The sequence below is a fragment of the Nicotiana sylvestris genome, chromosome 2 (genome assembly GCF_000393655.2).
Source record: "Nicotiana sylvestris chromosome 2, ASM39365v2, whole genome shotgun sequence".
Taxonomy (NCBI): domain Eukaryota; kingdom Viridiplantae; phylum Streptophyta; class Magnoliopsida; order Solanales; family Solanaceae; genus Nicotiana; species Nicotiana sylvestris.
The window spans coordinates 145,042,812-145,114,900 of NC_091058.1; the positions used below are offsets into that span (position 1 = coordinate 145,042,812).

Genomic DNA, 72,089 nt, shown 5'->3' on the forward strand with positions numbered 1-72,089 from the left:
TGAGTTTGTTTGGTATTTTCCTTAAGATTCTTCTGCTTTACTATTATTGTGAATCGATTTTATTTTACCCTAGGGTTTTGATCTCTAATGAGTTTTCTGTGAAAATGCTTAGACATTTAAATGCTTTCAACTATGGTTTTCTTCTTAACTATTTCGACTGATCCTTTATGAGTTTCATCTCTATGCCTTTGACATATCCTAGGGTTTTGATTCTCTGACTATTTATCATGTTGTCTTTTGCCCGTTACCTTTAACTCTATCAATTAAGTTGTCACGACCCCAATCCCCGGTCGCGATGGCGCCCAACCCGATGCTAGGCAAGCCCGACCAATTTGTCACTCACAATCCCTTATGTAGAATTCATTACCAATTAATAGGATTTAATGCCAACTAACATGATTATAACTTTGTAGCAAAAGATAAACAGTACGGAGAATCCATAAAATATCAATATAAATCCTACCGATCTGGTGTCACGAGCCAAGAGCCTCTAATACAAGTCTGTATAGCAACTTATACATATAGTTGTCTAGAATGCGGAAAATAAATAGGATATGGGGAGAAATCGGGTCCTGCAGACGTCATGCAGCTACCTAGATGACTCCGGAACAAGTTGAACAATAGCAGAAAGCTCAAACTATGCCTCCAGGATACCTGTATCTGCACACATGGTGCAGGGAGTAAAGTGAGTACTCCAACTCAGTGAGTAATAGCAATAAATAATGACTGACGGAAAGAAAACTCGTAAAACACTACGCAGTTCTATATTAAACAGTGAGAATATCAAAAATAGCAACCGAATGAAGAAGTCCGTTAAAAGTCCTTTAAACCAGTATTCATTTCATTTACTCCTCAGGATAACCGAATTCATATTTGTACTGCTGCGGCGTGCAGCCCGATCCACATAGTATACTGATGCGACGCGCAACCCGATCCATATATATATATATATATATATATATATATATATATACTGCTGCGGCGTGCAGCCCAATCCAAGAAAATATATATACTGTTGCGGCGTACAGCCCGATCCATATATATATATATATATATATATATATATCTACTACTGCGGTGTGCAGCCCGATCCAAGAATAGTCGACTGCGCTCACTGGGGGTGTGCAGACTCCGGAGGGGCTCCTTCAACCCAAGCGCTATACTACTGCGGCGTGCAGTCCGATCCATATAAATATATATACTACTGCGGTGTGCAGTCCGATCCGCATAAATATATATACTGCTGCGGCGTGCAGCCCGATCTATAGCATGTCAAATACCCTCACAATGGGGTTCTCGACCCCTCTCAGTCAATATAGACTTGGCCTCTCAGGCACACTAAGATAAGATGGGGATTCTCAACCCACACGTTACTCTCATTAGGATTTAACAATTTCTAAAGATGGTTCATATTTTGTTTATCAGTTAAGAACATGACTGAGGGTATGATTTTGACAAGAAAAGTGAGGTCAACCAATACAAATGCCCCCTAAGGATTCTACAGATCGGCACAAGGCCCCAAACATGGCAACTAGCCCATAGTATAATGATATTAATTAAGTCTCAGTCAAAAGTACAGTAGAGTCATCAAACGGGATGGACCGAGTCCAAATCCCCAGTAGTAACAGACCCTATGCTCATCATACAGCGTGTGTGCCATCTCAACATAGCACCACGTTGTGCAAATCCGGGGTTTCAAACCCTCAGAACATCATTTATAACCATTACTCACCTCAAGCAGGCCGAAATCCTAGCTCGCTACTCCCTTGCCTCGCAAATAACCTCCTTGATCATCGAATCTGATCAAAACCACAAGTAATACGTTACAATAGGCTAAGGGAATACAACCCAATCGAAAAGACTCGAAAAATATCGAAAACCATGAAGTTGGAAAAACCCGAGCCCCGGGCCCACTTCTTGAAAAATCAGAAAATTCACATCACCGGATTCCTTATCTCGCTACGAGTCTATACATATCAAATTTACCAAAATCCGAGCTCAATTGCTCCCTCAAACCCCAAATTTACATTCAAAAAGTCAAGCCTTAATTCTTCTATTTTTAATCAAATTTTCCATGAATTTAAGTGTTGAATCCACAAATAAATGATGTTTCTAGGCCATAGGACTCACCTCCAATTGATTCCCAGTCAAAACCCTCTTTAATACTCGTCAAAAGCTCTCAAGGTTACTAAAAAATGGAGGAAATGGGTTTGGGTTCGCGGATGAAATGTTTTTAACATTCTGCCCGGCTCACTGTAGCAAACTCTATGCGATCGCATTCAAGCCCCTGCGATCGCATAGACCAAAATCTGTAGCTCCAGAATTAACCCTATGCGATCACATCCTATCCTCTGTGATCGCATAGCACAATGACTTTAGCCTATGCGATCGCACACCTGCTCCTGCGATCGCATTGAACAAATTTCCACGAAAATCCCGGATTAGCTTTACACTGTGCGATCGCAACACCTGCTATGCGATCGCATAGCACAACCAAACAGCCCCAAAAATCCTTCTATGCGATCGCAACCCTTGCTATGTGATTACATAGAGCAAAATTGCTCTGCACTGACTGCTGCATTTCTGCAGCATTTTCCAACTTCAAAAATTACCGTTAGCCATCCGAAATCACCCCGAGGCCCCCGGGACCTCAACCAAAAGTTCCACCCCGTCCTAAAACATCATTCAAACTTGTTCCAATCATCAAAACACCACAAACAACACCAAAACCATCAAATTACATCGGATTCAAGCCTAAATTTCTTAAAAACTTCCGAAATACGCATTTTATCAAAAACCCGACCAACACACTTCCGAATGATCTGAATTTTTGCACACACATCCAAAATAATCTAACGAAGCTACTTCAATTCTCGGAATTCCATTCCGACCCCCGTATCAAAATCTCACCTACCAACCGAAATTCACCAAAATACTAACTTCGCTAATTCGAGCCTAATTCCACTCCGGACCTCCAAAATCAATTCCGATCACACTCCTAAGCCACATATCAACCCCCGAAGCTAACCGAATCACCAAAAATCACATCCGAGCCCTCTAACTCAATAGTCAACATCCAGTTGACTTTTCCAAAACAAGCCTTCCTTAAAGAGACTAAGTGTCTCATTTCCTATCAAAACCAATCCGATTCAACTCTAACACACCGAATACCGATAACGAAATATGAAGAAACATAAAATGGGGGAAACGGGGTAGTAACTCATGTGACGACGGGCTAGGTTATCACATCCTCCCCAACTAAAACAAACGCTCATCCTCGAGCGGGTCAAGAAACATACCTGGAGCCTCAAACAGGTGAGGATATTTTCTCCACATCTCCCGTCCGGTCTCCCAAGTAGCCTCCTCCACGGGCCGACCTCTCCACTGCACCTTCACCGAAGCGATATCCTTTGATCTCAATCTCCGAACTTGACGACCCAAAATAGCCACTGGCTCCACATCGTAGGCCAAATCACCATCCAATTAGACCATGCCGAAGTCTAAAACATGAGACGGGTCCCCAACATACTTCCGGAGCATAGAAACATGGAATACCGGATGCACACTCGATAGGCTGGGTGGCAAAGCAAGCTCATAAGCCACCTCCCCAATCCTCCTAAGTACCTCAAAAGGCCCAATGAACCGCGGACTCAACTTGCCTTTCTTCCCAAACCTCATAACACCCTTCATGGGCGAAACCTTCAGCAAGACCTTCTCACCAATCATGTAGGATACATCTCGAACCTTCCGGTCCGCATAACTCTTCTGACGTGACTGAGCCGTACGAAGTCTTTCCTGAATCACCTTCACTTTCTCTAAGGCATCCTAAACCAAGTCTGTTCCCAACATCCTAGCCTCGCCAGGCTTGAACCAACCAACCGGAGATCTACACTGTCTCCCACACAAGGCCTCATATGGTGCCATCTAAATGCTGGACTGATAAATATTGTTGTAGGCAAACTCTGCAAGCGGTAGAAACTCATCCCAAGAACCTCTGAAATCAATAACACATGCGCGCAACATGTCCTCCAGTATCTGAATGGTGCGCGTTGTCCGTCCGTCTGAGGATGAAACGCTGTGCTCAACTCTACCTAAGTACCCACCTCTCTCTGCACGGCTCTCCAAAATTGCGAAGTAAACTGAGTACCCCTATATGAGATGATAGACACTGGAACCCCATGCAATCGGACAATCTCCCGGATAAAGATCCCTGCGAACCGCTCCGAAGAATAGGTAGTACATACTGGAATGAAGTGCGCGGACTTGGTCAGCCTGTCCACAATCACCCAAATCGAATCAAACTTCTTCAAAGTCCGAGGAAGACCACTCACAAAATCCTTAGTAACTCTCTCCCACTTCCACTCCGGAATAATCATCCACTGAAGTATGCCACCCGGTCTCTGATGCTCGTACTTTACCTGCTGACAGTTGAGACACCAAGTCACATACCCTACTATATCCTTTTTCATCCTTCTCTACCAGTAGTGCTGCCTCAAATCCTAATACATCTTCGCGGCACCTGGATGGATGGAATACCGCGAGGGGCCTCCTCCAATATCAACTCCCGAAGCCCATGCACATTGGGCACGTAAATCTGGCCTCGCATCCTCAACACGCCATCACCATCAATGGTCACATCCCTGGCATCATCATGCTGAACCATGTCCTTAAGGACAAGTAAATGTGGATCATCATACTAGCGCTCTCTGATGCAGTCATACAAGGAAGACCGAGAAACCACACAACCAACACCCGACTGGGCTCCGAAATATCCAATCTCACAAACCGATTGGCCAAGGCCTGAACATCAACTGCAAGGGGTCTCTCACCAACTGGAATATACGCCAAACTTCGCATACTCACTGCTTTTCGGCTCAAAGCATCGGCCACTACATTGGCCTTTCACGGATGATACAGAATAGTGATATCATAATCCTTAAACAACTCCAACCACCTCCGCTGCCTCAAATTAATATCCTTTTGCTTGAAAAGATGCTGAAGACTACGATGATCAGTGAACACCTCACAAGATACGCCATACAAGTAATGCCTCCAAATCTTCAATGCATGAACTATGGCAGCCAACTCCAAATCGTGAATGGGGTAGTTCTTCTCATGGGGCTTCAACTGACGAGAAGCATAAGCAATAACTCTACCCTCCTACATCAACACACAACCAATCCCAACTCTCAAAGCGTCACAATAGACGGTATAAGAACCTGAAGCTGATGGTAACACCAATACTGGAGCTGTGGTCAAAGCTGTCTTGAGCTTCTGAAAGCTCTTCTCGCACTCGTCCCACCATACAAACGGAGCACCCTTCTGCGTCAACTGGGTCAAGGGCGATGCAATGGATGAAAATTCCTGAACAAACCGGCGATAATAGCTTGCTAACCCAAGAAAGCTATGAATCTCTGTGGCTGAGGACTGTCTAGGACAACTATGTACCGCCTCTATCTTCTTTGGATCAATCTGAATACCCTCGCTGGACACCACGTGACCTAAGAAAGCTACTGAATTGAGCCAAAACTCACACTTGGAGAATTTTGTATAAAGCTTCTCCTCTCTCAATCTCTGTAATACCACTCGCAAACGCTGTGCGTGCTCCTCCTGGCTTTGCGAGTACACCAATATATCATCAATAAAAACAATCATGAACGAATCCAGATATGGCCGAAATACATTGTTCATCAAATGCATCAACGCGGCTGGGGCATTAGTCAGCACAAAGGACATAACAAGAAACTCATAGTGCCCATATCTAGTCCTGAAAGCAGTCTTCATAATATCTGAATCCCTGATCTTCAACTGGTGATAGCCTGAACGAAGATCAATCTTGGATAATACCCTTGCCCCCTGAAGCTGGTCAAATAAATCATCGATACGGGGCAGGGGTACTTGTTATTCACTGTTACTTTGTTCAATTGCCTGTAGTCAATGCACATTCTCATTGTGCCATCCTTCTTTTTCACAAATAGAACAGGTGCACCCCACGGTGACACACTAGGCCGAATGAACCCCTTATCCAGGAGTTCCTGAAGCTGATCCTTTAGTTCTTTCAACTCTGTCGGTGCCATACGATATGGAGGAATGGAAATGGGCTGAGTGCCCGGCACCAGGTCAATACCAAAATCAATGTCCCTATCCGGTGGCATGCCCGACAGTCCTGCAGGGAACACATCGGGAAACTCCCTTACAACTAGAACCGAATCAATGCTAGGAGTCTCAACTCCAACATCTCTCACATGAGACAAATATGATAGACAGCCTTTCCCAACCATACACTGGGCCTTTAGAAAAGAAATCACCATGCTAGGCACATAGTCAGTCACACCACGCCACTCGATCCTCGGAACACCCGGTATAGCCAAAGTGACTGTCTTAGCATGACAGTCTAGAATAGCACGACATGGAGATAGCCAATCCATGCCCAAAATGACATAAAAATCCACCATGCTCAATAGCAATAGATCCACTCGGGTCTCCAGACCCCCAATAGTCACCACACATGACCGGTACACACGGTCTACAATAACAGTATCGCCCATTGGGGTAAATACATGAACAGGTAAAGCAAGAAACTCATGGGGCGTACCCAAATAATGAGCAAAGTATGATGACACATAAGAAAAGGTGGAACCGGGATCAAATAATACAGAGGCATCTCTGTGGCCGACTGAAATAATAGCTGTAATGACAACATTTGAAGCAATAGCATCCGGCCTGCCAGGAAGTGCATAGAAACCGGCATGTCCGCCCCCTGATCGACCTCCCCCTCTAGGGCGACCCATAGGTGCCTGACCTCCACCCTTAGCTGGCTGGGCGGGTGGTGAAGTAACTGGAGCAGAAGTCGAGGGCTGACCCCTCTGCTGAGATGAGCTAGCAGCACGGTGAGGACACTCCCTCCGCATATGCCCAAACTCTCCACACTCATAGCAACTCCTGGGTGCTGGGAACTGGGACTGAAGGGAACCCCTCGTGCCAGAGTGGCTAGCTGATGCACTCGGCCTGGAATAACCCTGAGAAGATGGAGCACGAGACGAACTCTGTGCTGGAAGAGCGCTGAGAGATGGCTGACTCTGCTGAGAACCCTGATAACCACGACAAGAAGGTCCACCTCGGTACTCAGGTCGAGCTGACTGAGCGGGCCTAAAAGAACGACCCCGATCCTGCTGGAACTGGCCCCTCAAAGGAGTGCCACTGAAACTGCCAGAACCTCGAGGCCTCTTGGCCTCCCTCTCCTCTCTCTCCTGACGGCGAGCCGTCTCAATATCACGAGTAATATCAACTGCATCCTCAAAGGAAATACCCAGAACTCTCTCTCGAGTCATCAGAATATGAAGGTGATAATTAAGACCATCCACGAACCTCTTAATCCTCTCCCGATCAGTCGAAACTATCCATGAGGCATAACGAGCCAACTCAGAAAATCTCGCCTCATACTGAGACGCAGTCACATCTCCCTGGCGAAGCCACTCAAACTGTCTATGCAACTCCTCCCTCTGAGACTACGGTATCCACTTCTCCAAGAAGAGAGTGGAGAACTCCTGCCAAGTCAAAGTTGTTGCACCTGCCGGCCTACGCCGCTCATACGCCTCCCACCAAGTGAAAGCCGCTCTAGTAAACTGAAATGTAGTAAAAGCCATACCGCTGGACTCAAGAATCCCTGTTGTCTGAAGCATACGCTGACACTTGTCGAGAAAACCCTGGGCATCCTTGCCCTGAGCACCACTGAAAGAAGGAGGCTGAAGTCTACTGAACCTCTCGAGACGACGCTGCTCATCGTCCGGCATAGCTGGTACTACAAACTCCTGGACTGGCACCACTAGCTGAGCTGGAGGTGCCTCTAGAGTCTGTAATCCCTGCACTACCTGCTCAGGTGTGCGAGCAGCGGGGGTCTGATTGCCTCCCCCGGCCTGCGAAGTAGCTGCTGCTGTGGTGGCTGAAACTACCTGAGCCAGGCCTGTGCAAACTGACAAGATCTGTGCCAAGGCCTCCTGAAGACCTGGAACCACGATAGGCACAGCTGGTGGCTGAACTGGTGCTGCTGGAGCATCTATAGCTGGGGCTTGATCCGGAGCCGGGGCAACTGGTAGGTCAACATGTGCTACCCTCGCTGCTCTGCCTCTGCCACGTCCACGACAGCGTCCACGGCCTTTAGTGGCCTCAGTGGGTGGCATTGGTGGTCGTCCACATTGTCCGGTAGCGCGAGTCCTCGCCATCTGCGAGAGAATCGAATAACAGAAGTTTAGCATTCGGATCAACAAGTTCGCACGATAGGAGTTTCAAGAATGTGGAATTTTCCTAACAGGTTGTGCAGCCTCCTGAGGATAAGTACAGACGTCTCCGTACCGATCCGCGAGACTGTGCTAAACCAGCTCAAGACTCACGAGACCTTAACCTAGGCTCTGATACCAACTTTTCACGACCCCAATCCCCGGTCGCGATGGCGCCTAACCCGATGCTAGGCAAGCCCGACCAATTCGTCACTCACAATCCCTTATGTAGTATTCATTACCAATTAGTAGGATTTAATTCCAATTAACATGATTATAACTCTGTAGCAAAAGATGAACAGTACGGAAAATTCATAAAATATCAATATAAATCCCACCGATCTGGTGTCACGAGCCAAGAGACTCTAATACGAGTCTGTATAGCAACCTATACACAGAGTTGTCTAGAATGCGAAAAATAAAGAGGATAAGGGGAGAAATCGGGTCCTGCGGATGCCATGCAGCTACCTCAATGACTCCGGAACAAGCTGAACAATTGCAGAAAGCTCAAACTATGCCTCCAGGATACCTGTATCTGCACACATGGTGCAGGGAGTAAAGTGAGTACTCAAACTCAGTGAGTAATAGCAATAAATAATAACTGACGGAAAGAAAACTCGTAAAACACTATACAGTTCTATATTAAACAGTGAGAATATCAAAAATAGTAACCGAATGAAGAAGTCAGTTAAAAGTCCTTTAAACCAGTATTCATTTCATTTACTCCTCACGATAATTGAATTCATATTTGTACTGTTACGGCGTGCAGCTCGATCCACATAGTATACTGCTGCGGCGCGCAGCCCAATCCATACATATATATATATATACTGCTGCGGTGTGCAGCCCGATCCATAAAAATATATATATTGTTGCGGCGTGCAACCCGATCCATATATATATATATATATATATATACTGCTGTGGCGGCAACCCGATCCAAGAATAGTCAACTGCGCTCACTAGGGGTGTGCAGACTCCGGAGGGCCTCCTTTAGCCCAAGCGCTATACTACTGCGGCGTGCAGTCCGATCCATATAAATATATATACTACTGCAGCGTGCAGTCCGATTCCATATAATATGCTACTGCGGCATGCAGTCCGATCCGCATAAATATATATACTGCTGCGGCGTGCAGCCCGATCCATAGCATGTCAAATACCCTCACAATGGGGTTCTCGACCCCTCTCAGTCAATATAGACTTGGCCTCTCGGGCACACTAAGATAAGACGGGGATTCTCAACCCACACGTTACTCTCATTAGGATTTAACAATTTCTAAAGCTGGTTCATATTATATTTAGCAGTTAAGAACACGACTGAGGGTATGATTTTGATAAGAAAAGTGAGGTCAACCAATACAAATGCCCCCTAGGGGTTCTACAGATCGGCACAAGGCCCCAAACATGGCAACTAGCCCATAGTATAATGATATTAATTAAGTCTCAGTCAAAAGTACAGTAGAGTCATCAAACGGGATGGACCGAGTTCAAATCCCTAGTAGTAACAGACCCCACGCTCATCATACAGTGTGTGTCTCATCTCAACATAGCACCACGTTGTGCAAATCCGGGGTTTCAAACCCTCATAACATCATTTATAACCATTACTCACCTCAAGCAGGCCGAAATCCTAGCTCACTACTCCCTTGACTGGCAAATCAACCTCCTCGAGTGTCGAATCTGATCAAAACCACAAGTAATACGTTACAATAGGCTAAGGGAATACAACCCAATCGAAAAGACTCGAAAAATATCGAAAATCACGAAGTTGGCAAAACTCGAGCCCCAGGCCCACTTCTCGAAAAATAAGAAAATTTACATCACCGGATTCCTTATCTCTCCACGAGTTTATACATATCAAATTTACTAAAATCTGAGCTCAATTGCTCCCTCAAACCCCAAATTTACATTCAAAAAGTCAAGCCCTAATTCTTCCCTTTTTAATCAAATTTTCCATGAATTTAAGTGTTGAATCCACAATTAAATGATGTTTCTAGGCCATATGACTCACCTCCAATTGATTCCCAGTCAAAACCCTCTTTAAACCTCGTCAAAAGCTCTCAAGGTTACTCAAAAATGGAGGAAATGGGTTTGGGTTCGCGGATGAAATGTTTTTAACATTCTGCCCGGATCACTGTAGCTAACTCTATGCGATCGCATTCAAGCCCCTGCGATCGCATAGACCAAAATCTGTAGCTCCAGAATTAACCCTATGCGATCGCATCCTATCCTCTGTGATCGAATAGCACAATGACTTTAGCCTATGCGATCGCACACCTGCTCCTGCGATCGCATTGAACAAATTTCCACGAAAATCCCGGATTAGCTTTACACTGTGCGATCGCAACACCTGCTATTCGATAGCATAGCACAACCAAACAGCCCCGAAAATCCTTCTATGCAATCGCAGCCCTTGCTATGCGATCGCATAGAGCAAAATTTCTCTGCACTGACTGCTGCATTTCTACAGCATTTTCCAACTTCAAAAATTCCCGCTAGCCATCCGAAATCACCCCGAGGCTCCTGGGACCTCAACCAAAAGTGCCAACCCGTCCTAAAACATCATTAAAACTTGTTCCAATCATCAAAACACAACAAACAACACCAAAACCATCAAATTACATCGGATTCAAGCCTAAATTTCTTAAAAACTTCCGAAATACGCATTTGATCAAAAAACCGACCAACACACTTCCGAATGATTTGAATTTTTGCACACACATCTAAAATCATCTAACAAAGGTACTGCAACTCTCAGAATTCCATTCCGACCCCCGTATCAAAATCTCACCTACCAACCGGAATTCGCCAAAATACTAACTTCGCCAATTCGAGCCTAATTCCTCTCCGGACCTCCAAAATGAATTCCGATCACACTCCTAAGCCACATATCAACCTCCGAAGCTAAACGAATCACCGAAAATCACATCCGAGCCCTCTAACTCAATAGTCAACATCCAGTTGACTTTTTCAAAACAAGTCTTCCTTAAAGAGACTAAGTATCTCATTTCCTATCAAAACCAATCCGATTTAACTCTAACACATCGAATACCGATAATGAAACATGAAGAAGCATAAAATGGGAGAAACAGGGCTGTAACTCACGTGACGACGGGCCGGGTCATCACATAAGTTGATTAATTAATTTACTTACCTAAATTAGGGTTTGAATTTAGTACCCATATTTCCTTATTTTAGTTTTACTTGTTCTTACCCTATTTATGTATCTGTATTATTGGCTTGATTGTGTGTCATGATTCCTAATTGATTCCGAAAAATATTTCTTACCTTATTAACCTTGCTCTTAATTACAAATTGATTATGTGTGAGATGTTTCCTTAAATTAAGTGGTACATATTTGATTTTATCCTCGTAATTGATTCCCGACTGATTACTAATTGATTTTTCATACCTTATATATATGTGATTGATTCATAACCTTATGTGACCTACCCTATTGCATGCTATAAAAACCCTTCTTGTTCTGATTTTCAAAGAACAAACTCAGACACTTGCACGAACACACTCAGAAAGAAACACACACACAAAATTGCTCTCATTCAGACCTTTTTGTTACTTGTATTTGCTATATTGTCTAGTCGGCTGAAAGCCAAGGCTAGACTATTGGATTCTGCATACTTTCAACTTCCTGTTTTGCTATTTCCTAACTGGTATGTCTCCACCTCTACCATCATTCCATATGCTATGTAATTAGACTTATGTGCTTCATGCTTATTGATCTTAATCAGCTTTTATGTAATTAGACCTATGTGCTTAATGCTTATTGATCTTAATCATCTTCTACGTAATTAGACCTATGTGCTTCATGTTTATTACTCTTAATCAATATGTCTACTTCTATATAATTAGGCCTATGTACTCCCTGTTAATGGATCTTAACCAGCATGCCTACTTCCATGAAATTAGACATATGTGCTTCTTGTTTTCAGCATGTCTTCCTCTATGAAATTAGACTTGTCTGCTTGTTTCTCAACTAGCATGCTTTCTGTCTTGTTTTAAGTGTTTCACCTTAACAAACTCCTGATTAATTCATGATTTCTATGCTCCCAACTTTTGTTACCTTTCTGTATGATTATCTGATCCCAACATGCTATTCTCTGATTAATATATGCATGTATGTTCACCTAGTAATAGCTAATGGATTAAGTCTATGTGAAACCTTGTTCAAATTAATTTTTACTCTGTCCTATTTGTTGTTTGATTGTTAGAGTTCAGGGCTGAACTCCTTCTGCTAAATGTATGGTGCTTGTGGTTCTTGTAATTTGCACTTCTAAAATCCAAACTATTTTTCTAAAACAAAACTGTCTCATATTTTCATATATTATTTTCAACTCATACTCTTAGTTAACTAGGGTCCTGCCACCCCCAATGTGAGCACTGCGTAGGGTCCATGAGACTCCTCTGAACTCTAACACATTGGGGCTGGTTCCTAATCGTTTATGAATTAATTCTGAACATTTGTTCTCTAGTGTGAGCACAGCCCTGGGTTCTCAAAGCCCTTGGAAACTCTAACACACTAGAGATTTGGGTTCTTTGTGCTTTGCCAATGGTTACTGTGTATCTCTGAGCTTTGGAGCTATTATAGTTTGAAAGCCTAGGTTATCGGATGCATTGGGCCTGCAACAGGCCTCTTTATAGTTATGTACTTTGTAGTTTATTTATTTGCTTATAGTCTGTAATAATTATTTGTAATAACAATGGGGCAATAGTGAATTGGGGAAAACTTGGCCTAGTTTAATGTTTGCATGAGAATGGGGTAGAAAACTTGCTTTATGTGCTTGTTTCTTTCAAATATTTTTCTCTACTATGTTAGATATCCTGTGTATAGGTTATTTACATGTTCAGTTATATTCTATTATTGCATGTAGTAGATAAAATGCCTATAGATATTTGTTTCAATACATTCTGCTACTATGTGCGGTAGATAACATGCCTATAAGATTTAATTTGTTCAACATGTCTTGATCCACTTTTAGATGTCATGCCTATAAGATCAAAATAGTTCTAAATATCCCGTCAAGATTTACTATTGCACTTTAAATCATGCCCACAAAGTTTCAAATCAGTTCTGCATTTTAAAATTACGCCTATAAAGTTTTAAATTACTTTTGCATTCAGATACCATATATATATATATATATATATATATATGATATTTTAGAAGATAGATACCATGTCTATAGGAAATTTTAGAATCACTTTTGCATTTAGATACCATGTCTATAGGAAATTTCAGAATCATTTTTGCATTTAGATACCATGTCAATAGGAAACTTCAGAATCATTTATGCATTTAGATACCATGCCTATAAGGCCTTAAGTTCAGTTCTTCTACACTTAAATATCATGCCTGTAGGGTCTAAAGGATAAGATCAGCCTGCTAAAACCAGTAACTGTTTACAACTTAGATACCCGATTTATAAAATTCTTTCTTAGGTTGGAGAATCTATGTGGATTATAGGAAGTTGAACTTGGCTACCAGGAAGAACTATTTCCCACTGCCATTCATTGATCAGATGCTAGATAGACTGGCAGGGAGGTCTCACTTTTGCTTCCTGGATGGGTACTCGGGGTATAATCAGATTTCCATTGCCCCATATGATAGAGAGAAAACGTCGTTCACCTGCCCTTATGGAATCTATGCTTTTCGGCGAATGCCCTTTGTCCTATGCAACGCACCCACCACATTCTAAAGGTGCATGATGGCTATCTCCACAGATATGGTAGAGGAGATAATGGAGGTTTTCATGGATGATTTCTCAATGGTGGGGAATTTATTCGATGATTGCCTTGTGAACTTGAGGCGAGTTTTGAAAAGGTGTATCGAGACTAATCTAGTACTCAACTGGGAAAAGTGCCATTTCATGGTACATGAAGGTATAGTCTTGGGGCACCTAGTGTAAAGTAAAGGTATTGAGGTGGATCGTGCAAAAGTTGATATGATAGAAAAGCTTCCACCACTTACCTCCGTCAAAGCAATCAGAAGTTTTCTTGGGCACGCTGGTTTCTATAGGAGATTATAAAAGATTTTTCTAAAATTGCTAATCCCTTGTGTAAATTGCTTGAAAAAGATCACCCTTTCGTGTTTTCTGATGACTTCAGGGTAGCTTTTGAGGAATTAAAGAAGAGACTGGTAACAACACCTATCATAGTTGTCCCGAACTAGGAGCAACCATTTTAGCTGATGCGTGATGCTAGTGACTATGATGTGGGGGTAGTTCTTGGGCAACGAAAAGATAAAATCATGCATCCAATATACTATGCAAGTAGAACGTTGAGTGGAGCCCAGCTAAATTACACTGTGATCGAGAAGGAGATGCTAGTAGTGGTGTTCGCATTTGACAAGTACATGCCTTACCTGATAGGCTCAAAGGTAATTGTTTATACTGACCATGCTGCTCTCAGGTACTTAATTGAGAAGACGAAGTCAAAACCGCACCTGATCCAATGGGTGATACTACTGCAAGAATTTGATTTGGAGATCCGTGACCGAAAGGGAATGAAGAACCAAGTAGTTGACCATTTATATAGGCTGGAAGGAGCTGAAAAGAAGGTTGAGGTAGAAGAGATTCTGGAAACTTTTCCAGATGAACAACTACTAGCCACGAGTCTAGATGAAGAGCCATGGTATGCAGACATTGCAAACTACCTGACGAGCAGTATTGTGCCTTATGACCATTCCTCTGTTCAAAAGAAAAAGTTCTTTCGTGATTGTTGCATGTATTATTGGGATGAGCCTTATCTGTTCAGGATTTGTGTTGATAACATGATCCGAAGATGTATTCCCGAGATAGACCAGTCTTCTATTTTGCAGGCTTGTCACGCGTCACCATATGGAGGGCACTTTGGGGGAGTGGGGATAGCTGTGAAAGTCTTGGAATTAGGGTTCTATTGTCTAACACTGTTCAAAGATGCACATCTATGGATAAAGGGGTGTGATGAATGCCAACGAACCGGGAACATTTCCCGCAGACATGAAATGCCCATGAACCAAATTCAGGAGGTAGAAGTGTTTGACGTATGGGGGATCGACATGGGGCCGTTCGTCAGCTCATATGGAAATAAGTACATACTCGCCGCTATGGACTACATGTCCAAATAGGTAGAAGCTATATCACTCCCTACAAATGATGCAAAAGGGGTAATTGGTTTTCTGAGAAAGAACATTTTTACCAGATTTGGCACCCCAAGGGCAATAATCAGTGCGGAGGCACTCACTTTTGCAATCGAGCCTTTACAAAGTTGTTGGAGAAGTATGATGTATGCCACAAGGTGGCCACCCCATATCATCCACAAACAAGCGGACAAGTGGAAATCTCGAATAGATAAATAAAGAGTGTACTGACTAAAACTGTGAATGCAGCTAGAACAGATTAGGAAAGGAAGTTAGATGACACACTTTGGGCGTATACAACCACTTTCAAAACTCCAATTGGCATGTCTCCATACAAGTTGGTGTTTGGGAAGTCGTGTCATTCACCCGTAGACTTGGAGCATAGATCTTGGTGGGTGTTGAGGTAGTTAAATCCTGATATTGAAGCTGCGGGCACAAGTAGAGTAATGGAGTTGCACGAGCTTGATGAGTTCAGGTATCACGCCTTTGAGAGAACAAAATTGTATAAGGAGAGAATGAAGATGATACATGATAGAAATATTATTGAGCGGAATTTTAAACCTGGAGATACGTTATTGCTATACAACTCAAGACTAAGGATATTTCTGGGCAAATTGAAATCACGATGGTCAGGGCCATTTTGTGTGGTTGAAATTCACCCCACTGGTGCCGTAGAAATTGCTGCGGAAAATGACTCTCGCACATTCAGAGTCAATAGGCATAAGTTAAAACATTATGTGGGCATGGATGAGGCAAAGGAAGTGTTAGTGACCCATTTGATCGAGCCTCCGATGTTGAGTGTACCTTAAATGCACTTACCTGTATCGTGTCGTGACATTAAATCAGACGCTTATTGGGAGGCAACCCAATTTTTAACATTACTAACCCATAATTGTAGTTTAGAATTATTAGAAGTTAGGCGTTGTGAGACTTGTTTGGGCAGGTACTAGCATGAATTGGACATAAAATAAGTACACAATAGGGTCAGGGTGCAACCCATAGGCTAAATTTCGAAAAACAAAATGAGCTTTGAGAAAAATACACTACCGCGCCGCACGTTGCGCCGCAGTGTGCGACACGGCTGTGCAAAAATTATAATTTTTTTTGTTTCTCTTAACCAGCATGTTCACCAACCCCCCCCCCTTCTTATTTCTTTTCTCTGTTCTTCATAGAATAAACGACCCAGCCCTTTCCCCACATCCCCCACTCTCTTTTCGTCTCAAATTCCTCTCACACACTCACCTCACATCCCTCCCATTCATCCTCAAGGTAAGTATTTCTCTAATCTCCTCTCCTTTATTTGAGTAATTTATTGTAGTGAGTAATATAGTTTAATTTAAACTAAACCCTAGGTAGTGTAGTGGTGCTCATTCTTTTTAATTTATTTGCTTATTTTGGCCATGATTGGTGCGTAACTTGTTAGGTTTCCATTGTGCTTATACTTGTGGAAGATTTTTAGTATGTCTTGATGCTTATAGAAAATTTTAATGGTGAAGTTAGGTGGAGGTGCCTTAAAGGCCGAAATTTGGTGGAATAATTTGTGCAAATTTGAAGCACTTTGTGCCCTTGTTACATTGTGGTGGTGGTAGGATGGTTGATTGGTATGATTGTGTAGTAATCTTGGAAGAATTAAAGTTGAAATTATGAGGTAACTTTGGTGAATGCCATGTGCTTGATTAAATGCCTCAATGACATAGAAAGTGACATTGTAGCTTAGTGGCGGATAATTGCTATGAGATAATGTGGTGCTAGGTGCTAATTGGAATATTCGATTCATGCTTTGTGCTTGTGTAGTATTGTGTTGTACTTTCTGAAGTTTGTTAGTAGTGCATTCGTATAACTTCTTTTTTTCTCTTCTTAGTTACTAGAATAGCTTCTTAATTTTGTATTTTAAGCTAGAATAGTCTGTGGTTTTGTGATTGCACCATTATGTTGGTGGTTAGGTGGGTTGTTGATTGCTTCTGAAACACTTCCAATGGGGTAGTCTGAGTCCCTGATATACATTTTACCTGTGCATGCCAATAACATAAGTGTGGGGTGGTTACCCCGCTTGGTCTTGTTTTGGTTTACGTGTTGTGGCTAATATTGTTTGTCTTGTGCAGGTACAATGTCTCACCGCCCAAGCAAATGCTCTAACACTGGTTCTTCTCAGGTTGCTTCTAGTAGCCGTCGAGGTGGGAGACGGGCACCTCCCCCCGCCCAAGTGGAGGAGGAACAGGAGCACTTTGACCCTGATGCGGATGAGGTGCTAGAGTGCAAATATGGTATATAGGCTGTCCCAGCCCATGCTCGACGTTGGGTCTAGAAATTTATCCCGGTGGTGGCACCAGTGCCTGAGGTTGCTATTGATGATGGGAAGTTGGCCCGATAATATAGTGAGATATACAATAACATTCGGGCTTTGGGTTTCGACAGTCTGTTCTGTCCTGGTGATGCGGTGAATGTGACCATAGTCAAAGAGTTTTATGCCAACTGGCAACCAGTGGCCAACCCGGATGCTGTGTACGAAGTGCAGGTATGGGGTAAAGTGATTTCTTTCTCCTCCCAGGTGATCAATCGGATTATGGGTTTCATAGAGCATTCCCACAAGCTCTTTTAGAGGTTTCTCCATCGGCCAGACTATCCGGCTATCCGCCGACTACTATGTGGCGCTGACTCTTCTTCCGCATGGTCACGAGATGCAAATGAGTTCCATAAGGACATGAAGAAGAGTACCATTCCAGAGGCCAGCCAGGGTTGTTTTGCGATTGATTAATGCAAAAATCATTCCCACTTAGAGTGACACTAATGTCCCACGACTGAAAGTGTGTTTGATTTATGCCTCATTGAAACGAATGCGGGTTGATCTTGGCAAACTCATACTGGAGCATATGGATAGAGTGCCACCACTTGGGGCCCGCCATCTATATTACCCGAGTATGATCACTCGATTGTTGCAGGCACACCATGTAGAGGAGGAGTTTCACTATGACCGGACTATTTCAGTGACATATCCTGTTAAGGCGTATGATGTTACGTCAGTGATAAATCCCCCTGCTACTATTATTAATTCGAACCAGAGGATGGTCTGCGTTGAGGAGACACTACAACTATTGTTTGCTAACTTTAGCCTTCGTGCTGCTCGTGGGGAGGCCGATTTGGAGGAGTTACAGCAAGATCACCCCCTTTCTGCTATCACTCAGCAGTGGTTGGGGTTGACGAGAGGATGACAGCTGCCACTAGATAAGGATGTGAACTCCATTCCCTCCGATGATGAGGAGTATTTGTGTACCTTCGAGGGTGCTGATGATTAGGCCTTGGGCCTCAAGGAGTCACCTTCTTTTCACTCTTGATTTGACTGTTTTGCATTGGGGACAATGCAATCTCTTAAGTGTGGGGTGGGGTGCTCCTATTTGATTGTACTTGTATTTTTTATTTTGCCAGTTGGTTTTATTTGATTTGTTTCTTGCTTTCATAGATATTGTGGTCTGTAAACTATAATTCTAAATTATATTGGTCTGTAATAGCTAGTAATTAACTATTTAGTCGACTCTTCCCGACGATGGATTTCGTCGACTGGTTTCTTGAGGGAGATGAGTCAAAAGAATTTTTTTATATATATGTGAAAATCCAAAAATATTTCTTTTTTTTAGGTTGTGTCAATTTCCCCTTGGTTTTTCTTTGTGCCGCAGTCCTTTTCCAAGGGTTTTTCTTGAACCGGGTGTAGTTAGATCTTTTTATTTTAAGGAATTAAGAATCTTTAGCCAGAAAGCTAATTTAAAGGATCAATTTCGCTTAACTACATATGCCTTGAGAGTGGTAAGTGCCTTAGTTGTGACACCTAGGCTCAATTCTTGATTCTTAAATAAGTGCCTTAAATTGTGTGATTATAACTATGCTTAACGGCTTTAGCTAGTGTATCTTGATGAGTCCGATCCTGAGTGAGTTATGTGCCATGTATGTGTAAGATTTTGTATTATTCGGTACATTGCATTTGATGTCTAGAACTTGCCCCGTGTGTTTGCAAAGCAAAATAGTAGTTTAGTTCAGTCTTAGAAGTGATATAGGCATTTCTTTGTTGAACCAGATATGTATATTTTATCTGCCTAATATTATGTAACTTAGTTAACCCCTTTGAGCCTGTAATCCTATTTTTTAGCAACCACATTACAAGGCTTACCCAATTATTTGAATTGGCCATATATTTGAACCCTTTCACCTTTCATGAGCACTTGAATTGTAATGAACCTTGAAAAGGTTAAAGTGTGGGGTGGTTGGTTTGGCTTTTGATGGAGCTAATGAAATAAGGAGAAATGTGCACTGTTTTGAAAAAGTAAGAGTTACTTGAATTGAAAACAAAAAGAAAAAATAGTTGTATTGTTGTGAAAAAAAGTATATATTCCTTGATAAGTGGTAACTCTTGATGTAATTGTACTTAAAGAAGTATGGGGGTAATATACATTGATGTGAAGGCAGAGTTATGGTTTGACATAAGTATGGGCTTGAATGGGGTAATATACATTGATGTGAAGGCGTCTTTTGTGACATATGAATATTATTTCTGAGAGTTAGTGAATTCTTTCTATTTTGAGTTCCTAATTGTTCTTAAATTTTATTGTGTGTGGAACTACTCTCTTTTGTTGTGTGAGGGCATGTGATTCTTGAAGGAAAGGTAATGTCATTGACCTCTATGTTAGAGTGAGTGAGCGAGTTGTGAATAGTGCATGGTACTTTTGAGTCGAATCTTGAGGGTGGGGGTTATGATAAGGTGCTCAATCTACTTTAATTATTCTTGGCATGGTGTATCAGGGAGGTTGTCTGATGTAAGGTTATCCCTAGGTAAAGTGTAGTTTAAATGCTCGAGGACAAGTAATGGTTTAAGTGTGGGGTTTTGATGTGAGGCTAGAAACTCATGTTTTAGCCATAGTATTACGTTCCAATTATTGTATTTGTATGTGTGCTTAAGCTCAAATGATAGTGAATTACACTTAGTGCGTGTTTTGTGCCTTGCAGGAAGTACTGGTGGCACCCTTTCTCTGAATGTTTTAGCCATAGTATTACCCTTTCCTGCGGCACACCAGTACAAAATTTTTAGAGCTAAGTCCTAATTCACGCAGGAAAGGGTGTTTCGTCTGGACCTGGCCCTACTTGGTATAAATACATGTAAAAAAGCTATTTGGAGGACTTTAGACACACTAGAGACCTAGGGAGACTATTTTGGAAGGAGATTATCATCAAATTCTTCATTCTTTCATCTTTAATTTGTAATTTTGATTATGCAAAATATTAGGGAAATTGTTACTATGAGCATGAGTAGCTAAATACCTAATCTAGGGTTTTGATGGAACATGTTGAAGGATGATTTTCTCGTTATGTTAATATAGATTTGCCATCTATTATCTCTATTTGTTCAACTGTAAGCTTTATTGCTGTTGATTGAAGGGCCATCAATTAGCTGTTCCGATTTAGTGTGCATTACTCGGGAGAGAGTGTATATTTAGGTTGTTGTTGAACATTATTACTCCTAACGTATATGAGGGATCAATACGAAGAATTTAAAGGTGATATTGGGGATAACGAAACCTTGGGTGCGATCTCAGTGAGGTGTACTTAAAAGCTAGCTAGCGTAATTCGGGAGAATATGTCTAGTATATTATTGTAATTACTCAGGAGATAGTTACGACAGTCAGAGTGCTCATGATCGATAGAGAAGACTTAGGCAAATTTATAGCAAACATAGCAGAAAGGATTTCGACAACAGGGAAAATCAGAACCTTAGACCTTTCTCATTCTTGCTTACAACCAGTTTATAGCTAGTTCTTAATTATTGCATTTTTATTACGTAATATTTAGTTAATAAACACCCATTTTGTTACACAAACATCTCTGAAGATTGAATACGTGAATTTCTGTGAGTCCAATAGCTGTGATCGATAGGTTATTTCCCTCTGGGATTCGACTCCGGACTTGTTAACCGGAATATTTGTAGCGACCGCTTTGTCCTTTTTGTAAGGCATAGTTGGGCGTGATCAAGTCCCATTTTCTCCTTCGAGTTCGCGAGAGTAGCTTCGCGATCGCGAAGCACAAAACACCACATAGCAGCCGACAGTTAAAACCAGACATTTTCTAAGTTCAAATTGATCTGTAACCTATTCGTAACTCACCCAAGCCCCTCAGGCTCCAAACCAAACATCTACACAAGTGTAATAATATCATACAAACTAGCTTACGCGATCAAACACCAAATAATACCTAGAACTACGAATCAGACATTAAAATGCATGAAATTTTCAAAGAAACTCAAGAACTTCCAAATTCATAACCGAGCTTCCGAATCTTATCAAAATAACTCCGTTTTGCACCAAAATTTATAGACAAGTTTTAAATAGTAAAATAGACCTATCCCAAGTTACGGAACCAAAATCTAGACTACGTACCATAAAGTCAATCTACGGTCAAACCTAAGAATTTTCCAAAACCTTCAAATTACTAGCTTTAATCAAGTCACATAAAGTTAAGGACTTCCAAATTAATTACGGGCATACGTCCAAGTCCAAAATCACGATACGAACCCACCAAGATCGTCAAAATATCGATCCGGGATAGTTTATACAAAATATTGATCGTAGTCAACTCAAGTTATTTTTAAAGCCAAAAATCATGTTTTCTTCAAATTTTCACATAAAATATTTTCGGGAAAAGATACGGATAGCGCATGCATATAAAACAAAATACTAAATAGAGCTAATAGAAGTATCAAAACACGAAAATAAGGGCTAGAACTTAAAATATCCTATCGGATCGTCACACTTAAATATTAGGAGATTTTTACCTAGTAGATCTCTTTTAAGAATTTACTGATATAAATAGAATAACATTTAAAATATTTCAACAATTGCAGTTTAAATTACAATAGTAGCATGTTTTAAAAACACCTAAATTTAATAACAAACTAATTTAAAAATTAAATCCCAATAATTAAGATAAAATCCTCTTTTCTCTCACAAAGAAATGAAATATCATTTTATTCTCTCGTTTTTCTCGTAAAATTCCAATAATTTAGAATAGGTTTTTCCTCTCTTATCTATCTTTCCAAACTAAATTATGGATTGAATGTTAGAATATCTTTTTCCTCTCTTCTCTCTACTATGTAAAGCTACTGCACCATCAAATTAGGAATTCTAAATTAGGGATTGAACGCTCAATACAAAAAAAACATATTCTCATTTATTTTAATAGTATAAATACAGTATAAGTAATTTTTTTTAAAAATATTCACTACTGTGATTAATTAATATACAAACATTAAATTTTTTTACGGGATGTTCATGGTGTGTTTAAGATAGAAAATATTTATACCAGATATATATCATAATGTTACGACCCAAATCTCCCTCCGTAAGATGTCCTGACGTCCCCTAGTCTCTAAGACTAGGTAAGCCTAACAATTGCGGAATAAATGAAATGATTACAAAAATAACGGCTAAACCTTAACAACAACAAGTATATATATATATATATATATATATATATATATATATATAGACAGAGAGAGAAAGAGAAAACTGCCGCTCGGCATTTACAAGTAAACCAACAACTCGAGTGTAGACAACTACCTGAAACCCGGTATTCACAAGCTCTAAGGAGTTTATTTTATCTGTCTTTATACATCAGCATCTAGGAAAAATAAAGAAAGAACAACATAAAAGGATAGAGGGGGGTTCTGAGGCCTGCGGATGCTGGTAGATATACCTTGAAGTTTCTGTAGCAGCAGCACGACTCTCTATTAAAAGTGGGGCTGGTAGGAGGTACTTTGGTCTAAACACAAAACATGTGCAGAAGAGTAGCATGAATACACCATAACGGTACCCAGTAAGTGCCAAGACTAACCTCGGTAGAGTAATGACAAGGTCAGGTCAGGGCCTTATTGGAATATATTAATTAAGGTAGAAGATATAGTAATATAATGAGAAGACAGATAATTTAACAATGAGAAGTTACAGAGGTAACAACACAACACATAAAGATAAACAACAGGGGCACTCCCGAGGTACCGCCTTCTAGTCCCAAAAGTAAATACTCAATAGGGGAGCTCCCGAGGTACCGCCTTGTAGTCCCAAAAGTAAATATGCAACATGTGAGCTTCCGAGGTACTGCCTCATAGTCCCAAAAGTAAATATGTAGTAGGGGAAACACCCGAGGTACTGCCTCATAGTCCCAAAAGTAAATATGCAATAAGGGAAACTCCCGAGGTACCGCCTCGTAGTCCCAAAATAAATACACACCACATTACCGATGGAGCAATGAATTCACAGTAAGAAATCCTACAATTAAAGACTAAATACAAAAATCAAGGAAAATAAGAACTTCAACTAAGCATGTTGCACAGATTTCAAGTAAGCATTTAAGACACATAGACATGCGATATTAGGCGAAATATGATAACTACACATGTTGGGATCATACTTCCGTAGAAGCGGCTCCACTTCAGCGACCATATTTCTGCAGAAGAGGCTCCACTTCTGCAGCTTACATGTCGCACCTTCGACCACTGGCCATCCTCATAATCTCCACATCTGAGATCGCCCGCTCTCTTCTGCGAGCTCGCACATGTGGCCAATCCCACTGCAGGTGCGATGACACCAGAAACAGCCATCAACAATTTCTCTAAGTCCAAAATGAATTTGATAATGATGCGAAACACACTCTAGGCCCCCGGGACCTCAACCAAAGAAACCATCAAGTCCTAAAACATCATATGAACTTAGTCGAGCCCTCAAATCACATCAAACAACGCTAAAACCACATATCGCACCCTAGTTCAAGCTTAATGAACAAAGAAAATTCCAACTTCAACCAGCGATGCCGAAACCTATAAAATCACGTCCGATTGACCTCATATTTTGCACACAAGTCACATTTGACATTACGGACTTACTCCAACTTTCGGAATAGGAATCTGATCCTGATATCAAAAAGACCACTCCCGATCAAACTTCCCAAAAAAATTTAACTTTCGTCATGTCAAGCCTAATTCAACTATAAACCTCTCAATCAAAATCCGGACACACTTCTAAGTCCAAAATCACCCAACAGAGCTAACAGAACCATCAAAACTCCGTTCCAGAGTCGTTTACCCATAAGTCAATATTCGGTCAAAAATTTCAACTTAAGCTTCCAAGCTTGAGACTAATTGTCTCATTTCATTCCGATATCTCTCCGGACCCGAACCGACTAACCTGACAAGTCACATAAGCATAAAATGAAATAGAGGAAGCAGTACATAGGGGGATCGTGGTTCATATTATGTGGATAACGACTGCACATATCATGCTCGGCCTTCCAAGTTGCCTCCTCAACTGGCAGACCACTCCACTGAACCTTCAATGAAGCAATGTTCTTTGACCTCAACTTTCGAACCTGCCTGTCCAAAATGGCCACAAGTTCCTCAACATAAGACAAATCCTTGTCGAACTGGACTGAACGAAATTCCAACACATGGGACAGATCGCCATGATACATCCGAAGCATAGAAACGTGGAATACTGGATGAACTACTGCTAGGCCAGGAGGCAAGACAAGCTCATAAGCAACCTCCCCAAGTCTCCGCAACACCTCGAACGGGCCAATAAATCTTGGGTTCAGCTTGCCCTTCTTCTTGAACCTCATAACAGCCCTCATCGGTGAAACCTGGAGCAAGACTCACTCCCCAACCATGAATGCAACATCGCGAACCTTCTGATCCACATAATTCTTCTATCTAGACTGGGCTGTGCGAAGTCAATCCTGAATCACCTTAACCTTTTCCAAAGCGTCCTGAACTAAGTTTGTACCAATAGCCCAGCCTAGCCAAGCTCGAACCAACCCAATGGAAACCGATATCGTTTACTATACAAAGCCGTATACAGGGCCATCTGAATGCTCGGCTAATAACTGTTGTTGTAGGCAAACTCTGCTAGTGACAAGAACGGATCCCAAGAACCCCCAAACGCCATCACATATGCACAGAGCATATCCTCTAGTATCTAAATAGTATGCTCAAACTTCCCGTCCGTATGAGGGTGAAATGTTGTGCTCAACTCAACCCGACTACCTAACTCAAGCTGGACGACCCTCCAAAACCGCGATGTAAACTGCGTACCCCGGTCAGAGATGATAGATACAGGCACGCCATGAATCCTAATAATCTCTCAGATATAAACTCGAGCCTGCTTCTTGGAGGAATAAGTATCACTGGAATGAAATGAGCCGACTTGGTCAACCTATCCATAATCACCCAAACTGCATCGAACTTCTTCTGAGCCTGTGGGAGCCCAACAAGAAAATCCATAGTGATCCACTCCCATTTCCACTACGGAATCTCTAGCTTTTGAAGCAATCCACCTAGCCACTGATGCTCATATTTCACATGCTGGCAATTTAGGCACCGAGCAACATACTTTACTATGTCCTTCTTCATCCTCATCCACCAAAAATGACGCCTCAAGTCCTAATACATCTTCGCGGCACCCGGGTGGATGGAGTACCGCGAACTGTGAGCCTCCAAGAGAATCAAGTCATGCAAACCATCTACATTGGGCACACATAGCCTGCCCTGCATCCTTAATGCACCGTAATCTCCAATAGTAACCTCCTTATCATCACCGCACTGAACCATATCTTTAAGAACAAGTAGATAGGTGTCATCATATTGATTGTCCCTGATACGATCATAAAGAGAAGACTGAGAAACCACATAAGAGAAAACTCAACTTAGCTCATAAATATCCAATCTAACAAACTGGTTGGCCAAGGCTTGAATATACAATGACAATGGCCTCTTTGCTGCTGGTAGATATACTAAGCTGCCCAAACCCTCCACCTTGCGACTCAAAGCACTGACCACCACATTGGCCTTCCTGGGATGGTATAAAATAGTGATATGATAGTCCTTAAGTAGCTCTAACCACCTCCACTAACACAAGTTGATCCTTCTGTATGAACATATGCTGCAGACTCCGGTGATCGGTGTAGATTTCACAAGGAACACCGTGCAAATAGTTCTACAAAATCTTCAAGGCATGAACAATAGATGCTAACTCAACGTCATGGATAGGATGGTTTTTCTAATGCATCTTCAGCTGTCTAGACGTGTAGGCAATCACCCTACCATCATGCATCAAAACCTCGCCAAGACCAATACGCAATGCATCACAATATACAATATAAGACGCAGAACCTATAGGCAATACCAATACTGGGGCTGTTTTCAAAGCTATCTTGAGCTTTAGAAAGATCTCCTCACACTTCTCTATCTACCAGAAGGGAGCACCCTTCTATGTCAGCCTAGTCATAGGTGCCGCAATAGATAAGAACCCCACTATAAATCAATGGTAATACCCTGCAAAAGCAAGAAAACTCTGGATCTCCGTAGCTGAGGATGGTTTGGGCTAACTTTGCACTACTTAAACCTTCTTGGATCTACCTTGATCCCCTCACTCGACACTACGTGACCTAAAAATGCCATTGAATCTAGCCCAAACTCACACTTTGAGAATTTTGCATATAACTTATTTTCTCTCAAGGTCTAAAGCACAATCCTCAGGTGTTGCTCATGATCCTCCTATCTTCGAAAGTACAAAAGAATGTCGCTGTGAGCACGTGATTTTTGCCCTATGTGAATTACTCCTACAAAATCCAAGAAAATAGATTTTTTCCAATTATTTGCCACTTTATAGGATTTTTGTAAGATTTTATTAATTATTTGCATTGTGGTGCACGTTTAATTTCCATTAAAAATCATAAAAAATACCAAAAATACAATGCATTGTATTTAGATTTTGTTGTTTACATTTTTAAGGTTAATTTGTTAATTATTTATTTTATTAAAAAATGAAAAATATAAAATGGTCCAATGGTTGTATTTTTAGCTTTAAATTTTAGAATAGTAGTTTTTCTCTTTTTGATTTGGGTTTAAGTGATTTTTATATTTTTTTATAATAGATAATTAGTTTAATTTTACAAATTAGATTAATTTAGGTTTTTAATAAAAGAAAATAAAAGAAAACAAAGAAAAGAAAGTATGAGGATTGCATTTGGTCTTGTCACTTTAAAATTGGGCCAATTTTTAAAATTTGCCCAATTAATGTTCAAACACCCAAAATCGGCCCCATCCCACTTACTTTACCTGGTCCAGCTCCCACATAAAACCAAACGACGTTGTTTTGTCATATTCATTCTCAACCCTTCATCTAATCTCATCCAACGGTCCGCAACTAACTACCATATCCCTTAAAACTGTCGGATGAACCCCCTACCCCAGATCAAACTCACAGAACCACTCTCTTGTTCTCTAAATCGCCACCACCCGCTGGGAATCGCCTCATGGCGACGTCGTTCTCCAAATCTGGCCAAATTCATACGCTACACTCATCATCTCACCCTCATCATTAGCCCGCCACCAATTTCTCCCAAAACCCTACCAAATTCTTTCAATTGCAGATCTAAAAAGAAGAGAAAACCCTAGTTTTTCCCTCGTTCGATTTCATTGAAGTTTCAAGATTCGATTCGACCAAAACCTACGCTAGTTGATTGTTCTCAGCGAGAACAATTGATTTGCGTCATTTTGGTTCATTTTGAAGAGATTTGGAGTTGCCAAGCCAACCAGATTTGTCGAAGGGATTTTACGAGCATTCGTTAGTCATATTTTGTTCCCTCATCTCAGTTTATTTCCATTCATGAAATCCCCTGATCAGGTTCAATTAGTTTTTTTTTAGTTTGTCCTGATTACTGGTTTTTCCTTCTTCTTTCGAAATTGCATGTTCCGCTCAATTGAGTTTCGTTTAGTCTGGGACCTGCCTTGCATGCAGACATGCCCGTTATCACAATGGCCCAAGGAATGTTTGGGGTTCATTTGTTTAGCGGATACAAATCCTAGCATTGGCTGAAAAAGTAAATGGCATTTGTTTTAAGGATATTTAGCGGAATTGAATAGAAAGAATCTTCCCTAATTAATCTAGGAAGCTGCTAGGAAGGTGGAAATTGGATGAACTACCAAATAGGTTCAAATGTTAGGGTCTGAAATGAAAAAGAGAAAATTGGGGAAGGGGTAATAGTAAAAGATTAAAATCAAATCTGCTACCCTAAAAGCTCTCCTATAAGAGGCTCTCTTGTTGGCTTTTCTGAGGGGAGGATACAAGAAATAGCAAAAACGGTTGAAACTTGGTTTTCTTCTAAAAAATATACATACTTTTCAGCATTATTCTCTGCACCTAGAATACTGAAAAATAACACACACGCGGTTTCAGAATTAAAAAAACACAAAAGGGATCTCAAATTGTTCCATTGATTAGCTGATTCTCATTTTTCTGGGTTTTAAAAAAGCTTGAATACATTGCTGGTTTCTGGGTACAAAACATGGTTTAAGCTGGTTGTTAGTTGCTGATTACTGCTATTTTAAGCTCTGCTGATCTTACCATCTTTTTGCTGAAGTTCTGTTGTTGTTTTTGGCTGTATCCAGGTATATAAAGCTGAACCCCTGTGGTCATGTGAATAATACACCTAAAGTTTTAAGTTCGTTGGTTGTTGTCACTCAGTAGATGTTCTTTTGCTTTGCTGGAGATTGGTTTTATGATGTTTAAGTCTATTTCATTTTTTTTTTCTTCCCCTCCCCGTTTTGCTTTCAGCATATTAGAAGTTAGCTAAAAAATTTGTACATAATAGATATGTTTTCTAAGTATGGACTGTATTTTGAGGTTAAGGCTGTATTCTAGGCTGGGCACGGGTCGAAATGGGCTAAACGGGCCAGGCCTAACTGTCCTGGGCTTTGGCGGGCTGGTCTTTGGCGGTCCCGGGCCAAACGGTCATGATGGGTGGAATCGGCCCACTGTGGGCCTAAGCCCACATGGTCCTGGGCTAAATGGGTTGGGCCCATGAGCCTAAACGGGTCTAAGTGTTCCGGGCTATTTTTTTTAATTTTTTTTTATCTAAGGCAATTTCTTGTAAACTATATATGTACACTAATATATATATATATATATATATATATATATATATATATATATATATATAAAGTGGTTAAGTTAAATAGAGACTTACAAGGTCTCATAATTGAAAAAATCGTTGATAGTATGGTTGAAGATGAATTGTCAATTCATGATTGTTCTGAAGAAATCAGGGATGATATGCAAGATTATTACTTCTCTGAATAAACTGAATTGTTATATGTGCAGAATGGACCCTTCATGGGCCAGAGGCAGAGGAAAAGGAGGAAGATCATCCTCCTCCTCAGGAAGGTCATACTCGCAAGGATCGTCATACAGAGCCTCATCTAATTCCCCAGTAATACAAATGGGAAAGAGGAGCACTCAAAGGTTCTCCTTATGTATTATATATATATATATATATATATATATATATATAGAGAGAGAGAGAGAGCTTATATATATTATATATACTATATCTATATCTATATCTATAATATATAAACTATATAAAATTTAAACACAAAATAAATTGCAAAGAAATATTAAAGGGAATGTCTTATAATTTTTTTTATTACGACATTAACAAAAAATGGAAATATCTTTCTTAATCTTCCTCCCCCCAATGGAATGAGCACAATAAGGTACTAATACCACCATTAAAAAGAAAAAAACTAAGGAAGTTGTGACAAAATACAAGTTACATATTAGTCTATGTATTATCTCTAACAAAATTTCATAAATCCTTCAAGGTCCAGAGGAATTTCTGTTGGTGGTGGCGGAAAAAAAGCTTGTTCATCACCGCTTCCGCGCGAAGCAGCATCCTGCGCAAGTTCCGCTAACATTTCTTCATAAGCTTCATCTATCTCCAGTTGTGATTCTGCAAGTCCAAAATATCTTCTTTCCGTACGGATCCAATCTCTAAAGAGTACTGATTTTTTCAAGTTCACCCTCATAGACGCTCTATGATCACCGATTTGGAGCCTTGCTTGACTGAAAGCGCTCTCTGATGCCACTGTTGAAGCTTGAACACTTAAAATATCTTGAGTCATCCTTAAAAGAACCGGATAGTGTTTTTGTTTGTCCTTCCACCATTCCAAAACATCAAAGGAGCCGTCGGGATTCTCTGATTCAAGTCCGTGCGGCAAATAAACTTGAAGCTCATTTATTTGTGAACTATCACCAATATTATCACCTTGAGAACCCCTGAACTCCATCCAAGAACTAAGTACTTTTAGGCCCGCAGTTCTTTTAGATGATTACGAATTAGACGAAGTAGGAGTTGGAACATTTGGTCTAGCATGATCTAAGGCAAGTTGATAAGCATTATAAATTGTTTGAGCATTTATTTTAATTGAGGCTTTTGCATCTCCAGGTGTAGCAAATTCCTCATCTAAAAGTGATAAAGCTTTATAAATTTTTGTGTACCAAAAGTGAGGACCTCCTAATTTCATGGTCGGATTTAACATGACAGCAACACCAAAAATAGGGGGAATAGGAAAAAACAAATTAAACTTATCTTTCATAGAATTAATAGCAAGTTGATAAATTACCCCACTCTCAGAAAATTGAGTAAAAAAATCTGCAATTGCTGCAATATAAACTAAACAGTTAGAAATAGTAGGATAATATTGTCAAGATAATTTATTTGTAGGAACATGGAATTAGTCCAATCCTGATTTGTAAGGTGCTCATCATCATCATCATCACCACCAACACGAGCATTAAACGTTGTGTTTATTGGATTTCTATATTCATATGCAACAACTAAACTTTCATACATGTAATTCCATCTAGTCAGACAAGGTTTAGGAACCTTTCTTTCTCTAAGGCCAATTTTATCACATTTTTTAATATATTCTCTAAGTCTACTTCTACGGTTTGAGTAAAAAATCCAATTAAGAGCCATTTTAAACTTTTTAATTTTCGCATTTAAAATTTTCATACCATCACTGACGATTAAATGGTAAATATGACAAATACATCTAACATGAAAAATATTACTAAATGCAGGATTTAGTGTAGTTGTAAGCAAGCCTATAGCATTAGTGTTACTAGAAGCATTATCCATTGAAACTGGCATTATTTTATCTCTAATGGAAAAATATGTACAAATATCTGCAATTGTGTTAGCAATAAACTTACCGTTACGGTCTCCAGTATATTTATGAGCCATCAAGAACCCACAAGTTTTACAGTTAGCCTTATTTTGTTCTCTTAGTTGAGTAAACAAGTGCCAAACAAGAGATGTTTCGGTCCATTTAGAAGGTTGTTTATTAAAAGTAGGGGTTACTACAGGAGGGTCAGACAGGGCATCATTTGGATTATTATCAGTTGGGTTATTAACAGGACTAGTAGGTATATCATCTAAATCCGGTTGTGTTTCATCTAAATCATCATTTTTCTCATCATTTTCAAAGATAGTTTGATTAGGATAAAGAACATTCATAACTTCATCATTTAATTGTTGACCTGGTGCAACATCATGGCAAATTTGACTATCGAAAAATTGAAAACAAGGGTTATCACTATCAAGAATAATAGGTGGAGGAAGACGGGTAACAAACCTGGGTCGGGGAGCAGGGGGAGGAGTGGTAGCTTGGCGATTAGATTCACCAATTTTAGATTTTCCCTTACCCTTACCACCAAATATTTTTTTCAAAGAAAAGTCCATATTAATTATAACTATACAAACTAAAACAAACAAAACTATAATATTAAAACTTAAGAGTTGGAACGTGTTTACCTAATTGATGAACAACTTCTTGAAAATTGAATATAGTTGAAGACTTGATTACTTCAATTCACCAACTTCACAATTTTTCACAAAACTGCAATAATAAAGTAAGCAATTATAGAAGAAAATTAGAGAGAGATTGAGACAGATTGATGAATTTGTAAGTAAAAATGAAAGAATGAGTGGGTACTTATAGTTGAGAATAGGGAAAAGTGTAATTATAAAAAGTTTGGGAGCCAAATGACTATTTTTTAAAAATTCAAATGGCTAAAATGGCAGGCCAACAGCTAGTTTTTAAACTTCTAACCGTTGGCTTCTTTTTTTAAAAAAAAAATAGCCATTGGGCCCGTTTGGCCCGGTTGAACTGGCCCTGGCCCGCCTGCCGATCCCGGGCTAAACGGTCCTGGGCTCGCGGTCAATTTTGGGAGGACCGACCCACAGTGGGATTTTAGGACTATTAGGGACCGGCTCGTTTGAACCGGCATGTTTGGTCCGTTTGCTAGCGGTCCTGGGGCGGTCCCGGGCTGGGCCCGGCCCACAATACAGCCTTATGTGAGGTGTGGGGAAGGTATTTGTGCATCTAAGTTACATTTTGTGAGATCTGTTTGAAGCTTCAGCTACATGAATATTTTGTTAAGATGGGAGTCTGTTCATTTTTATGTTGATGATGAGTCAGTTATACCTTCAATAGTTAATACATTCTCAGTTATTTATCAGCTAGGTGATTAAAAGCCTAAATGTTGATGTTAGAGTTATTGTTTGAAGTCATAATTACTGTTTTCCATATATATAAGTATGAGTTTAGACTGAAAAGTGCTGAAAATTATATACCACGTGTGAATCATGGATAGTTGGGCCTCAATTTAGGCCCAATGACCTTTTACATGTTTGAATTAAGGTCCAACTTTGCTGCCTAACGCATATCTGCATGAGAACATGTGTTAACATTTGGTTATTTCACTTTTAATTAAGTTTAAATGTGTATTTTTGTGGGTGTTTGGGCTTGGGCGTCAGCCCTAAACAAAGTGGCCTTGACTGCATGAAGCCTGGCAAGTGTTTCAAGGCCCAGGTCTGTGGGATTTGATTTCGAACCCATGCAGTCCCAGCATTTCCCCCCACCTTGGTATGCCCGTTTAATAATATACTGGGCCAGCTATTGGCCCAACACTCTGTCCACATTATTATAGACCTGCTGTATACTTTCTTGCTCTTCATCAATAGCTTTAAATATGAGTTATTTGTGAATAAAAACGCCCTTAGGCCTAATTAAGTATAGTTCTTTAGAACGGAGTGAGGTGTGCCATCCTAATTAAATCACCTATGGCCCTCATATTTTATAACTTAGATACTAAAAATGAAGTTCTGCGTACACACTACCTTCCCCAAACCCCACTTGTAGGATTTTACTAGGTTGTTGTTGTTGTTGTTGTAGTAAAAATGAATCTCGCAGTTTGTTTTAGCCGCGTTAACTAAAACCCGGGTGTACATTTCATGTGATCCGATTCTAATCTCTAACAAGGTTAAATAGAACGTTTTGTGAATCACGGGTGCATTTCATGTAGCGTGGCTTACGATGTATTTTAAATAACCTTGAAATAGTTCCTTGAATGGATAAAAACAGTTATAAAGTTAAAAATGCACATAGGTTAAAATGTGTAATTAAACAGATAATTCGGCCAATAGTAATAGTTGAGCGACCGTGCTAAAATCATGGAACCCGGGAATGCCTAACACCTTCTCCTAGGTTAACAGAATTCCTTACCCGGATTTCTGTGTTTGCAGACCATAAATAAGAGTCAAACTTTCCTCGATTCGGGATTATAAATCGGTGACTTGGGACACCATAAATTATCCCAAGTGGCGACTCTGAATTTTAAATAAAATAATCACGTTTCGATTGTCACTTAAATTGAAAAAAAACTCCCTTATACCCTTTCGGTGGTAGGAAAAAGGAGGTGTGACAGTCGTCAATAAACACAATGACGAATGAGTCAAGATATGACAAGAAAATACTGTGCATCAAGTGCATGAATGTTGTTGGGGCGTTGGTCAGCCTAAATGACATCACAAGGAACTCGTAGTGACCATACTGAGTCCTGAAAGCAGTCTTCGGGGTATCTGGCTCCTGAATCTTCAACTGATGATAGCCTGAATGCAAGTCAATCTTGGAAAACACTCTGGCACCTTGTAGGTGATCAAATAGGTCATCAATACGAGAAAATGGGTACCTGTTATTCACCATAACTTTGTTCAACTGGCGATAATCAATGCACATACGCAAAGAACCATCCTTCTTCTTTACAAACAAGACCGGAGCATCCCAAGGAGATACACTAGGCCGAATGAAGACCTTATCAAGCAATTACTGCAATTGTTCCTTCAAATCCTTCAACTCACACGAAGCCATACGATATGGTGGAATAGAGATGGGCTGAGTTCCCGGTAATAAATCAATATCAAAGTCGATATCAGAGCCAGGCGGCATGCCCGGAAGATCAACTGGAAATACATCTGGATAATCTCTCACTACTGGAACTGACTCGATGATAGGGGTATCAATACTGACATCTCTCACATACGCTAGATATACGTCACACCCTTTCTCAACCATTCGTTGAGCCTTTAGAAATGAAATAACTCTACTAGGAGTATAATTTAAGGTACCTCTCCTCTCTAACCATGGTAAACCTGGCATAGCCAGCGTTACGGTCTTGGCATGATAATCAAGAATAGCATAATGGGGCGATAACCAGTCCATGCCTAAAATAATATCACAATCTACCATACTAAGCAATAATAAATCGGCTCTAGTCTCAAAACCACTAAGAACAACCAAACACGACCGATACACACAGTCAACAACAATAGAATCTCCCACAGGTGTAGACACATGAACATGAGAACTCAAAGAATCAGGGGATACAACCAAATACAGAGCAAAGTAAGATGACACATTGGAATAAGTGGAGCTTGGATCAAATAAAACCGACGCATCTCTATGACAGACCGAAACAATACCTGTAATGATAGAGTCAGATGCAACTGCCTCTGTACGAGCTGGAAGAGCATAATATCTGGTATGGCCTCCCCCTCTAGGGCAACTTCTACCTTCCCGACCTTCACCCCTAGCTGGTGTTGTAACCATAGCATGAGGGCCCAGTGGAGCATGTGGTGCCTGAGTAATCTATGGAGGTGCACCCCTCCCAAGTCTGGGGCAATCCCTCACCACATGACGAGTGTCACCACACTTAAAACAAGTTCAGAGAGGACGTGGCTGCTGTGGATGACTCGGGCCTGATCAGCTAGACTGACCGCTGAAGGCACCCCATGCAAGAGGTTCACTAGACACTAGCGGTGTATAATAAGGAACCTGAAGCCTAGGAGGGGCTAGAATACTACTGGCGGCTGGAAGTGCTGAATGAACAGGGTGACTCACATAGCCCCTACCATGACAAATTGCAATTGGGGCACGAGTACCACTATAAGTGCCCGACTCTCGAGACCTCTTGGCCTTTCTCTCCTCCCTCTCCCGAATAAGCTTATCCTTCAATCTTCTAGCAATCCCCAGTACCTGCTGGTATGCGATGTCTATCTCCAACTCTCAGTCCATGCTAAATCTGATATTAGGGTTGAGCCCCTTAATAAATCGACGGATCCGCACTCGAGCTATAGCAACCAAGGCCGGTGCATGCCTATCAAAATCACTAAAGCGAAATGCATACTCTGACACAATCAAAAAACCCTGGCACAACTGCTCAAACTCTGCGCGCCATGCATCTCTACCACTCGGGGGAACATACTCTCTCAAGAACATATCCGAGAACTGAGTCCATGTGAGCGAAGTTGCCTTGGCCGGACTGCCCAACTCGTATGCACACCACCAATGATAGGACGCTCCTCTAAGATGGAATGTAGTGAAAAAATCCTCACTCGATTCTGCAACACTCATAGTACGGATGATACGGTGGTACTCCTCAAGAAAACCCTGGTATCCTCTAACGCGAAGCCACTGAAAGTAGGAGGGTGGTACTTTTTGTACCTCTCGAGCCTACATTGTTCCTCCTTAGAAACTGTTGCCCTACCCTTGAGCTGGACTGGGCTACCAGTTGCACTGGTATGACCTATGGAACCTGGTCAACCTGAAAATGCTGCTTTGGGGTACAGGCGGAGGGAGTTTATGCTCCTCCTCCGTCCTGAGATATGGCAGGAGCAAGTGAGATCAACCCTGCCTGAGCCAAAGTGCCAAACATGCTCAGAAACTGTGCGAGGGTCCCTGAAGAGCTGCTGCAGTAACAGGCATCTCAGGTGCCTGCGCTCCAACTGGAGCTACTGGTGGCTTTGGTAGCAGCTCGTGCGGGTGCTCTGGCTGCACCACATGGACATCCTCGGCCTCTACCCTAGCCCCGTCCCTAGCCTCTCACAGATCCAATAGGGGGCACGGGTATATCCATAGCCTCCCGAAGATAAGTACAGACGTTTTTTGTACCGATCTGCGAGACTCTACTAAACCTGCTTGTGACTCATAACACCTATGAACCTAGAGCTCTGATACCAACTTGTCACGACCCAAATCTCCCTCGGTAAGATGTCATGACGACACCTATACTCTAAGACTAGGTAAGACTAACAATTGCGGAATAACCCAAATGATAACAAATATAACGGCTAAACCTTAACAACAACAGGTATATATATAGATAAAACTGAAAAACTACCGCTAGGCATATAAAAGTAAACCAACAACTCGAGTGTAGAAAACTCTCCAAAACTCGGTAGTCACAAGTCACAAGCTCTAAGGAATTGTTCTAACTATCGCTATACATCAACATATAGGAAACATAAAGAAAGAACAACATAAAAAGTAGAGGGGGGGCTCCGAGGCCTACAGACGCTGGCAGATATACCTTGAAGTCTCTGTAGCAGTAGCACGACTCTCTACTAATAGCGGGGCTGGTAGGAGGTACCTGGGTCTGCACACAAAACATGTGCAGAAGAGTAGCATGAGTACACCACAACGGTACCCAGTAAGTTCCAAGCCTAACCTCGGTAGAGTAGTGACAAGGCCAGGTCAGGGCCCTACTAGAATATATTAATTAAGGCAGAAAATATAGTAATATAATGAAAAGACGGAGAATTTAACAATGAGAAGTTATAGAGAGGTAACAATAGAACACATAGAGATAAATAACAGGGGCGTTCCCAAGGTACCGCCTCGTAGTCCCAAAAGTAAATATGCGACAAAGGAAACTCCCGAGGTACCGCCTTGTAGCCCAAAAAGTATATATGAAATAGAAAAAACTCCCGAGGTACCGCCTTGTAGTCCCAAAGTAAATAAACAGCTCGTAACCGATAGAACAACGAATTCACAGTAAGAAATGCCACAGTTAAAGACTAAATACAAAAATCAAGAAAAACAGGAAATTCAACTAAGCATGGTGCATAGATTTTAAATAAGCATTTAAGACACGTAGACATGCGATATTAGGCTAAACATGATAATTATACATGCTGGGATAACTCAATTAAGATATAACAGGTTACTATTCAGTAAAAATCGAACTTTAAACAATTAGCTCGTGTACGCACTCGTCATCTCGCGTACACGCACTCACATATCACAAATTGTTACAACAGTACCAAATCCTAAGAAGTTTTCCCCACACAAGGGTAGACAAGTCACTTACCTTGAACCAAGCTCAATCACTCAATAAGAATGCTTTTTCCTCTACTTTCTGACTCCAAATGGTCCAAATCTAGCGAAAAGCAATTACATACTATAAATATAACAATAAAAACTAATCTAATTAATGAAATCAAGACTTTAACAAGAAATTAGAAAATCGCCTCAAAAAAAAAACAGCACGGGCCCACATCTCGGAATCGGATAAAAGCCACAAAATACGAATACTCATTCAACCATAAGTTTACCCATACTAAAATTACACAAATTCGATACCAAAACCTCGATTAAAATCCCAAAATCCGGCCTATGGACTTCCACCTCCCCCCCCCCATTTCTCAACCCAAATCCTTAATTAAATGATGAAATTAACGATGGATTAGTGGATATTAATTAAAAACAAGTGAAGAATCCTTAACCAAATGTTTCCTCGAAAAACCTTCGAAATTTCACCTCAATCCGAGCTTTGTAGGTTCAACAATGGATAATGAAATCAAACCCTCGACCTTTCCCTTTTATGCCCAGTCAAATCGCACTTGAGGTCTAAATTCCGCTTTTGCGGTACCGCTTTTACGGCAAAGACTCGGCACCTGCGGAGTTCACTTAAACTCCCAGGTATCGCACCTGTGCACAACCATCCGCATTTGCGGACGCGCTTCTACGCTCAATCGTCCGCTTCTGCGGAAACCTTGGCCACCTCATCTTCCTCACCTAGTCTGCTTCTGCGATCACACTTCTATAGGCGGCTCCGCTTCTATGGCTTACATGTCGCACCCGCGACCACTGGCTATCCTCACCATCCCCGCATCTGTCATCGCTCGCTCGCTTTTGCGAGCTCGCACCTGCGGCCAATCCCACCGTAGGTGCGATGATAACAGACGCAACCATCAACTTTTTCTCTAAGTCCAAAATAAATACGATAATGATCCGAAAGACACCCGAGGCCCCCGGGACCTCAACCAAAGATACCAGCAAGTCTTAAAGCATTATACGAACTTATTCGAGCCCTCAAATCACATCAAACAACGCTAAAATCACGGATCCCCAATTCAAGCTTAATGAATTAAGGAAATTCCCACTTCAACCAACAATGCCGAAACCTATCAAATCACGTCCGATTGACCTCAATTTTCGCACACAAATCACATTTAACATTATGGACCTACTCCAAGGAACAACGTCTTTATGTTAAAAAGGTCCAAGATCTTCGACATATTGTTGGAATTGCGGTTTTTGTTAGGATATTCTACAGAAGAAATATTTTTATTGTTATCGATTGATATTTTTAGTGCTGCTATCAATATATATATTATTTTTTTAATATTGCTTAGTCATGTAAAGAGCCCAAATAGGAACAGAAACTTTATGGAAACGTATGACTAAAGGTATAAATTAGGGAGATTTGCACAAATAGGATAATTTGATGGCACCACTTAAATTTTGATCCCATTAAAAAAAAAAAGGCATTCGTCAAAATTTTGAAGTACACTTATCAGAATTTTGTCTTAGGGAATGGTCAAAATTTCTGGCCAATAATAATTGGCCACAAATTCTGATCATTGCCATAATTGATTTGCAAAATTCTGGCAAACGTTATAATTGGACACAATTCCGACGATAAGAAGTACATGTTGGCAAGTAACGTAAATATCATTGCGATTGGATAGAACCATAAATCAAAGTCCGACGATAAACTTCTGTTGATTTCTTCGCCAAGTAGGAACATATCATAGTTTAGGGCATCAACCTTTTTTTTTTTTTTTTTTTTTGGCATTTCATCCCCTAGTAAAGAAATCCGGTCTTCCCGAATGCTTAAACTTTTATTTTCCTTAGCGAGAAATTTGTTTTCCTTGAGAGCATTTTGTTTAACCTTTAATATCTAATATCACTTGCGACTTAGCCGAACATTGAAGGCTCGATGCAAAAGAGAATAGAGCACCGGCTATGGCAAATGTGGAGGATGACACAGTGACTAGCCTGAAGCTGAAACAACTTTGGCGCCAATCCTGGGCCTGAGAACACGAGCATTGACATAGCAAAACAGCACAGCTAGTCCAATCAATTTACAGAATCAATTTTTAGCCTTCGTCTTCAAAACAAATTTAACACATCTTTTAACAAAGTCAAATTCCTGATGCATTATACTATTTTAACCGTGATTTAAGTTCACCAAAAAAAAAAAAAGTAAATATCTTTTTTGCATTCCCAGATGTTACTTTTACTGAAGCTAAACTATGGCCAACTGAAAATTACAAGTTAAGGTTTTAATACTTGGACTGTCTTCCATTTCATATATTGAATCTTAACAGAATTTTGGGATTTGAAAGAAATGGACTAATCTTGCACTAAACTCCTTCTAAACCTCAACAGACTTTCCTTAATATTTCCTCCAAATTACTTGGTAATGACTAACAGAAATCAGCTTTGACACCTTATCCTTTATTCAAGCCTAGAAGAACTATCCATCAGACAGACTAAACAATGAGTGCGCCGAACTGATCTTTGTCAAACAAAAGGTTTGTCACTAGCTTGCCTCTTTGTGGGTTTTAACATCACTAAATACTTCATGAATTTTCGCTTACCAACATCAACTATTTGTTCGAGCCTATTGGTACTACACTACCTGATCATAGAGACCAGCTAGAACACAAAACAATCCCCTCATATATATCACTTCGTTAACAGAATTAGCACCGGAGAAATGACTTTAAACTAACTTCTCATGCAGCTCAAACCTCAGAGAAACCATCACTGCTAAATCGTCTAACAAAGTAGCTATTCCCAATGACCTGAACCTCATACCAAACTGGAACCTAATTACCATCAAACAACACTCACCAAATTACAAGGTTCAAAATTGAGAACCAACCTATACGTTAGCCACATTCAAACACTTTTGTATGTTGATATATATATCTAAATTTACTTCGACTGCAAGAGGGAATAATGTCACGATCCGGAGTTCCCACCTTCGGGACCGCGATGGCGCCTAACATTTCACTTGCTAAGCAAGTCAACGTTAGAATAGTTTTTAGCTATTTTTAACAATTCAAATTAAATAATAATAAAGAAATTGAATAAACTGAAATAGAGTGAGAAAATCATAACAAGAGTGATGTCTAGATACAATCCAAGAACTGGTGTCACAAGTACACGAGCGACTAGAGTAATACAAATAATGGTTTGAACGAAAACTTGACGGTATGAAATGAAGTAAACAGCTAGAATAAGGTAGAAGGGGACTTCAGGGCAGCGAACGCCGTGCAACTGTACCTCAAGTCTCTATCAGGCAATCAATCCGAGCAATCTATTGACCCCTGCTAGGACTGACTCCAAAATTTGCACAAGAAGTGCAGAGTATAGTATGAGTATAACCGACCTCGTGTACTCTGTAAGTGCCGAGCCTAACCTCGACGAAATATTGACGAGGCTAAAGCGGGTCACCTACAATAACTGATACGCAGTATAACAATAGTAATAGGAAAAGTAAGAAAGTTAACTTATGAAAATGAACTCAATCCTCGAAATCAGTAAAACAAGAAACATCAGTCCTCAGAATCTCGTATGAAACACTGAAAGCTAATACAGTGCATCAATGAATACGTAACACATAATTTGTTGCAGCACGCAACCCCATCCCACCGTACAAACACAATCCTCCCTTATTTCACCATATCAACATCAAGAATGACATGTAAAATCTATTGTGGCGCGCAACCCGATCCTACCATATAATCAGAATCAATATTATAATCCTCCATTATTTCATCATATCAAAATCACATATAAAATCTGTTGTGACGTGCAATCTGATTCTACCATATCAATATCAATCTTTTCTTATTCCACTCGTTGCGGCATGTCGATCCATAAACAACATCAATAAATGTAATCAATTCAACAACTCAGTTCACAAGAATTGTCAAGACCCAATTTCTCCTATAGGCCGTGATGGCTCCCAACGTCATTGCTAGGCAAGCCAGCGGTGAACTGACCATGTAATTATTCCTTTTAATAATTCCAAAGTAGTTGAATTTTTTATTTATCAAGAAAATAAGGAGAAAAAGTTTAATAAAATAAGGTGAAAGCCAATGTAAGAGCAAATGCAGTGAAATAAATGCCCAAAACCATAAAATCTACTAGCATGTGTTCCAAGACCTGGTGTCATAAATATATGAGAAACTAGTAGAATATACAAAACCCTAAACTACTGTCTAAAATAGAGTAGACAGAAAATAAATGCAAAAGAGAGACTCTGAGTGTTGCAGAACAAACTCAGAAAGAAGCTCACCACTAAGCCCCGGGGTAACAGGGGTGCGCGCTGGAATAACTGCCAGATGCACCTGCTTCAGACCCTGCACAGTTACTGCAGAAGTGTATCGTGAGTATATAAACAACATGTACCCAGTAAGTATCCAATCTAACCTCGAAGAAGTAGTGACGAGTGGTCGACATCGACACTTACTATAGGCTAACATGCAAACCCTAAAAATGTAAAGAAGTCCTCGCAAAAGCAAAATTCCCTCACCTCTGCTGGCATTGCAAATGTGATGCTTTGTTCACAAATGCGAACTGGGACCTTTCGCAAATGTGACTAATTTGATCGCAAATGCGAACCAGCCCCCTCCACCCAGCCCCCAATTGCAAATGCGAAGAATCTGTTCGCAAATGTGAAAGTGACAGAACTTACCTACTACCGCAAATGCGATCCTAGCCTCGCAATTGCAAGGTCTGAGGCCTGTGCACAAAACTAGCAAAATCCTAACTCTCTCAAACACTGCGTTACGTGTCCGAAACTCACCCGGGCGCTCGAGGCTCCAAACCAAACATGCACACAAGTGTAACAACATTATACAAACTCGCTCGCATGATCAGAATAACAAAATAACACCTAGAACTATGAATCAGACGTCAAAATGAATGATATTTTTAAAGAAACTCGGGAACATGCAACTTTACAACCGGACGTCCGAATCATGTCAAATCAATTCCGTTTTGCACCAAATTTTACATACAAGTTACAAATACTGAAATGAACCTATACCAAGTTCTGGAATCAAAATCCGACTCCGGTAGCAACAAAGTCAACCTACGACCAAACTTAGAAATTCTTTTAGCATTCTAATTACTAGTTTTCAACAAATTACGTTAAATAAAGTTAGGGATTTCTGACTTCGATTTCGGGCATATGCTCGAGTATCAAATCACGATATGGACTCACTGGGAGCTTCAAAATATTGATCCTGGCCCATTTGCACAAAATCCGTAATCAACTCAAATGAGTTTTAAGACAAAATTTCACATTTTCATCAATTTTTCACATAAAACATTTCTAGAAAAAGACACGGACCATGCAAGCAAATTGAGGAAGGCTAAACCGAGGTATTTGAGGTCTCGGATCACAGAAATAAAGAATAAGACTAGGGGTGTGCAATCGAATCGGTTTATCGATAAATGAAATCGATTATTTGTTATCGTTTTATCGATATCAGTTTATCGATTTATCGATTTCGAAATTTTCCTTATCGAGTTATCGATTTCGATTTAGTATTTTTCGGTTATCGGTTTATCGATAAACCGATAAGATAGAGGATATTCTTGGCTTCTTTACTACTCTCTTCAGGCCAATCACCCTACAAATTGTCGAATCTATCATTAGTATGTTTTGGGTGACAATCTTTATGCATCGTCATTAGATAAGGAGATGAGAGAATACTAATGCTTGATGCAACAGAAACCAAGATTTGTTGTCCAACTTCTAACTGAGAAGAAGTCTTTTATATCCTAATTATATTTTGCTCTCCTGATATATCTTTAAGTATCTTAGTCTCTAAAACTGTTACGGACATGAGAGTTATTGTTGATCGATCATCATACACCTCAAAGTCTTTCTGGTGTTATGGTATTAGAGCCGCTATTTCCTAATGGGAACTGCAGCGATTTCTGATATGGCAAGACATTTTTCTTGAAGATACTTTTTTTTTTACTTCATCACATCTAATTTGTGAAAATTAATGACCAATTGATGATTGTTTACCATGTTTAGGCATTTTGGAGTAGTTAGATTTTGAAAAGATGTTTGAAGAATACATCACTTGCTGTTCAGCGATGCAATTTATAAATCTCCTATTTTTCTGTGTTCTACCTATAGAATTTGGTTGATTCTCTTTCTTTTTTAATTTTCTTGTTTTTCAAATATATTTTTCTTGAAATCCCGTAAAAAATTTTATTGGTGTAATCGATAAGCCCCAAAAATCGATACATCGAAATCGGAAAAATCGAAACCTTATTGAAACGATAACAATAAGCATTTGTACAAATCAATAATCGAGAAGTAATTATCAATAAGAGTAAAAATTGAATCGATAAATCGAAAGTACGCCCCTAAATAAGACTGATATTGACTTATCGGGTCATCACAAATAAATAACCTGATGGCATCATGAACAAATTATAAGCATTTTTAAATAGGCAAAAGCATTAGTTGACAACAAATTGAAGATCATCAAATAACCATTTTTTACATTTATATAATACTAGATGGGGACGACCGTGCTAAAGCACGGGCTTACCAAAAGCCATGGTTTTTTTTTACATGTGAAGGAAAAATACTATAAGAAACGCTTAATATGATACTTTTTCTACAATGTGTAAACGACATAAATACACATCTTGATTCATCAGTTTACATAAGATGGAGCTATATTGCCCAGCTTAGTAGCTGACCTCAACTATTGCAAAACCCATACTACAGGAAGGAATTTTAAAGTACCTTCAAAACCAAGTTAAACACCAGTCAATTGAAAAGTTCAAAGTGAAAAGAGTATATACAAATTGGAGAACTGCAAAGTAAATGTGACAGGTAAAGCCAATAATCAAGTCTAATGAAAAAGACCAATAGCTTAGAGCAGGAATGAAATCAGATTATTAGCTTTTCTATTGAATAGAAGTTGTCTGGGATTAATGAATTTACATCCATACTCTCAATTATGACTCTTTAATTGACGAACTCGTTTATGACAGTTAATTGCCCAAAAAGAGAAGAAAGAAAACTCACTTTACATTTTCTTTATCTTTAATCTGCGACAAAAAAAAAACAGAGAGTTTAAGAGAGGAATCTAGCTCAATTGACCATCATTCTTTACGAATGTCTATACTTAGCTCTAGGAGAATAAAGTGGAAGAAGAGCTATGCATTTCAAATGAGGGGCAAAGAAACATGAGGGAAAATCTCTCGAAACTATTGTAACTAAAATTGTTCAGAATGTTTTAAAAATAAACCACAAATTTCATGAAATAAATATTAAAGTGAGCAAAAGATGCTTAAAGCCTCTAAACTTAGGCTTCATTTGAGTGCATAAAATTTTGAGCTTTGGCATGTAAGAACAAAGCCTGAACCTTCTAAAAGTATCTACAGACAGTTCATCTAACTAACGTAAAGCATGTGTCCAGAAATACTTGCATTACATGCAACCAAACAATATTGACAACTAACATAGGCTTCATTTGAGAGCATATACATCCAGCTAATCAGAACATCAAAAAAATATTCAATTTAGAGTTTTTTAGCAAATGAAATGACCTGCTGACAAAGAGGAGTAAGCAAGGTGGACAGGAAATCGGATTGCTTTTCAAGTGGTACATCTTCCATTCCAATTAATAAACCAATACCCTACAAAACATTGCCATTAAAGTTAGTTAAAGAAGTGAAGAAACAAATTGGGAAAAATTTCTGAAGCGCATGCTCAAACCATGTATGCACCTCAAAAACCTGAAAGCTCCTTGGAGGAAGCACATATTGTTGTTAATTGAGCAACTGTACGTATCTTGTAGACTCAGAATTCAAAGAAAAGAAAATAAAATTTTCCTTATTTGCTGAAACTTGGAGATGAAACTGAGAAAAGGGATGAGAAAATCAATACCATCATCTAAATACGGGTCATGTGATAGGCCTCGATCTTTCTTGCAGCTTTCTTAGAGGAATCATCAATGGTAGCAGCAGCCCCACGAAACTTGGTCATCTTCAAAGACAACCTTGCCTTCAACGAATTGGATGATTTTCCACTTGGACATGGTATTGGTGAACTCACCAGTTTGAGGCATCTCAATCTTTCAAAATCTGGATCTTATGTAAGGGAGACGATCCCACCAGTATTATTCAAATGTTTACTGTGAAAATGGTAATAACAATTAAATTTGATTATGGGACTCTAAAAATACGTGATCTATTTTTATGCTAGTTGTTTAAGGAGTTGATGCTATATATGTGAAACTTAGGAACGACATGAGAGTTAAAGGTAGGGTGATAATCAAACCGATAGGCTAGCAATCAGGGCCTCGAGCTTGTCGATTCGGGGGCCTCGGGGTCGATTCCGGAGCTCAGCTGGGAGCTATCGAAGGTAATCGAAGTATGACTAACAGTTGGAGTAAAATTAATGAAAGCTCCTTATAGCCAATAATAAGCGATAAATGAAGAACAACAATGAAAACAATAAGTGTATACCTTGAGGATTACTTCTTTGATAGGAGAAGAGCACATTGAGTTAGTGAGAAAAGACAGTGGAGGGGGGGAGAAAGTAGTGTTACAGACATTTTCCCCGAATGAGGGCATCACGGATCGCACCAATGAATTTTTGAATGTGTACATGTATCCTTTTACACTGGGCCCCTTGATAGGGTTGTGCTCGACTTCTGTTTGAAGTATCTGGTTACCTTGGCATAGATCCACCCATCATTTTGGCGAATAATGTTGATGATGAGATTTTTTGCGGAGAAGGCGGGTCTTAAATTTTCTCTTAGTCATCTCATTAGGCTGTACCGGCCCTTTCACTATCGAGGTCTGCTAACCTGGTGATGTCGCTCGACCACGCCCTTCGTTGTTGACGATGAGGAAGATAGATACCAGGAGCGGACGAGTCACTTTGTTTGAGTTCAGACCGCTGACGTTATCCTAGTGGAGCTTATGTCATTCCCTGAGGAATGGAACCATATGCGTAAGTGGTGCATTCCGTGCCTTCTCAATTTTGTCTATGGCGAAAGCTGGTTTCGTAACCGTGCCTTCTTTTCCTTTTCTACAGCAATTTCATGGGCACCGGGCGCCATTCCTGATCTGCCATATTGGGTACGGAAATTGGTGACCCACTCGACCTGCAATGAGCGCAAGTGGCGAGCTTTGCCTCGGGGTAGATGGGAAGCAAAACATCATGGTGCGTGTTGTGCTATTTTTTCCTTTCCCTTCCTTCATTTGGAGAGGCATTTTCCCTTTATGCGTATTAATCATGCTGTTGTAGGCATCGAAGAGCCTTTCGAGGCGAGGTCGTGCTCTTCTAGAGAGGGATAAGGGTTGCCAGATTCCGGGATAAAGAATGAAAACAATAAGCAAGAGACACTTTTATAGGGCGATGATGCTCAAAGCAAGGCAAAATAGGACCGGGGCTTCGGAGCGGAAGCATCATCCGAGCCAGTCACGTCCATGGTTCCTGGTGCTAGAAAAAGGGTTTCTCCATTGCTGTCGCCTTCCTTTTCTGTCAATAGTACTTCGAGAGATACCAAAAACCCGGGGTCGCATACACCGAGCGATCATGCCTTGACTGGAGCTGATCCTTTTAGAGTTGGGGGAACTAGGTTGGCAGATGTGCGCTCGGCCTTCGAGGAAGCCCAGCGGCTTCACTTTGTGGTGAGTTTGGGCGCATGCCTTTCGAGCTTCGCGACTTCCCTTCCTTAGTGGGTTTTCTTTTGCAAGCCTTCGACAAGCTTAAGTCCGGGCTGCTTCGTTGTGAAGCCAGGTTATGGAAAGCTCTGGATGAGGAGAGATCCCTTAGGCTCCTTTGTGATGAAAAGGAAGTCGAGTTGGTGCACTTGTGGTATGAGGTGAGCGGAGCTTAAATTATGAGAACTACTTGAAGGAGCAGGTAATTTTCTGTCCTAGGTGAGCGTACATTCTGCCTTCTAGCTTCTGGGGCTAACGCTTCGTTTATTTCAGTTGAAGAAAAAGACGGAGGCCTTGGAGCGCCTTCGGGATGAAGCTGGCCGAGCCTGGTGTGAGCATGATAGGCTAAACGCTCGGGCGGAGGCTCAAGCTTTAGAGGGGAAGGGTGCTCTGGCTAAAGTTCCCGCTTTTGAGGCTCAACTTCGCTTGACTCGTGATAACGCTTCGGTTCAAATTGATATGATTAAGAAGCTCAAATTCGAGCTTTCGAAGATCAGGGCCGAGATCGTTGATGCCCGGGCTGAAGTCGTAATGAGCCGAGCTAAGGCTGACCAACAGATGGTGATCTATTTAAAGGATGCTACCGATACTCAAGCTGAGTTGAGGAGGATCCTTGACCATGAAGAGAGGATAAAAGAATATGCTCATTGCAAGTCTTGAAGAAAGACCCTCGAGGAGATCCGTGCTAGAGGTTTTGTCTTCTCGGAAGAGTTGGCGCGAGCGAGGGCGGATGAGCGTGATGCTCAGTAACTTCTATCCGACAACAAAGAAAGCGAAGATAAGGCCGGTAGGCCATAGCTCCCAGGGGGTGTAGATTTTTGCCATTTATATGTAGCATTTTTGAAGCATTTTTGTAGATGGAGATTGCGTTTTTTCGTATATGTGTATAAAAGAAAACCTTCTGGCTTTATTTCTTCTGTGTCTCTTTCTTTCTCTAATTTGTTCGGGTGAACTGGTCTTTGAGTTGGTAGGAATCCTTAGATTCGTGATATGGCCCTGGGGCTCATTAGGCCAGCCCGTATGCTCCTATGCTCTTGGTCAATGTGACCTTTTAGATGGGCTGGTGACAATGGCTCTTATGCCTTGGGTCGGAGCGACCATTTAGTGTAAGTTGGCGTTTGAGCTCTTATGCCTTGGGTCAGAACGAACTTTTAGTGTAAGCTGGTGTTTGAGCTCTTACGCTTTTGCTCTTGGGCATTTTAGTTAACTGTTTTGGGTTTAGTCTCCAAATTGGGTTTTGACTCGAGCTCATTCGACCCTTAAGTTTTGTATTTGTGCGGACTAGCGACAATGGCTCTTATGCCTTGGGCCGAGCGGCCTTTTAGTGTGGGCTGGCGACAATGGCTCTTACGCCTTGCTCTTAGGCATATTTAGTTAATTATTTTGGGTTCAGTCTCCGAATCGGGTTTCAACTCGAGCTCATTCGACCCTCAAGTTTTGTATTTGTGTGGGCTGGCGACAATGGCTCTTATGCCTTGGGTCTATGCGGCCTTTTAGTGTGGGCTGGCGACAGTGGCTCTTAGGCCTTGGGCTGATGTGACTTTTAGTGTGGGTTGGCGATAGTGGCCCTTACGCCTTAGGTCAATATGACCTTTTATGTAGGCTTTATTTTTCCCTCGTTAAGGAATTTTTTGAAATAATTTTATCCTGACTCTTTGATGGCTTAATAAAAAAAACCTCGATCATGAGTCGTTATATTGCAATGATCGAGCACCTCAGGAGGTTTGGCTCGATGGCCGAGTATCTCGAAGCTGATGTTTAGGAGCTGACATGGTCGAAGCTCTGTTGCCTATGTCGAGGGTAGCCTATTTAACCGGTTCTTTTCGAAGTAGATTCGAAGTAATTGAAGGCCTGTGATTTTGTAGCGACGGTCGGGCGTCCTCGAGTTGGGTTAGTCCGGCTGGTACAGCCTTGTAACCGGAGTCATTTGTATTTGGCCGGAGCCTTCAAGTCCCGAGTGAAGTAGTTTCGGCATCTATATCGAGCGTATGCCTTTTTAGGGGTCTTACAAGTTCGATATATAGCCGAAACTTTGAGATCGGGTTTATGCCTTTAGTATGGTCTTACAAGTTTCACATGTTTTTGAGGTCTTACAGTTTTGGATACTTGGTACAAGTATTGTTCATGCCTTGCTTGAGGTCTTACAGTTTTGGATACTTGGTACAATTATTGTTCATGCCTTGCTTGAGTTCTTACAGTTTTGTTGTTGCCTTATGTAGGCCTTACGAGACCGAGTCTGCCCGCTAGGGGTCTTATGGCCTCGGGTTTTTTCTAATGAATGGTGATTAGCGACAGTCCCCGAGTCATTGAGGGTATCTTGGCTCGGAAGCCGTTACTTGTAAACTTTGTATTGCCTTATTGAGAGCTTATGATTTTGGAGTTTTCGACTTGGAGGTCATTTGAGTTTTTGACGCCAGTCCCCGAGAGTTCGGGATACTTTTGGCCTTGGAGATGTTTCGTAATTTTCATGTTGCCTCGCCGAGGGCTTATGAGTTTAGAGTCTCGACCCGAAGGTTGTTCTGGTGTTGAATTGTTGACGCCAGTCCCCGAGTGCTCGGGATATTTTGTCGGAGGAGTCATTTTCAAAAAGGTGTTGAGTTTCTTTTGGAACGTGAGATGCTTTGATAAAAGATATTCTTCGATTACTTGGTACAAGTGTACATGTTTTTGCCATTGGTGGCCCGGCTATACTGACACGGCTCGTTCGACCGTTTGGCAGGGTACATCATTTTCCTATTAGTACCCCATCTGGCGTTTTTCAACTTTTCTGAGTAGATGGCCTCCCGTGGGGATGCCCCCCCAGTGTTCGAGGTTGATTACAAAAGAAGCCTTGAATACTTGTCGAGTCATCATTAGGTAGCATGTGGATGTTTCCTCATTAAAACCCTTTTCGGGACAAAAACTCGGTCGAAGGAAAAGAGTGCAACAGATGCTTTGAAACCTTAAGGTCTTCGGGCTAGGTTAGCGCTTTGACTACTTCGATCGGGCATCTACATAACGCTTAGCGTGAAATATAAAATGAAAAGGGAGATGGTTATACCTTAGTGTGCGATGTGCCTGCAATATTTCAAGGTCCGATGTGTTCTACTTTCTTGTGATGAGGACGCGGTATGGTCATTTGCTCTGTTTAATTGGGCTTAACCGAAGATGTAGTTTGATTACCCTTCGGCCCCTTTGCGGGTGGAGGCATTGGTGCCGGTGCCATATCGTGCACTGCAAACATTTCTTTTGCCACATGTTGTTCCCCGTAGATGGTTTTAATTCCATCCTTTATCGGGAATTTCACCATTTAGTGGAAGGTGGATGGTACTGCTCTCATGCAGTGTATCCATAGTCTCCCGAACAAGGCGTTGTACCTCATGTCTCCTTCGATGACATGGAATTTGACATTCTAGGTTGTGCCGACCATGTTGACTGGGAGGGTGATTTCTCCTTTCGTTGTTTCACTTGCCATATTGAATCTGTTGAGGACTCGAGTGGCGGGCACGATTTGGTCAAGCAGTCGGAGTTGCTCTATTACCCTCGACCTGATAATATTGGCCGAGCTACCTAGATCCACGAGTACACATTTTATTTGAAATGTATTTACAAGGAACGAGATTACCAGTGTGTCATTGTGAGGTTGAAACAAGGTCTCATTGTCCTTTTCGCTGAATGTGAGGGCATCCTCGGGTATATACCCCCGGGTTCGCTTTTCTCTGGTGATGGATATTTTTGTCCTTCTCATCACGGACTCCTGTGGGGCATCGATGCCTCCAAAGATCATGTGAATTACATGTTGCAGCTCATTTGTTTTGTTCTTTTTGGCCGCCTCTCTTTCCCGGAACTGATTTTTGGCTCGGTCGCTTAGGAATTCCCGGAGATGACCTTTGTTAAGTAATCGGGCTATCTCTTCTCGGAGTTGGTGGCAATCCTCGGTCCTATTGCCATGCGTGTTGTGAAATTCACACACTAAGTTATGATTCCTTTGTGAAGGATCTGATTGTACAGGCCTGGGCCACCTGGCATCTCTGATTTTGCTGATGGCGAATACGATGTCTGAAACATCGACGTTAAAGTTGTACTCTGATAAGTGAGGTGCCTCCGTTGGCCCTGCGTTTCTATCGAATTCGGCTCTGTTGATGAGTCCTCGAGGATTCTGTCCTTGGTCTATCCTTCGATCGTTGCGAGGTAGGTTGCACCTCGGGGTGTTCCTTCTGTCTTCGGTGTATGGCTAATATCTTTCTTTGTTTAGCTTTGGCTCTTTCGCCAGGAGCCTGCTTGGGTATATCGAGCCCGAGAGGACTCCCATCTGGTCATCTTCGACCCTGATTTTCGACTGGTATCGGTTGTGGACGTCCGACCAGTTTATGGCAGGATATTCGACCGGATATTCTCTTTCAACTGCTTCGAAGCCACCGAGCTTCGCTCATTCAGACCTTGAGTGATGGCCTGTACTGCCCAGTTTTCAAAGACCGGTGGTAGTTCCATTCGTTCCATTTGAAAGCGAGATACAAATTCTCACAGCATCTCATTTTCCCTTTGCTTGATTTTGAAGACGTCGGATTTCGTCGTCGCCACCTTGATGGCCCCGGCATGCGCCTTTATGAAGGAATCTACTAGCATGGAAAACGAGTCTATAGAGTTTGGGGACAAGTTATGATACCACATCATTGCCCCTTTAGAAAGTGTTTCTCCGAACTTTTTCAGCAGGACAGACTCGATCTCATCGTCCTTCAGGTCGTTGCCCTTTACTGCCCATGTGTAAGCAATAACGTGCTCATTGGGGTCTGAGGTCCCATTGTATTTTGGGAGGTTTGGCATTCTGAATTTCTTTGGAATGGGTTTCGTAGCCGCTTCCTATGAGAACGGCCTTTGTACAAACTTCTTCGAATCCATACCTTTCAGGACCGGGTGTGCGCCCGGAATTTGGTCGACCTTGGAGTTGTAGGTCTCGACCTTCTTGTCATTGGCTTCTATCATTTTCTCGCCCGGTTCGATCCTTCTAGTGAGGTCCTCGAGCATTTTTATGATGACGGGATCGGTCATCGACCCGTTATTGCTCGATCTTTCCAGTACATGTTCAGCTGGGGGAGCTGTCCTCAGTGCTATCGTGCTAGGAGTTTTCTGGCGACTTTGCAGCTAAGAAATAGCCAGTTGTTATGCCTGCAATATTTCAAAGATAACGTTAAGGCTAACCTCCCGTTCTTCCCTAGCCGGGGTTTTCTGAGCTTCCTATCGGTCTCTTTGGTGCACGCTCCTGTCAGTGTGGGAGCTTTTGTCGATGTGTTGGGCGTCGCGTGAGACCGCATCCACGGGGATCCATTCTGGTGCATTCCCAGGGTTTCGTGTTGGCACACCAACACCTGGAACAGCCACATCATTTTCTCTGTGGTCCTCAAGATTGTTGTTTTCATCTCCATTCACTGAATTAGTCATTTCTACCTGAAATCGAAGATCTTGGACAAGAGAAAGCCTGAAAGATAACTTGCATTATCTAGTAAAACCAGCAAGAAAATAATCATTATTATTTTTAGCCCCACAGTGGGCGCCAAACTGTTTACCGTGAAAATGGTGATAACAATTAAATTTGATTATGGGACTCTAAAAATACGTGATCTATTTTTATGCTAGTTGTTTAAGCAGTTGATGCTATGTATGTGAGACTTAGGAACAAAATAAGAGTTAAGGGTAGGGTGATAATCAAACCGATAGGCTAGCAATAGGGGCCTCGAGCTTGTCGATTCGGGGGCCTCGGGGTTGATTCCTCAGCTCGGCTGGGAGCTATCGAAGGTAATCGAAATATGACTAACAGTTAGAGTAAAATTAATGAAAGCTCCTTATAGCCAATAATAAGCGATAAATGAAGAACAATAATGAAAAGAATAACGAAAACAATAAATGGGAGCAATAATATCAAAGAATATGTTAGAGAGCAAAGAGAATGTTTTTGTATATATCTTGTGGAGCAACTGAAGCAACAACCGGACTCTCTAAAATGATAAGGATCCCCTTTATATATATGAGGAAAATCTCAGCATAGTACAAGATGCATTAATTACAAAGATAGGGGATGGGATAGCTAGATGACGCCCTGATTCAGGGTCAGAGTAGTCCACTAGGCTTTGTCAGTCCTAGCTGTGTACCTTGGGAACTCCCCATTTCTACCATAGCTTTGGTCGACATTATCCCAAGGTCGGGCGTCACCGAACCTCAAGTGAGGAGACTCAACCATAGCCTTGTAGCCTCGAGGCTTTGGGATGATCTTCTGAGGTGCCTCGATGACGAGGAATTGGACCCTCCAATTTCACCGTATACATCAAGTTATCCAAGTTGGTTTTTCTTGATCTCTCTAGAACTCAGTATCACCAAATTGACCCAGCAACCGTCAAACAATCCTCATGAAAAGATAACTTTCCCTTCGACTTGCATTGCTATCCGGGAAACGTATACCTCTTTTGTCAAGAAAGGCACTCAAAACCAAGGGAATGTATTGTGTACATTCTCCTGGAAAAATTTCATATACCTTGTTACTATTTCCAAGTAGGCAACTGCAACAAGCATGTTGTTGTGGCAAGGGAACTTTATCGACAAAAGCATTGGCATCAGTTTTCCCAAGAGACCATTTTCTGTATAAAAACCCAGAGGATCGATGAATAGAGAAACTGATCAAGCTAGATGGCAATAAAGTGATTAAAGAAAGAAAATGAAAGACTATGAAAATAAGGGAAGCGAAAAGAAATGCAGAACAATGAAGAAAGCAATTGATACTGATGCAGTTCGCTACCTTAGCTTTGTTAGTAGAGTTTTCCTTGTGAAAGAGCCAGCATGAATTCGTAAGAAAGACCAAAAAAGATGGATGAGACGAACTTTATTTGAAATCTTAAAATACCACAGACCTAGTAGTGCACCACACATGATTCACAAATAGCAATTGGTTACTCATGAGTGTATCAGTAGCAATATTTATACAAGTTGGAAGAGAAGTAATGAATCGTCATTGACATAAATATAATTAATTTAAGAGAAAGCTTTTCGAATGACTTCCTCATAAACTATATTGTAGGTAGAATGATCATATTTATCTTCTGAAGTTGGTAGGCGTATCAGTATCTTTATATTTTTTGAACTCTTTGCTCTAGATAAAGCAACATAGAGTTGACCATGAGAGAATACTGGTTCACGTAAATAAATTCCAACAAAATCTAATGTCTGGCCTTGAGCGTTGTTAACTGTCATAGCAAAATATAATCGAAGTGGAAATTGTGTTCTTTTGAAAGCAACTGGGAACTTTTCAACTTGTGATGATAAGAGTGGTATTTTTTAAATCACCACTTGCAATAGTAGCACGTATTACATGTGTCTTAAAGTCGTGACATATTAACCTTGTACTATTACATAATCCTTCGCAAGGATTTATATTTCACAATAATATAACGGGATAATTGTTTTCAAAGTTAACTTGTAAGGCGGCAAATTAGGAGGATTTTATGTGTGTAAAAAATCTTCAAATTGGCATTGATCGCTTGGTTCTGTAGTTTCATCAATTGAAGTATATATCTTAGCATTGTTTGAAAGTTGATGTATAAGCATGTCATTTATTTAATCAACAAAATTATTTCTTGTAGTTAAGATAACACGGGAAGTCATAGAAGATGGATTAGAAAAGAATATATGTAGATCTAGATAAGTAACACTAAATAATTGATTTAAAGATTGTGTTTCAGTGGTAAAAGGAATGATAAAATTACGCGGAATTTCAACTTTGTTGGAGTTATTAGTTTCTTCTTCTCCATTTCCAATTCTCATTAAATACTCACAAAAAAAGCATGATCTTCTTTTGCATGCATATTTTCTGATAAATACAACTTTTCCAGATCATTCCAAATATCAGAATATGGCAAGCTTTCACAAATAAAGTCTTCCTTTTTCCCACTGGGAACAAGGGGAAGTGTTTGCTGAAAGTCTCCTCCAAACACTACAACTTTACCACCAAAAAGTATATTCGTATTCAGAGCTCTTTAAAAAGAGTATCAAAAGCTTCAATCATTTTCTTTTTTGCCATTGAGACTTCATCCCGGACAATTAACTTTGAATCTTGAATTAGAGTTGCTAATGCAGTTTGCTAACGAATATTACATGTAAAATTCTCATCAATATCTATAGAAATTTTAAACACGAATGATCAGTTCGTCCACCAAGTAGAATTGAAGATGCAACACCAAAACTTGTAGTTGCTAAAGCTATAAAACCTTTTGATCTTATACTAGCTAACAAAGCTCGATACAAGAATATTTTTCCCGTTCCTCCAGGACCATCAATGAAAAATGCTCCCGGTTTATCAGAATATACTTTATCAAGAATAATTTTATATGCTCTTCGTTGTTCAGAATTTAATTTCTTTTTTAAGAGTAAATCTTCTTCACTTACTATTATATTTCTCTCAAACTAAACATCTTTTACCTCGTTAGTTAGTGAAGGAAGTACAATAATTTCAGAAGTAAATTTGAATTCGTATATGTTGTGTCCCATTGAAGGTAAAACTTCGTTAATATGATTCAAAACTAAATGACAAATATCTTTTGTTCCCATATTTGGAATTCTCTTGAAATCTTGAGCCATAGGTTCTTCAAATTTTTCCCATAGTTCTCTTGGATTTGCAGGATTGCAATAAACTAATAATGCAGCAAATAAGCATCTTAAACTATTAGGCATTTGATAACTCATAGCTTCAGACATACACTCAATTAAATTATTATCACAGTGTAATAAGCCTCTCTTTCCTACAGCTTCCCTAAACGAATCGCAACATATTCCATTGACGTTGCAAAGATTTGCATATGATTTAGGTCTTTTTACATTCATTAAAAGTAACCTTAGATATTATCTTTCTCTTTCTGTTGGATGACAAGTTAAAATTCTTCCAATAGCAGTACCTTGTTGCCGACGCGACCACATTTTTTCAGTTGGTGATCATACAAAATACTCTGGGAACTCTTTATATAATAAATTTAGAGCTTTAGCATCTTTGTTGGTGCTATTCATAACAAAAAATTTTGTTAGAATTGTCTTCTTTGTCATTGGATTATTTATAATTTGATGTACACTTCGGGTACTTTTAAAGGATACAAATTGTTGTCCCTCAAGGTGTAACTAAAGCTACACAACACTCTGAGTCATTTCACTTATGGGGAAAGAAAATAGACGCCATGATGCCTCTGGCGGAGAGACCCATCTAGTTGATTGGTATTCTTTTATTTTATCTATATGAGCATTTGTATCATTGCCATGCACAAAAAATGCAATTTTATCCTGGCCTTTACATATGTATTTATAAAAATATTTGACAACTTTAATGTCAGAACATATTTCAACATTAATATGGCAATTGAATTTCTTAAGTAAAAAGGGATTGCAAGGAACAACCCAAGAATTATCAATATTGTATCCTCTAACTTTTACAGGTGTCTCTATTTGTCATCTTCTGTAAATAGGATATGAATTTTTTTCTTTGTGTTGTATGTTCTTCAAGTTCTTTAGGATATTTAAACTTACAATAGTCTCATTTCATAGAAGAATTGGATGGGTTTAAGTATCCACAAAGTCCATGAATCATGTGTATAGTCACAAGTGAATGTAAAGATGAATCTATGTTGTGATCAGGTAGTTCCGCACTAAAAAAATTATCATAAGCCTCTACTGTTAATAATTTATATCTATCTGCAAGTATAATCAGGAAATAAGCATGTGGAAGGCCACGTTTTTTAAATTCTATAGTATACATAAAAGCTGCAACCTTTCCAAAAATATTTTTTAGGCAAAAATGGCTTCCTAACTACTTAAACTTGTAGGGCTTTTGAATGCCGATAAACGAACTTTGAATTTTTCCATTTGAACACTCGAACTCATGATTCCCTTAACTACTAAACACATATGACCCTTGAGCTTATGTGCGTGCATTACACATATACAGATGTGTCCATCCAGTCAGCAAATGACCAAGCCAAAAGTAAGACCCCACCCAACTAATGACATGTGTAATTTTTAAATAAAAATTGTCACCTATATTTATATTTTAAAAATAAAAATAAATACAATAAGAAAGAAAAAACTTAAACCCTTCCAGCTTCGTCTTCCCCGTTCCTTCCCATCATCCCCCCTCCCCCACACTGCAACTTATTCGTCTACTTCCATATTGTTAGATCTAGTTTTAATGATGCAAATAATATATCTATGCAGGAAATCAATTACAGAAGAACAAGGAATCAAGAAGATACTATAAGATCGTTGAAGTCATCTTGATGCTTAAGGAAAGAAAACAATCAGCAAAGATTATGAATCAATCAGAAAATCCGGATGTCTAAGGAAAGAAATCAATCAGCAAAGATTGCAGACAGCTGCGATGGAAAGAATCAAGCAAGCGTAAACTTAAGGCATTAATCAAGGCTAGTATATCCGGAAGATCGAAGATCCTGTAAAGATTTCTAAGCGGCTAATTTCGGAGGACCAACAATCAAGAAGTAAATCATCATCATAAACAACTGTTGAAGGAAGGATATCAAGGAAGAGCAACGACTAGCTATCTTATTCTTGGAAAGAATCAATCTCTTTCCAAGGATCAAATCTCTTGGGTTGTCAGCCTCATCAACAATCAATCTTCACTAAAGTATTTATACTCGGATTTAAACCTTAGGCAATCATACTTTGATCGAACCAAAAAACCCCTCTCTTTGTTCTACTGCAAACAAATATTGTAGTTCTCTAAGATCTGTTGTGTAACAAGTCAGAGAAAAAAGGAGAGTACAACACTGGTGAGGCATTATATCAAAAAGAAACGAGTGTTAGAGGAACTGAGTTATCAAGTCATTTCCACTGTACTCGGAGAAACGCATTTACTAAAGAGAACTCCCTTGCAACCCAAGGGGACTAGACTAGGATTCACATTGAATCCGAACCAGTATAAAATTCAGGTGTCTTTAATTCCTGCACTTACTTTCTATTATTATAACTGTTAGGTCATTACATCTAGTCGACTAATTGACAAACTAGTCAACTAATAAGAGATTAAGTTTAAAATTATACAATTCACCCCCTCCCCCTTGTACTTTCAATTGGTATTAGAGCAAGGCTCACATTCTACTTTTTCTTAACAGCTTGTGACAAAAGATCATGGCAAATCAAGTTATCATAGGAGCTCTCTTTCAGGAAGGAACTTCACAAGTTAGACTACCATACTTCAATGGACAACATTTCTCCCATTGGAAAGTGCGGATGGAGATCTTTGCCAAGGCCTATGACGTCAAAGTTTGGAGAGTCATCAAAAAAGGGAACTATCACTTACCTGCTGCTACTCCACCACTTGCCGATCTTGAAGATATAGATTCATATACAAAAGAGCAAATGGAAGTGGTACAAGTTAACAATAAAGCGAGAAATTTGCTTCATAATGCTATAAAGGGTGAAGAATATGAGAAAATCTCAAGCTGTGACATAGCCAAAGAAATGTGGGACAAGCTTGAGGTCACATATGAATGAACCAGCAAAGTAATGGAAACACATATCAACATGTTAGTTTATGATAACGAACTCTTCTCAATGAAAGAAGGAGAATCTATTGAAGAGATGTTTGTCAGGTTTAGCAAAATAATTAGCTATCTAAAGACATTTGGCAAGTCTTATACCAGTGGTGATCAAGTTAGAAAAATTCTCAGAAGTTTGCCAACCACTTGGCAGACCAAAGTAGTCACACTAGAATCTCAGGATCTAAACAAATTATCTTATGATGAGCTACGAGGAGAACTCATAGCTTTTGAAAATACGCATCTCAAGAAGACTAGTCAAGAAGAAAAAAAAGAAAATTGTTGCATTCAAGACCTCAACTGAAATAGCTGAAAACGAAATTGATGATGATCCTGAAGCTCTACAAGAAGAGATTGCTATGCTATCAAGAAACATGGATGGATTAATGAGAAGATTCTGGAATACAAAGAAAGGAAGAATTCCACCAAGACGATCCAGGCAATACAACGAACAAGACAAGAATGATGGAAAGTGCTATGAGTGTGGAAGATTTGGGCACATTCAAGTTGAGTGGCCAGAACTGAAAAGGAAGATCTCTAGAGGCTTTAACAAGAACAAATCCTTAGGAAGCTGGAGTGATGAGGACAATTCAGACCATGAAGAGATAGCAATTCTCTGCTTCATGACGATTCTGGAAAATGAAATGAACAAATCCTCAGGATGCTGGATAGATGAGGACACTTCAGATGAAGAAAATGAAAGTTGTTTCATGGCACGAGGTGAAACAAGTGAGGTAAGATCTTATAACTGTGAAAGATGCAATGAATTGCAGGATATTCTTGATTTAACTTTGAAAGAGTCTCAAAAAATAATGAATGAGCTTAAGAGGCTTACTAAAGAAGGTAAAGACTGGAAACTCAAACATGAAGTATGTGAAATCGAAAAAGAAGTACTTCAAGAAGAGTTTGAGGAATTGCAAATGCAACTCAATGGCATGCGCAAATCCACCAGTCACAGTTCTGTTAGGTCAAACTAGACGACTTACAAGCCAACTGGAAAAGGACCAGCCAGAACTAAGTCGACTAGTACTAACACTAATGAAAGACCTAAAGGTGGGTCAGAAGTTACGTGTCATTACTGTAACAAAAGTGGGCATAACTATTCCTTTTGTCATTTTCGTAAAGCAAACTTTTCGGTATGGGTTTGGAAACCAAAAAACAATTCTGAATCTGGTAACACTAACCCTCTAGGACCCAGACAAGCTTGGGTACCTAAAAGAAAGTATTCACTTTGTTTTGCATGAACACCACAGAATAGGCCGCAAAGGAAAATGGTATCTAGACAGTGTGTGTTCCAGTCATATGACTGGCGATAAAAACCTATTCAAAGAAGTTATAAAAATTGATGGAGGAAGTGTTAAGTTTGGGGATGACTCAAAAGGAAAAATAATTTGTACTGGAACAATTCCCTTCAATAACAACTGTGACATCACTGAAGTTTATCTTGTCGATAGCCTCAACTACAATCTTTTGAGCATAAGTCAACTTTGCAACTCAGGATATCAGGTAAATTTTAAGAAAATATGAAGACGAATCAGGTAAAATAGTCCTTCCTGGAAAAAGGTATGGAAATGTTTATATTCTTGATGGTTTTGAAAAGATAGATGGTCATATTTTCTTAACTTCTATGCCTGATGATCCATGGTGGTGGCATAGGAAACTTGGTCATGCTAGCATGCATTTGATAGAAAAATTGTCCAAACATGTGTTAGTTATTGGTCTACCCAAACTGAATTTTTCTAGAACTCATATCTGTGATGCATGTCAACTGGGTAAGCAGACCAGAAACTCTTTCAAAAACAAAGATATAGTATATACTTCCAAACCTTTGCAATTACTTCATATGGATTTATTTGGGCCTACTAGAACTGCTAGTATAGGAGGAAAGAGGTATGCTTTTGTTATTAATGATGATTATTCATGTTTCACTTGGGTAATTTTCTTATCTCATAAGGATGAAGCATTAAGAAATTTTGAAGTTTTCTGCAAAAAGGCTGAAAGAGAACAGGGATATCTGATCTCAACAATTCAGAGTGATCATGGAAGAGAATTTGAAAGTAGAGCATTTGAAGATTTTTGTAATGATCAAGGATACACACATAATTTCTCTGCACCATGCTCACCACAACAGAATGGGGTTGTAGAAAGAAAGAACAGAACTCTCCAAGATATGACAAGAACCATATTACTAGATCATTCACTACCAAATCACTTCTGGGCAGAAGGTGTAAGTACAACATGTCACATTCTCAACCGATGCCTCATAAGGCTTATTCTAAAGAAGACTCCATATGAATTATGGAAAGGTAAACATCACAATATCAGTTACTTCCATCCCTTTAGAAGTAAGTGCTTTATCCACAATAATAATAAGGATAATCTTGGAAAATTCGATCCAAGAAATGACGAAGGTATTTTTTGGGCTACTCATTAAATAGTAGATCTTTTAGAGTCTATAATAAACGCACATTATGTGTGGAAGAATCAGTACATATTATATTCGATGAAAATAATCCCTTGGTCGAGAAAGGAATTACTGCTGGTGATGAAAATCAAGCTCAAGAAATTCAGGAGACAAGCAAATCTCAAGAGTCGATTGATATATTTGATGCGACAGAGTCAATTGGTGAAATCAACAGCAGTGTACCAGATCAACCAATCGAGTCAACTGCCAATGTAGTGCGTCCAAATGAATGGAGAAGGGAGCCTGAATATCCTCAAAAATTCATTATAGGGGATCCAAACGAAGGAATGAAAACCAGGAGAGCTCTCAAAAAGAAAGCAAATGTGGCATTAATCTCTCAAGTTGAGCCAAAGAAGATAGAGGAAGCGCTAAAAGATTCAAGTTGGGTTCAAGCTATGCAGGAAGAAATAGATCAGTTCAGTAAGAATCAAGTATGGAATCTGATACCCAAACTTGAAAATGTTTCTGTAATCGAAACAAAGTTTTCAGAAATAAATTGAATGAGGATGGAAAGGTCATAAGAAATAAAGCCAGACTAGTTGCTCCGGGGTACTCACAATAGGAAGGAGTCGACTATGATGAAACCTTCGCTCCAGTAGCTCGTTTGGAATCCATACGAATTCTTCTACCATACGCATCATTTAAAGGATTTAGGCTATTTCAAATGGATGTTAAAAGTGCCTTTTTGAACGGATTTATTGAGGAAGAAGTATATATGAAACAACCACCTGGGTTTGTAGATTCAAAGTTCTCATACCATGTATACAAGCTCACTAAGGCATTGTATGGGCTAAAGCAAGCTCCACGTGCTTGGTATGATAGACTTAGTTCCTTTCATGTTGATCATGGCTTCATAAGAGGTAAAATAGACACTACCTTGTTTATTAAAAGATCATCGGAAGGTAACCTCATTATTCAGATTTATGTTGATGATATTATATTTGGTAGTGCTAACCCTCTTATGTGCAAGGAATTTTCAAATCTTATGCAAAACGAATTCGAAATGAGCATGATGGGAGAGATAACATTCTTCTTTGGACTACAAATTCAACAATCTGAAGAAAGAACCTTAATATGTCAGACCAAATACACAAAAGAACTGATTCAAAACTTTGGTATGAGCAATGCAAAATCCATTGGCACACCAATGAGCCCTTCCACAAATCTAGACAAATATGAACAGGGAATCCCTGTTGATGAAACTAAATATCGTGGAATGATTGAATCACTATTGTACCTAATAGCAAGTCGACCGGATATTATGTTTAGTGTATGTAAATGTGCCAGGTTTAAGTCAGCTCCTAAGGGATCCCATTTGACCGGAGTAAAAAGAATCATTCGATATCTCATTGGGATTGTATCTCATGGACTATGGTATCCTCGCTCTAACTCTTTTAAATTAGAAGGTTTTTCAAATGCTGACCTTGGAGGTGATGAGGACGATAGAAAAAGCACAAGTGGTACATGTCGATTACTGGGAAAGGCATTGATATCCTGGAACAGTAAAAAACAAGCATCAGTTGCATTGTCTACTACTGAAGCTGAATACATTGTCATTGGACAATGCTGCGCACAACTACTGTGGATGTCTCATCAACTGGGTGACTATGAACTTTCGTTTAAGCCTATACAATTTTTTTGTGATAATTCAAGTGCTATTTGTCTTTCCAAAAATCCCGTGCATCATTCGAGAGCACAACATATAGATATCAAGCATCATTTTATTAGAGATCATGTTCTTAAGGGAGACATAGAAATATCTTTTGTTGGAACTACTGATCAGTTAGCTAATATTTTTACTAAGCCTTTATTAGAGGAGATATTTTGTGATTTACTAAAGTTACTTGGCATTACTTGCTTTACTAATAACCTTTAGGACCTACATGTACTGTTGATTCTTTTACAAGTGTAATGATTGTCCTTTACTCATGCTTTAATTATGCCTCCATTTTTCCCTCCCTTTTCTCTTCTTTCACATCAATTCGTCATTCAAAGTTGAAAAGCCAATAATCGCATCCCTTCAACTGACATCTTTTCCTTTTCTGTACTCAACCGTTATAAACTTTCTTCTTAAGGCGGAGAACCCTTTTCAGTCACTTTCATCGTTATCCCCTCTCCAAAGCTCCGATCAAACCCTTTCTCTTCAATGGTTAAACATCCCAGAAATCCTTCTACCTCTACCAGAAAGAGCACTCGTTCCAAAGAAAAAACCCCATCTATGCCCCCAGAACAAGTAGACTTAGGGTCCGATCACTTTGAGGGTTTCGCCTCTTCTCAGGGAGATTTCTCTTAACACTCTCAAATCCTAGGAGAAAAAGCCCTAGGAAAACGACCCATGGAAAAACCATGTGTTTCCTCTACCCCAAAGAAATCCAAGGTTGATTTTTTTGCCTCTGTCGAATCTGACCTAAACTTCTGGGATTCTCCGAATAGGGATCTTTTCATTCCTCTGAAGGACAAGCCTGTTGCTCATGGAAGGGTTGTCGACCTTGATGACATGGAAGCCCTCAATTGCAAGGTCAAAAACCTCTTTGTTCATCAAGGATGGGTTAAGTTCCTCTCTATTCCTCCGCCTAAGGTATATGAACCCCTGGTAAAAATATTATATGCCAATCTCCGTTCTACTAAGTCTGATAGGTAAAAATACTTAGTGTTAGGTAAGTACATTGTTCTTGATTGTGCGCTGTTTGATTCGCTCTTCGGGTGTCGTTGTTTTGGTTTTCCTATGCTTTTTAAAAACACATGGCTTGATGACTTTGAAATTTCTTTTGACCAAGCCAAACAGTGTATTGCTGAGTGTCCCTCTGACTCCCCTCCCAACCAGTTAGGTCCCAGTGATATTAGTTTTGAAACCCGAGTTCTGGCCCACATTGTAGCAACTATTTGTTTCCCCGTACTAGTTCCGTTTCAACCTTCTCTCAAAGAGACACCTTCTTCGTATATTTCCTTGTGACCAAACTCAAAATCAAGTTGTACTCCTGGGTTACTAATTTCATGATCGAGAGTGCTGAAGATCCTACCAGTCTACCCTATGGCATGGCAATCACTCACATTCTGGAAGCTCATCAAATTTCCATGTCCAACTATCCCTTCATCACTGTTTCAAAGTATTATAATTCTAGAGCCTTTGCTAGTATGGGATATGTGAATGTAAAGGGCTCAGGGGTTAAGAAGCACGATAGTGAAGCAAAACATGCTCCTATAGAGCCCAAACCTTCACCCTTTGTTCCTCATCCCAGTCCTGGTAATCCTGATCTTGGTGACAAGCTTCGTGTCATTGACTCTCAACTCTCAGAAATCAAAAGTCTTCTCACAGCCACTCAGTCTACTGTTGGTGACATTCATGCCATCTTCAAGGAAACAGGGTCTGATGTGTCCAAAATTAGAGTTGTTATTCTCAAAGTTAGGGAGAATGTGGTCAAAGCCTTCAGGGAAATTCATGACATGTTGGATGGAGTGAGCATCTCAGCCAATGCTAGCTTGACCAATTGAAGGAGGCCATCTGCACCCTTAATTATGAATTCACATTTTTCCTTCTCCTTGGCTTGTATTCTTTATCTATGTTTGACTTAGTATGTTTTAGTAGAGAAATAAACCTCATTAGTTAGTAAGATATATTGCTATAACCAATACATAGTATATATAGGTTTATTTCTAATTTTTAAATTTTATTTTAAATGTGTAGGAAAATGTGGGTGATGCAATTGGAAATTGTAACGACCTGACCGGTCATTTTGAGCTCTAGCGCGTCGTTCAGCAGTTTAGATGTTGCCAAAATATTTTAAATGTGTGAATGTTGCTAGCAATTCAGAGTGTTCACGAAGTGCTAATGGAAGGATTTCAAGGAATCTGGCGGTTTAATTGTGCAAGATCATGTCAATAAGAAATAAAGAATCTTGATGGGTTTCAGAGTTGTGTAATAGTGGCTTCAAACAAAGTGGGAGAGTCCCACCACCTACAGTTGGATTGCGTGGTCGTCTAATTATGAGATTTCCGGTTATTAGCATATGATTGGTTATTTCAGCTAAGGGAGAGAACATAAGAGGTAATTTGAGCAAAGAAATTGTTAAAGGTGTGCGAAGGTTGGCCTTATTGACCTATGCTCAGACTTGGGGAAGGTTCAAGATTAATGCTTTATATAGATGCGGGTTTCCAGGAAAGCGATTCGGCCGGGTGCTTCATCGAGAGAGTGTTCATATGCTAGACGATTCATGGAGTTGATCATATTCGGGACCAAGTCAGAGCGGGTGGCTCTCAACAACGGTCCTGGTGGATTCAAAAGTTAAAGTGTGGTGCCGAATGATTTTGAGCCCATAAGCATGGTTAACAACCGAGCTTTTGCAGCAGATTATGAAAGGACTTGGAATGTTCTATGATATTTTCGACTTGCAGTGTAGTATTTGCGAGAATAATGAGAAAAAGACTTCGGATTCGTAGAGAAGTTATCAGAATGGGTGTATTAGTGGAAGATGCGAATGTGCGTGCAAGGAGAGTGTGAATGATTCATGGGTTTGGAGACAATGTCGTCTCGTGGAATGGAGTCACTTAAGATGAGTGCGGATTTAGGTTGGTTATGTAAGGGATAAAGCTATTATTATCTCTAAGGCAAGTTAAGGATGAATTAGAAAAGTTGGATTAGTTGACCATAGTTGAATTGGCATACTGGTGGCAGGGATCAGTTCCTTCAGCGTGATTGAGTTATGAAGGTGATTTGTGACGGTACATATGAGGCTTGTCGACCGCCGTAATTGATTTTATTCGGGAGTACTTCAGTGTTATGGCCTATTATGTGTAGGCGGATCCCGGAGGGGCTATGGTGGCTTAGACCACTACTAGAAGATTTGCATATTCTACGGTTATGAGGGTTCACTCGTGTGTTGCTATGGTTCTCCTTAAATGAGTTAAGTGAAAAGTTTCTATACGATGAAGTATTAATCTATTGGTGGTTCCAGAGTTATGATGCAAATCGTATTTTGTCGCATATTGGCATGTTGGGTGCAATGGGTGGTTTGGAAATTGAAGTGAGGACCAAGGTTGTGGTTCGGTATTGACAAGGATGTCACGATCTCGGATGAGTCGGAGAGAGGATTTGAATGTTTAGAGTAAGCTGGTATTGTTTTCAGCCTCACCTGAGATCGGTGTTTTGTGGAAGAGGCCGTACATCCTGGTTATGGATCCTTGATCGCTTTTCAGCGTTAGTGCAACCAGTTGTATGGAAGTGCAGACCTGTTATCTGTCATGGAAGATTGTGGGAGCGTGCCCCATGGGGAGGTTGTATAAGTGTGGCAAGTAGTCACTTGATCGATTGAAGGATTAAACTAAGTATGAAGATTGTGGTGATATCATCAATTTGAGAATTTATGCCTGGAGGACACCCAGTTTATTTGGTGGTGGACTGTGGAGGATCACTCTGGTTGTGATGGTTGTTCTTGTGTGTTATGGGAAAAATTATTGGCCTAGTTTGGTACATCAAAATCGACTTGAGATCTGTGGATGGATTTAAATAGGAATGTGGGCTCCATATCAGGACAAATGTGTTCATTTCAGTATAGCTCTCCTTATGGAGGAGTATTCGGACGTTGGATGTTATTTGGTCGTCGGTTATTCCATGTAATGCTATATTGTGCCATGTGAGTTGTGAATGGCTCGATAATTTCTTATATGTTGAGATTCCGCATAGAGATGATGTTATATGAGCAGAATGGCTCTGGAGATTCAGATCGTATATCACTCCTTAATTGTGCTTGAGTTTTGTAGCTTAGAGCGCTATATGTCTCCCTAGGGATGGTATTATGCACTTAGCGTGCTTGTGACCGATATTTGGTATTTTGTTGTAAAGAGTAATCTAGCTCAATGTGTATCTCCTTATGTGAATTTTATGTGTAGATCGGGTGGTACGCTGCCATGGGTATATTGTTTGGATCGGGTTGCGCGCCGTAATAGTGTGATGTTGAGTATAATTCCCTATATCTGTTTTTATGTGTTTTGTTTCCCCTTTTCCTGAGGAACACTTGTATTAGCTGTGTGAGTTGAGTAGTCTCTTCCAGAGTTCGTTTTCCTTTTGTATTACGTTCGAATTGGTAGCCTATTGGCATATTGTGGCATCATATGAGACTTTTGATCATGTTCAGGGTGACTTATTGCTTGAGCAGTTCGTACTTAGTGAGGCGAGATCATTGGATTTAGGATCAGTGCAATCTGATTATATGAAGTATATTAAGGAGCAAAGACCATTATTTGGTTCAGAATGAGGTGATGGTTCTTGTCAGGAATATAAACTCAATGATTTGTCAATTTGGCAGTTGATTATGAATTTTTTTTCACATCTCTTCCGTCGTGGCGGTATTGTAAGAGTTAGAACAAGACCTATGTATGTCATAAGGTGCAGTGGGAGCATCAGATTCGTGGAATTTTGATTGTTATGCTTAGAGAATGTTATTATGATCCTATGAATAAAGCGGTGCAAGGTGTGAATTCAGCAAAGGTATGGAGTCATGTTCTGGTACATCGTGTGGTGATTGATACGGTGTTCGTATGTTGGAAACAGGCCTAGCGGAGAATTCTGGATGTTAGAATTAGGCTCTAAGGCTTATTTGCTTAAGTGAAAAAGGATATCTTCAGATTGATTAAGCTAAGGTGCCCAGCCAAGTTGTGGTAGCACAGGTAGGTGCTCGAGGTGTTAAGCAGTGATTTCGGACAACTCCATAGCAGCTCTTGGCACGTTCAAAGACGAACGTATGTTTAAGTGGGAGAGAATGTAACGATTCGACCGGTCGTTTTGAGTTCTAGTGCGTCGTTCAGTAGTTTAAGGCCATGAGTAGCTTCACTTCAGGTATTATGACTTGTACGCATGGTCGGAATTGAATTTCGGGAAGGTCAGAGTCAATTTGGAAAGAGAATTCTCATTTCGGATGCTTTAAGTTGAAAGAATTGACTAAGATTGGGTTTTTGAGTAAACGACCTCGGATTCGGGATTCAAAAGTTCCAATAGGTTCGTATGATAATTTCGGACTTGAGCGTATGTTTGGATCGGGTTTTGGAAGACCCGGGAACGTTTCGGCACCTATTGTGAAAGCTAGCTTTTTTGGAAAAATTTCATAAGTTTGGATTGAAGTGCATTTTAGTGATATCGATGTCCGTTTGGGATTCCGAGTCTGGGAATAGCTCCGCGTGGTGATTATGGTGTTGGGAGCGCGATCGAAAGTGAATTCGTAGGTCTGTGGGTCATTTTGGAGTCATTTGGCTAAAGATAGAAATTTGAAGGTTTTTGAGAAGTTTGACCGGAAGTGGACTTTTTGATATCGGAGTCGGATTTTGATTCCGGAAGTTTGAGTAAGTTCGTAATGTCAAATATGACTTGTGCACAAAATTTGAGGTCAATCGGACGTGATTTGATGAGTTTAAACATCGGAAGTAAAAGTTTGAAATCTTAAAGTTCATTAAGCTTGAATTGGAGTGCGATTCATGGTTTTTGCGTTTTTTGATGTGATTTGAGGCTTCGAGCAAGTTCGTGTTATATTTTTAGACTTGTGCGAGTATTTGGTCTAGAGCCCCGGGGGCTCGGGTGAGATTCGGGATAGCTTCGGAGTGATTTGCTAAGAAATGGGACTGCTGGTACTAGTATGACCACATTTGCGGTCTTTTGGTCGCAAATGCGACCATCGCATTTGCGAGAGGGAGCTCGCATTTGTGAACCTGGGGCTGTTGAGGAGAGATCGCATTTGCGAGGGGGCCATCGCTTTTGCGATGTTGTCCTCTTCACATTTGAGAGGATTTTTGTCGCAAATGCGACCATCGCAATTGCGACCCGGAGGTCGCAAAATGCTACTTCTGCGTTTGGTGAAATGGCTTTTTATTCCAAGACTTAGCCCATTTCTCTCATTTCCCAATTGGCCTTAGGCGATTTTTGAGAGTATTTGAGGAGGGGTTTCATCATCATCAAAGAGGTAGATAATTTCTACACAACATGAGTTAAATACATAGACTATGGGTAGATTAACATGTGAAGATTAGGGAAAATCAAGAGTTTAGATGAAAAACCTATAATTTGGTAAAAACAAGATTTAACCACGAAATTTGTAAAGGAATGTATACAAATGAAGCATCCTTTTGAGTCAACTTGGTCAAGGGCGATGCGATAGATGAGAATCCCTGAACAAACCGGCGATAATAGGCTGGCAACCCAAGAAAGCTGCAAATCTCTGTGGCTGAGAACAGTCTGGGCCAACTCTGAACCGCCTTTATCTTCTTTGGATCAACCTGAATACCCTCGTTGGACACCACGTGCCCCAAGAAATCCACTGAACTGGGCCAAAACTCACACTTGGAGAATTTTGCATAAAGCTTCTCCTCCCTTAATCTCTGCAACACAACTCTCAAATGCTCTGCGTGCTCCTCCTGACTATGCAAATACATCAGAATATCATCAATGAAGACTATGACAAACGAAGCGAAAATCGCTGAGCAGAAGCTATATTTTTTAGGGTTGGTCATTTTATTCTCATTTTGAGACTTGGAGCTCGATTTTGGGTGACTTTGTAGAGTAATTTCATCACAAAGATTGGGGTAAGTGTTTTATAATCGGATTTGATTATATTTCGTGATTCTATCTTCATTTTTGGTAATTGGATTATGAACTTTAAAAGAAATTGGGGGTTTTAGCCTAAAGTTTCATAGATTGAGTTTTTGAGTTCTGAACACCTATATGGAGTCGGAATTGAATGTAACTAGTATGGTTGGACTCGTTGTGGAATGAGTTGTCAGATTTTTTAAGTTTTGTTGGGTTTCGAGGCGCGATCCCTAGTTTGACTTTTTTTTGATTTTGGGCTTTTGATTAAGGTTTCGACTAGCACTATTGGGACCCATAGTGGTCGTTCCTTCCTGCTGAGTTATTTGTTTAATTGCAGATATGTACTCAGTCGTATTCATCATTACATATCATATCCCTATCTCTGTTATTGTATATTGTCACATCTCATATCATTGACCTGGGCTGCTTAGTATGAGTGTTGTGAACCGGAGAGATTGGAGAGATTGATGATTGAGTGATGTCGAAGGCCTGATTGTAAGGTTATTGATACTATAAAACGTGAGTTGTCTGTGCAACACGTGAATTTTCTGCGGATTATAGCGCTTGGGTTGATGGAGTCCCTCTGAAGTCTGCACACACATACTGAGCGCAGTTGCTAGCAGTCAGTATGTTTGGGCTAGATCTGCCCTATAAAGTATTGAGTGATTGAGTGTGTCGAGTGATTGAGCGTGATGACTGGAAAGTGTGAGATAGTGAGATCGAGTACTCTGAGAGTGTGAGTACATGGTTTAATCACTGAGATACATTACACTTGACATGCGTACTTGAGTTACATGCATCTCTCATGAGTTCATCGCTGAGATACATTGCACTTGGCATGCGTACTTGAGATACATGCATAGAGATGCATTTTCTTTCTGCTACCTAATTTTGGTGACATTTATGATTTCACCTGTATATTGACATGTAGGCATAGAGATGTATTTTTCTCATGCTATCTGGAAGCGAATATCTTATTTATTGTTGAAAGGATTTTGTCAAAAATCACAATTTTCAAACTTGCTCATGTATTTTTTTTGGGTTTTCGATGAAATATTTGAAATCTACTATGTACTTGAAAAGTATGTGCATCTTTCTATATATTGTGAACGAGCTGAGTCATTTTTTGTACCATCTTTATTATATTGTTATTAACTGTTGTTGTTAATTGGAGTTGGACTCTAACCCTTGTCCCAGCTCGTCACTACTTTCTACCTAAGGTCAGTTATGTTTTTATTGAGTACATGGAGTCGGTTTTACTCATACTACACTTATGTACCTTGCGTGAAGATGTTGGATGCGGATGTACAGTGCGAGATGGATCGGAAGATGTACCTGCGTTCTAGTCATAGCTTCCTCTTTGATCTTGGTAGCATTAGTATTTTAGATCTGTTCATGTACATTTCAAACAGACGGTATATTTTATTTCTGCCACGCCCCAACCTCAAGGAGCATGACCGACGCTCAACCGAGTAGACCCGATCATGCAAACCTGTTAGACACTATCTACCCAACTAGCTTACGATCAAGAGAAGACGCGTTTCCATTAGTTAAACAGTAGAAGGATCATATAAATAAACATTACTAATTTATTTCATTTTGTTACATCATTGTTAAGTTCCAAAATACATACACTTTACGATTTAGTGGAACAAGAGTCCAAAACACAACAGAATCCGCCTGACCTTTCTAGCACCCATACACAACCCACATAATATTTACAGAATCTCTGAAGACACAAAAGATAGTTATGATAATGCTGGAAACAAGGCCCCGGCTATACCTCAAAACGTGGTAAAAATATGAACAAAAGATACAACACATGATCCCGGGATGAAAGGGCTCACCAAGGCTGTTGGGAAGATGATGATGTACCAATAACTGCGATCAACACTGTCTGCTATGGAACCAACTGCATCCATTTTAAAGATGTAGTGCCCCGACAAAATGGATGTTAGTACTGTCGAATCGAACAAGTATGTAAAACTAAAATACCATCTCAATAGAATGAACAATAAT

The 72,089-nt window shown here is 40.2% G+C and overlaps 2 protein-coding genes and 1 long non-coding RNA gene across 3 annotated transcripts; all 3 read right to left on the reverse strand.

The window, feature by feature from the left end:
- Positions 1-23,682: 23,682 nt before the first annotated feature.
- Positions 23,683-25,074, reverse strand: LOC138885723 (uncharacterized). The gene is made up of 2 exons (XM_070166701.1): positions 24,633-25,074; positions 23,683-23,717 (listed from the first exon to the last, which is right to left on the reverse strand). Exons 1-2 carry the CDS (start codon positions 25,072-25,074, stop codon positions 23,683-23,685), a joined length of 477 nt encoding a protein of 158 aa, XP_070022802.1.
- A 9,379-nt stretch (positions 25,075-34,453) lies between these two features.
- LOC138885724 (uncharacterized) lies at positions 34,454-35,236 on the reverse strand. Its single transcript, XM_070166702.1, has 2 exons — positions 35,110-35,236; positions 34,454-34,851 (listed from the first exon to the last, which is right to left on the reverse strand). Exons 1-2 carry the CDS (start codon positions 35,234-35,236, stop codon positions 34,454-34,456), a joined length of 525 nt encoding a protein of 174 aa, XP_070022803.1.
- A 9,242-nt stretch (positions 35,237-44,478) lies between these two features.
- On the reverse strand, positions 44,479-45,773 carry LOC104247262 (uncharacterized). The gene is made up of 3 exons (XR_011405194.1): positions 45,693-45,773; positions 45,353-45,442; positions 44,479-44,543 (listed from the first exon to the last, which is right to left on the reverse strand). It is a non-coding gene; the product is annotated as an uncharacterized lncRNA (long non-coding RNA).
- Positions 45,774-72,089: the final 26,316 nt, after the last annotated feature.

Excerpts from the sequence above, each read along its gene's own strand:
- LOC138885723 (XM_070166701.1), bottom strand. The coding sequence starts at position 25,074 with ATGAGGGCTGTTATGAGGTTCAAGAAGAAGGGCAAGCTGAACCCAAGA. Across the intron at positions 23,718-24,632 it reads ATGCTTATGTGACTTGTCAG|GATTTCTTACTGTGAATTCA; the intron begins GTTAGTCGGTTC and ends CTTTAATTGTAG.
- LOC138885724 (XM_070166702.1), bottom strand. The coding sequence starts at position 35,236 with ATGGTTACAACACCAGCTAGGGGTGAAGGTCGGGAAGGTAGAAGTTGC. Across the intron at positions 34,852-35,109 it reads ATCTGACTCTATCATTACAG|GCATGGACTGGTTATCGCCC; the intron begins GTATTGTTTCGG and ends ATATTATTTTAG.